At 41.8% G+C, this 72,089-nt stretch overlaps 1 protein-coding gene across 1 annotated transcript; it reads left to right on the plus strand.

Moving 5' to 3' along the window:
* Positions 1 to 13,361: 13,361 nt before the first annotated feature.
* On the plus strand, positions 13,362 to 57,669 carry ZC3H12D (zinc finger CCCH-type containing 12D). The gene is made up of 5 exons (XM_078646927.1): positions 13,362 to 13,678; positions 24,876 to 25,015; positions 30,250 to 30,484; positions 56,095 to 56,201; positions 57,437 to 57,669. The coding sequence occupies exons 1-5, from the start codon at positions 13,362 to 13,364 to the stop codon at positions 57,580 to 57,582; spliced, it is 945 nt and encodes a 314-aa protein (XP_078503053.1). The 3' UTR covers positions 57,583 to 57,669.
* Positions 57,670 to 72,089: the final 14,420 nt, after the last annotated feature.

Here is a 72,089-nt window from a genome sequence, read left to right on the forward strand (position 1 = left end):
CGGCAGAAACTTTTTTGCGAGCCATTTACCGAGAATGCAGTCAAATATCTGCTCTCTGGTGCTATATTTTGACAAAAAAAATCCATTAGAGATGTCTAATGTTGTTTTGTATTTTTTGCGCACTATGTTATTCATTAGTGCAGCACTATGCGAGTTTTGCACTGCAAAGGTTTTGCAACATGAGTTAAGGTGTCTGTAATCCAAAACTAGACGATATGAGTTGTCTGGTTTGGAGACAGGAAACAAAGGATTGTTCATTTGTGAGGTGCAAGTTTCAATCACCCCCTGGTATTTAAGTTGATCTAGGATCTCTTTTACCTGTTTTTTAGCTTCTTGCTTAATTGGGTACTGCCTCTGTGCAGTAGATTGTGATTTTAACTGGATTTTGTGAGGAGGAGAGTCCTCATCCCATCCTACATGATTTTTATATAAAGCAGGAGCTTGAGCTACTGCCCACTTTCTAGCAAGTGTATATTTTTTATGAATTGGAATATGATTTGAGAAGGCAGGCATAATTATTTCTTCGCCATGAGGGCACTCCCTGACAAACTCGGGTGGCCAGTCTCGTTCAGCTAGGAGGATGTCATAGCCCTGGGAGAGATTATCCCAAAAGAGACCCCTTATTTTTCTAGTCTTATCCCCCTCTATACGCAATGTAATTTCATATATTTTATGAGGTTTGCTAACTCTGGTATCTGCAGTTTCCACCTGAATGTATTCATTCGTGTCCACTGTCTCCAGATGATTCATAAGGACTTTGCGAGCTATGCTCACTTCTGCTGCGCTGTCTAGCATTGTCTGAGCCCATTCTCCGTTTTTCAGCTGTGTCCTCAGTATTCTCGGCATCTTTGACTACTTTAATACTGGCTCCCTTCTTTTTTGGAAATTGTAACTTTTTATTTGGATGAGCAGGTTCCTTGTCTTTGGACTTGACGTGCTCTTCCCTGTGTTCTGATCGTCCTCTTCTTTCCGATTTCTGCGAGGAAGTCTGAAAAGATTGAGAGGGACGTGTATCATTATCTTGATATCTATCAGGTTTCTTTATATTATCCCTATTTCTAAGGTTGTATTTTTTCCCAGAGGGCTCACTTTGGGGAGACCTGCGTCCTTGGTTCGGAGATCTTTCTCTCCGCCGAGGAGACCTTCCTCTGGACTGGAATCTTTTTTCTTTAGGATTGGATTGTTTGTTTCCATGCCAGCTCTTTTTTGAGTGTTTAAATTATTTTTAATAAATACCTTTTCAGGACTTTCAATCAGTTGAGGTTTTACCGGTATTCCACCCAGACTATCTCTTCCTAGTTCTTCATAGGATTTCTCTATGATTCTGGCAATTTCAGTTGGTTGGTCTGCTATGTCTGTCTCTTTTAACCTTTGGCGGATCGCCACGTTTGCTGCTTCTCCCTTTATGTTGGCTAATAATATAGCCGAGACCTGCTTGAAGTCTTTCAGTAATTTCATACCAAGAGTTAAAGCGGGTTCTGGACCATATTCATCTTGAATTTGTTTTAGCACATCTGGTATTACTGACATGGATGGTACACCATGTGTTTTCGTGTATATGGAAGCAAAGACTGTACCCCAAGTGTCACAGTCCTCCACGTGTGGTGCGATTCCCATTGGAAGACAGATAGTCAGAATCCTGTGTTTATCTACAGGGGTGGTGTCTGGAAACACCGCCTCTATTTGAGTGATTTTTTGTGCTAGCCAGAAAGGTATTTGTTCCTGTTTTGCGGGTACTTTACCTAGACAGGACTGTATGTTCTGTGGTGTAATTTTATTTGTGTTACCCTGATGAGGGGTCAGCTGTGGAATTTTACTTGCTGGTTGGATTGTTGAAGTCCGCATTACATATTGGACTAATTGTCTATGTATTTTGATTAGTTGTTTTAGCTGTATTAAAAGCTCTGCTGCAGACATTTCTTCAATGTCTGGATGTGGTGTATATCCGGCTAGGACCGGCCACGTTGCTCCTGGTCTACCTAGTGGACCGAGCCTCGTGATGTGATTATTATGTTTTAGGGCGCCATCAAACAAGAGCAGGTGCTCTTGGAATTTGAGTGGTACTTCCACCTCCTCGAAAGGAGTGTAGGTATCCGGTGGTTCCTCTATTTTATAATAGTGGAACTCTTTTGTTGCAGAGTTTGCTGCTGGAAAGTTCATCCATGAATAGAATACCTCTGTCTGCCGATATTCGTGTGCCTCAATTACGAATATGACTGTACCACCTCTCGATGTCAGTCCATTTTCTATAAGTTTTAAAGTTATAGATTTTCTTATGTTGACCGGGATGAGTTTTATATCCGGGTCATTTTGTAGCAGAGTATTATCAGCTGCTAGGAGTTCAGCTGCTAGTCTAACTGTCTCCCTTTCATCATCACTGTCTACCATTTTACCGACAGGAAGGTTGTTCTGTTTGTTTGCAGATCAGGTTTTTATGGAAACAAAGATTAGATGCACAATATTTTGGAACAGTGTATCCTTCAACGTTGACTAAACCAAGAACCATACATAGGAGTCTCCTCCTGCGAGGTTTGGCGGATATGACCTTTCACCCACTCCAGACGTCTTTGGAGTATTATGGGAAAAAAGGGGTTCTGTGTGAAAAAGCACGACTGAGTTACTCTAATGTCTTGCGTTAGTTTTATCGCCTATCCAAACGTTGGGCGCCATGTAGTGTAGTTCCTATTATCCCAATAGGCTCTGCGCATTGGAATAATATCTTCAATAGTATAGACCTAGGGCAGAGGTTAACTAGGTCTTCTACCGACGATATTAGACTTAAAGTTTTTGGTTTTGCCAGCTAGCTCAGAGTTCACTAGAAACTTTCTCGAATAGGCAAGGAGGAGTTTAACTTCCCTGGATAGACAAGAAGGGATTTAGTTTCTGACAACCATAGAACATGACAACTTTGCTCTCCCCTAATCAAGAGTGTCTCTCTAGAGTCGTGTGAAAACAAAAGACAACTTATTTTACTCAGTCAGTACGTGCATTCTTAGTTTCACCAGATTGTAGAGAAAAGGAAGAGACGGGCGTGTTCAATAAAAGATGGTATTTATTGATCAGTCTCTTTTCTCGTACAAGAGAAATGAATCGATATTATTGTGATACTTATGGTTAAGTAAAGTGCATACAATAAAAGCAGAAGTATAAAATAATACTGCAGAAGCATTGATATGGTTTCTAAGCCATATGATATTTAAAATCGATAAAATAGATATATACATATATACATTGACTAATCGTACTCAACTGGTGCTTCTAACCACGCCTACCCCAGTGTACCTGACCTAAGCCTAATACGTGGGCGGGAGTAGATAAGTAGCAGTTTAAGTTAAGTTTGTTTTGCCAAGTGACTGACTCAAGAATTCTCTGTAAGGGGTTGTTCAGTTCTGTACCTGAGATCTAGAATGGTTGAGGGCTGGTATCTCTCGTCTCTGGTCTTGATATTCCAGCTGCCTGCGAGGGCTGCTTGGAAGCGCCGGAGCTGGATTTCTCGGCAGGAGAAAAGCAGCGTCTCGTTCTCAGCGCGTCAGGAAGGCGGGGCAGCGCGTGTGGGCTTCGCTCTCTGCTGGGCTCCTCAGCGCGTCTCGCTGCTCTGATCTCGTCACCACCGCGTGTGTTTGCTTAAGGCAATGTCGGTAATATTTATACCTGTAAGGTGTCGAGATTGACGTAAGGATGGACATAGATACGTCAATAAGAATGTCATACGAACGGGCTTGTTCGCACATTCTTTTGCTGAAGTTGTCGGTGAAATCAAAACAATGGCCGCAGGGATTTTCCCAGGTTGTCATAGGTTTGATTTGTTTTGAGAACTCCGTATGCCTTATCAGGGGCTGGAGGAATAGTGCTTGTCTAATTAGATGGCATGCGTTATGACCTAATCAGATAACACGTTTCTGTGCCGTGGTGTGGCTTAATCAGATAACGGTTTTTGCACCGTGGGTTGGCTGCTAGTTAATTATTAACCAGAACAGGGTCAGGAATAGGGGAATCGATACAGAACCTATAGGAATACAACACACTATTTTTCACACTCTTTCTCTATTTTCTTTCTCCTCTTCTTAACCTTTTTCTTCTTTTTATTTATGGCTCAGATTCATAATCTCAAGATAGTCTCTTTAAATGTAAAGGGGTTATGCCATCCTGTTAAACGTACATTTTTTTAGACTATTTAGGTAATTGCAAAGCATATATTTGTTTTATACAAGAAACTCACATTGATGACAAAATCTTAGCTTATATGAAAAAAATGGGGTGATAATATAGTTTCTTATTCTCTAAATGGCAAACAAATGGTGTAGCTAGCCTCTTTGCAAAAAGGCTGCATTGCCAAATTTTTAGTACATTTTATGATACTGATGGCAGATACGTTATTGCTAAAATTAAAATTCATGATTCAGTTGTCTTTTTAGTAAATGTGTATGGTCCAACTGCTGATGATCCTACTTTTTGGTCCTCTCTAACAACAGAAGTTCTTAAATTAGGTAAAGTACCTCGTATAGTTGAAGAGGATTTCAATATTATATCTGACCCCTTATTGGATAGAATATCTCTTACGAAATGTCGACCTCCTAAAGCTTTTTTTGCTTTTTAGTCATTTCTTCAAACTACAAAGCTAGTTGATATTTGGCGTTTACATTTTCCTACCGAAAAAATATTTACGTTTTTTCTAACCCGCACAATTCTCATTCCAGGCTTGATTATCTTTTTATTTCCAGACAATTAATCAACTCTGTTGTAACCCCTATGATTGGTAATATTGATATATCAGCTCATGCCTTAATCTCCTTTGTTTTGCAATTAAATTCCAATTTTACGTCACAGTCCAGATGGAGAATGAATACTGGTATTGTTCTCAATTAACAAAATAAACCTAAACTCTTAAATGCTATCCATGATTACTTTCTTCTCGAACCAGAAGTTTCTACTTCCATGGTGAATAGTTGGGACGCTTTTAAAGCTTATGTTAGAGGCGTTTGTATTTCTGTTATGGCCCATGAAAATAAGTCATTTAATGCAAATATTAAAAATTTAGAAAAACAGATTACAAAATATGAAAGACTTTTTATTACATCTAATGATCCTCAATATAGATTTAAATTACAAAGACTTAGGTTTGAATTTAATGCAATCCTTAGCAAAAGAGCTGGAATTCAATTATCGAATTCTAAAGACAAATTTGGTTTTAATGCAAACAGATCTGGTAGATTATTAGCTAATTATTTACGCATTAAAAAAGATAAGGCACAAATAAACTCATTTCATAGCCCTGATGGTAAAATTGCTTTATCCCAAAATGATATTGTTATTGAATTTCTAGATTTTTACACCACTTTATATAATAAACCTGTTTTCGATGATGTCTCTTTAATTGATTCTTTTTTAACTCAACGTGGATTACCCAAGATTTCCCAATCTGATATAATTGGTCTTGATTTACCCATTACTAAAGATAAAATTTTATTAGCCATAAAAGCCCTTAAAAAAATAAATCTCCTTGATCAAATGGTATTCTCGCTGAGTTTTATAATGAATATCAACTAAAGCTTATTCCTCATTTATTTAAACTTTTCACTTTTTTTGGTTCTACGGGTACTACTACATGTTCTTTTACTGAGGCTTTAATTATTGTTTTGCCCCAACCTAATAAAGACCCTACTCTGGTGTCAAATTATCGTCCGATTTCTTTAATAAACCAAGATTGTAAGTTGTATGCCAAAATACTTGCTACTAGATTATCCTCTGTGCTAGACTTGTTATACATCTGGATCAATCTGGTTTTATTAAGAATAGATATTCAGCTAATAATACAAGAACTTTGCTATATGTGATTGAACAAATATCTACTTTATCTTTATTATCAGGAATTCTTGCTTGAGATGCTAAGAAAGCTTTTGATAAAATTCACTGCCAATTTTTATTTCGTACTTTATTATCCTATCATTTTGGTGACATACTTACCCGTATGATTTCTGCTTTATATTTCTCTCCTACTGCTTGTTTATTTATTAATGGCCAAATGTCAAACCAATTTTCTCTTTTCAGAGGTACAAGACAAGGTTGTCCCCTTTCCCCGCTTTTGTTTCTTCTAGGAATTGAACCCTTACTTACTTCCATAAGAACATTTGACAACATTACTGGAATCAATATCAAAGATATTATTAAAACTTTAGCTTATGATGATGATGTTCTTTTATTTATTAGTGCTCCTGTGTCCTCTTTTCCCTCCCTAATTGAAATTATTTTGTTTAATTCCATTTTTCTGGATATTAATTAAATACCAATAAAACTGAATTCTTTCCTCTGAATATGTACCGCGCTCCGGATATGTTACCTTTAACCCTTTGCGTGCTGGTGACGGAACCTCTCCGTCACCAGCCACGGATGCGCTGTGCTAATGTCGGAGTGGTTCCGTCACGGCCCGGCCGCCGCGCCTGCGCGGCATCAATTCCGCGCCTGCGCTGAGCGTTCTGTTGAGTGGGTGGGGCCGTGACGGAACCACTCCGTCACAAGCACAGCGCACCCATGGCTCGTGACAGAGTGGTTCCGTCACGAGCATGGCAGCGCCGCGCGGCCCCCCTCCCCCCAGCGCCGTGGCGGAATTACGGCCACGGTCAAGGGGTTAAATGAAATTATTTGGCAAAAAGATAATTTAAAATATCTTGATATTATTTTCTCTTCATCTATGAAAACAATGATATCAATTAATTGTGACTCAATTTGAAATTATATTAAAGATAAAATCTTTAAATGGTCTTCACTTCATCTTTTAGGGTGGGGCAGAATGGACTCAATAAAAATGACTTTTGCACCCAAAATGTTTATACCCTTGCTAGGATTCCTGCTCAATTTCCTTTAACGTTTTATAATACTGTTGATAAACTCCTATCCAAATTAATAGCAAATCGGTTCGTATCAGTTATACGAAATTGAAAATACCCAAATGCAATGGGGGGTTTGGATCACCAGATGTTCTTCTTTATCACAAAGCTTTTATATTAAAACAAAGTTCTTTGTGGTTTAACCACTCTCTTTTGAGTAATCCTCCTAATTGGCTCCTTATCGAAAAAAACCTTGATAGAACCTTTTCCAGTACCCACTTTGCTGACTATGACTAATGAATCTCAATTTTTTCATAAATCTGTTATTATAAAGTCCAGCAAACTTATTTTAAATGATTTGGATTTAATTTTTCAGTCACCCATATACACTACTGATGAAATGTCATTATGGTATAATCCAGTCATAAAACTCTACAGAAATGTTAGATTTTGGTGTTCTTGGATCAAAGCTGGCATTTTTTACCTTAAAAATGTTTATTCCAATAATGCTTTTATATAATTTGAAGCTTTACAAACAAAATGTCTTTAACCTCCTTCTGATTTTCTCAAATATGAATTCTTATGTAACTCTATTTTCGATTTGTTGCCTCATAATATTCCCTCTAATGTTAAATTAGATTTATCAATTTATATTCAAACTGTCTCATCTCTATCTCTTCTAGTTTCTGTAATATATAAAAAGATGTCTACCTCTCAAGGATCCAATATTGATACAATCTCAAAATTTTGGAATAATGAACTTTCAACCGCTTTTTCAATTGACATATGGAAAGTTATTTAGCTTAATAATATTTCTGGTTGGCTACCTGTTTCGCTTTATCAAACTAATTCATACATTTTATATAACTGTTTGTGGACTCCACTACGGTTATTTCAAGCAAAACTCCTTCCGTCCTCAATTTTTTGGCACTGTAATCTACTTACTGGCTCGTTACAACATATGCTTTATGATTGTCCTATAGTTTTTAAATTTTGGACCGATGTTTGGGGTGTTATAAAAAAATACTTCATACTCATGATGATATCTCATTCAAACTGTTAATCTGTAAATCTGTTGTTCTCTCACAAAAAGTAAATGAATTAGAAGGTAATCTTTTCAATTTTTACTATCGGCAGCTTTTAAATCTATTACAGCATGTTGGAAAGATGTAGCATTATTATCTGTTCATGTTTGGTGGTCATTGGTTATCTTTACTAGAAGAGGAGCTCAATTATCTTCAAATGGTATTAATCATAATTCTATTTCTTACCACTCTTTTTGGAAACCTGTTGATATAAATGTATCTTTTTAAATAAGTATTTATTCTAGTTATTCATTGTTATTGCAATAATCTAGTTGATATATTATAGTAGCTTTGTTATATTAGCACTATGATATAGCTTTATTGTTTGCTCCCTTCCCTCCCTTAATGTTTTTTTTAGGAATATTATCTTCATTGTTTTTACCTATTGTAATTTATTGGATGCTCTTTCATTGTCTCTCAATTGTAATTGGGTACTTTATTCGGTACTATTTTTTGTATTTCCTCTTCTTTATTGTTTATTGTATATTATGAAAACTCAATCAATTATTTTGAACACAAAAAAAGATAAATAAAAGGCATTGTCATTTACAGTTCCAGTAGCTTAAAATCTCGCAAATGCAAGACATATTGCATTGCAAATGCTTTTTCCAACTAGTTGTGTAATTATGCACTACAGAGGTGTTTAACATATGTAATCAGACCAGTTACACATGTCCCAGCTCTATATCTGTAGTGTCACGTTGTGCAACAGTAGTGCAACATTGTGTGCGTTAAACAGACAGAGGTTATTATGCTTCTGGGAGGGGGCAGACTCTTCAATTCATTGCAAGACCAAAGACTTGAAATACATGAAGTGATTCAAAATATGACTTGTCTTCATGTTGTGAAGAAGAGAGATATCCCTTAAATTGGGACTTCTGTTTTCTCTAAAAGAAATGCCGATGCTGATGATAACTACAACATATGCTGTGAAGAATTGAGTAGACTGAATTGATTATTTTTATTTATTTATTTAATTATTGTCATTGTTATATCACGTAAACTTTGCACAAAGGTGTCAGAGTGCCTTACAACAGAACCAGTTAAATTACATAAGGTCTTCAGAGTACATGGATTACATAAAAGAGACAAACAGATACAGTCTAAATTCACATATGACTGGTGGTAAGTACATAAGCCTACTACAGATACTGATGGTTAGAGTTACATATGTAAAAGTTACAAATTCACCCAAGGTTCCATTTTAAGAAAATTTGAAGCGATTAGAGTTGAGCAAATATATATTACATATTTACACAGCATGATCTCACCATTGCTGGAGTTCTTGCTTGTCAGTAATCCCACCAATTTACAGTTAAAGTAGTGCTGTTACAGCTGTAAACTGCACGGGACAGCACTTTTTTATGCAAGCTCAGCACAGTTTTAGATATCTCTGCCATCACAATGCATGTACAAACTAAAAGTTGTTTGCTACACTATATGCAAACGCCTGTAAGAGATCCAGAGAGATATCTTTAGGGTTCTGAATCCTGTTTATTATCCATTTAGTAATGTCTTTGCTAACATTTGTTGAATGGATGATGGTGGCAGGCACATAGTCAAAGGCTGCTATTTTTGCATAATTTAGGGCCTTATGTTAAAGTTTCCAATATCAAAAAGTAGTCACAAATTGCACACCAGCAATTTGGAAATGGAAAAGAATTTCACTAACTGACCTTTGTACTAATAGGCCACTCCACAAAATTCTCAATCATAGTGGGGTGCGATCCAACCTAACCATCAATATTTATGCAACTGTCTGATTGAATGCTATGACTGGGATGGCAGCCATGATGGTGTCTGCACACCACCATGTCTCTGATCCATATTTAATAAAGTAAACAATAAAGTAAACATTTTTTTAATGCAGCCTGTTTACCTTAAGGAAAAGGGGTTGCATTTAAAAATAATCTTTTTAATATATTTTTTAGAGTTGGCTGTGGTCCCCTGAGCCTGTGCCTACTCGTCCTCAAACTTTTTTTTCCAGTCACAAATATGAAGGGGTCCAAGGGGACTTTTGCAAATATGTTAACACCTTAGCTCGGTAGTCAGTAAATTTCAATGTTTTACAATCAGATTACAGTTGCAAAATAATCATACATACAATAACAAATCACTATTTGGAAGCGACTCCCTAAAAACACCCCTTCGAAGTAGTGAGTTGTTTTGCTTTGCTAAACCTATTTTATGAGTCAGTAACATGTTACTGAGTAGCAAAAACACATTTTGCAGACCAAAACACTGTGATTTTGCCAAGCGCAAGCTTTGCAACTGCAAATTGCTTTATACATCAGGCCCTTAGTTCTGCTACAAGACCCGCTGGGCAATAAGGTGCACATTTCTGCAGGCACTTTCAGTAGAAGATGGTTAGATCCTTTTATGGAAGAGATGGCACACAGAAGACCCTTGTCTAAGGCAACAGGAGCAGCCCATTGATGGTGGCATTGATATGAAGACCATGACTATGCTATGGGAATTAGGGGCTTATTTGAGCCAGACTGTGTATTATGAGAGTGCAGGGTCAGTGGGGGGGGGGGGGGGGGAGTAGCCAGCCAATGGAACGAACTGGTGGTTGAGTGAGGCCCAACCAGTAAAGGACCTCAGTTGCAGTAGGTAGTGGCTGAGCAATAAAAGAAAATGGCAGACTTCCAAACTTCTCGGGTCATCACAATGGATGTGTCTGTGGGATTTAGCCTGTGATTGAATCTGAGAGCGACCTGTTGTGGAGGAGTTCTATGCATATTCAGTGCAAAGACCCAGAATTCACTACTTGGGGCTACCCTTTTCATGCTGCAGAAAATGAAGTGTTTGTGGTGATAAATGTTGCCGGAATCAGGTAGTGTAAGTGTTGTGTCTGGTAGATGAGGTATGGGATAGGCCAAAGAAGGAGATGGGAGACATAATGTAGAACACTCACGGACTGGACCTACAGATAAGGAAAAGCAAGGCTGATCACAAAGGACAACGGAGCATAGAATGGCTGCGAAGGTTGGTATAAATAGGTGTTTGGCTGTTTTTCTGGCCTGGCAAGTTTTTGAGAGTGCGCAGCTCTGAGGATGTGCCAGTGTTTATTTACAGGGTTTAAACATGAGAATGTGGTGAAACTCTTGGCCAGCCAGGTGCTGGGAATAATGAGAAAATGCCTGAGGCAGTCGGGGTGCAAAGAGTTGGAATTTGGGATGTATCTGTTCTGGATAAATGCGGCAACAGATGGCTATTGCCAGAGGATAAGTGCCAACATGCTGAAAGGCCTGTGGGGATGGGGGAGTTTGGGGATATGTAAGCAGGGGAACAGTAGGTTGTATGGTAAGCCTAGCAGGTGTGCTTTGATCCTGAAGGTGAGGAGTTGGAATCAGGTAGAAGGAAAAAAGAGCAGATGTGACCTTCAATTGTGAACTGGGCCATAGGAGACTCCAAGAAACAAATCTGTGATCAACAGCTGGCTTTGGATGATGGAAAGGTGAAGCCTAGATGGCATGGGTTAGGTGGGATGAGATATGGCTGCTGATGCCCATGCTATGGGAACTCGGAGAGAAATGGCTGTGACCTGATGCAGTGGTGTTACATCTTGAGGAAAACAGCCTGGTTCTATCTCATGAAAAAAGACATGGGAAGCTTTGAGTGTGAGATGGGACTGCACTTTGTTCTATTGGACCCAGTAGGGTGTGGAGAGGGGGGTGGTGGTGGTTAACAGGGCACAGAAGAAGGTCAACAGAGAAAAGTCGAGTTTTTCAAAGGCATGGGGATTTATATTATCATAAGGAGATAGATTATGAATTCCTGTCATTGTTCTGCCATGATGGGGTTCACCTTTACATGCTGGAGATCATGTTAACTTTGGAGACCCTTTATGGTGGAAGTGGAGTAGGGGATCATTAGGATCTGCAGGGTGCAGCTAGGAGAGAAACAAAGGAGAGAAACAACACCACAGGGGAGGGTTTTTCTGGTGGCAGGTGAGAGGACAAAGAGACGGTTAGTGGGAGAAAGGAGGGACTTAGGAAGCAGGAGAAGAGGGAGACAGAAGAAGGAATCAATAAGGAGGGCCTGGTCCAAAGGGGGCGGGCAATGCAAACATATAAATGGATTGTCAAAAAGAATGAAGAGCATATGACCTAAAGATGAGAGTTATCATCATTGTAATGGGAACCAGGAGGGGGAAACATTGGGGAGGGAGTTTTTTTAGGGGTAGGTGGATGGGTTGGTAACAATTTGTTTAGTAAGTTAATTAGGACAAATTAGCCTGTGCGGCTCAGTTGAAGGTGATAGAGGTCATACCTTGCTCTCATTAAAAGGGCCTTTTGCACACATGACACATTAGAACAGAGTAATGATTTCTTGCCAGAGAGGGCCTCGGGAAGAGGTGCATGAATTCCACCCGGGATTTTGAGAGGGGGAAAGGGAGTAGTGGAATGATGTGGGCAGCTGAAAAGTCATCAAACATGCCTCTCTACACCATGAAAGCAGGGAAATCACTGTTCCCTGTGTCACAGCATTAACAGTCCACCACTCGCCCTGGTGCATTGGACAATTGGGAGCATGCAGGGCAGATGGGATGTTTAAGGGAAACTGGTATTGCTTTGGAGCAAGTGGTTGAGGAGTAAAATGGAGAGATAGTTCAGCAGGGGAAAGGGTGGGCAGAGGAAGTAGGGAAAAAGAGTGAAGGAAAGAGGAATCAATGAGATGGGCCTAGTCGAAGGGAGGGTTGGTGATGCAAACAAGTAAATCAAGTGTAAAAAAGAAGAGTGCATGAATATCTTATGACATAACTAAAGGGTTAGCATCATTTCTTAGGAGAAGCAGGTGGGGAATGATTGGGGATGGAATTCTTTAGGGGCTGGGGGATAGGTTAGCAACACATTTTTAGTAAGTTTCTTAGGGCAGATCTGCATGTATGGCTCGGCTGAAGGAGATAGAGTTGCCCAGCTTGCGTCCAATAAAGCGGCCTATTGTACACAAAACAACGGAGTAGCTTAAGGATTTCTTTCCAAGTTAGATCCCTGCATTAGGCTCGAAAATATTTTTTTGTTTGATGCTGTGTGATGCCTTCAACTTTCTCCAGGCCTGGCAGGCATGCAAAGTATGTCTCAGCATGCCTGACAGGGAGGCCTCATTGGCCTAGAGACAAGAGGCACTAAGGAGGCACCAACACTACTCAAGGCTGCAGGGGCCCCTCAGGGTTCCATATCCAGCTCTGGACCTTAGTGTATTTATGAGGGAAACAGTTTAAGAGACACTTTAGGGGGACCTCTACAAAAGGTTACAAGTGAAATTCCTCATTGAATGTTCTATTACTGAAGTGTTGTTTTTAATTCCATTAAGATCTTGCTTTTTCTTTCTCTAAAGCAGACATTCATCTTTCTTCCTGACTGTGACTAAACAAAAAGAAAACAAAAAGAGTGGTAAAGAAATCACCCTAAGCTTCCTCTGTGTGTTGTTCCTGGCTGCAAGTCACATGGAGACCAACCATGGCAAATATGTATTTTTCTGTAAGCTAGGCCATCATGAGCAGGACATTTCAAAAGTACTGCATAGGCTGGGCCCCGGGGCTCTGAAAAACGATGTACTTCAGGAACTAATCCAGATGGGCAGTAAAACTAAACCAGGTGGAAGCCCGGCACTCCTTGGTGGCCCATCCACCTTGAGGCTCATGGTTCGAGGAAGCAACTCTGCAAAAGTACTCAGAACGGCATCTGCACCACCCATAGAAATTGCCAATCCTTCTTTCCATTTAAGACCAGTTGTGATTGATGGAAGCAATGTTGCCATGAGGTATTTTAATTTATGTGTATCTTTTATGACTACTAGAGCCAGAAGTGCTTAATTTGAGCTGTTGGTTGTCGTGGTGGGCCAAAAGCATTCTTTTTTGGGGACTGGAACTTATTTTTCATCATCAGACGTTTCCCAAGTGCAAGAGAGTGAAAACACAGAAAGAAAATAGAAAAGAAAGCTGTAAAAATCAGTGGTATACCAAAAGCCCCCACAGCCCCCTTGAGTGCGGTGGGGGTGGGGGATGAGCGCTATGAGGGCTTCCGCCGGCACAGTGCACTGGCCGTGGCTAAGATCTCCTGACCGGATCCGGAGGGTGGGGGGGCCCATCCAAGTACTTTGCAGGGGGCCCGTCAAGTTTTGTTATGCCACTGGGGAAAAAACCATAAAGTGAGAAAGTTTGTTGGACCTTCAGTGGTGAGAAAAAGAGTGCAGTGCATTAGAGGCCTGAGGTGGATTCAGGACTATGCAGCTTTGTTCTACCGCACAATGGCATTTAATAGCCCAGTTGCAGGCTCCTGAGCAGCATTTTCAGCACTGGCACTCATTATTTTCCACATAAAGCACTGGCCATAGGCCTTAATGCAGGCAAAGAAATGGGGCATTATAGCTTCTGGTTGGGTAGTAAACGACAACTGTATTTGAGGTGCAGTTGAGTCCTAACCTCTCTTGGGCCCAGATGTAGGTAATAGCAATATACCGAATGGTAAATATATATTTTACCGATTCGGTATTTACAATTCGGTAATTGCTATGTAGGTAAATAATTCGGTAAAAATACCGAATCTGTAAGATTCGGTAATTACCGATTCGGTAATTACCGAATCGGTATCTGCCATTGATTCCTATGGGCCTTGAAGCCCATAGGATTCAATGGCAAATACCGATTCGGTAATTACCGAATCGGTAAAATTACCGATTTTAAAAGGGGGACAGGGTGTCACTTTGACACCCTGTTGCACCCCTGTTTTGGGCTTGTGTGCCATGTGACACACATACATGCCCTTAGGGGATGTCTGTGTGCCACATGGCACAGGTGTACATGCACAGATGTGCATGTACACTGGAATTCGTTATTTACCATGGAATAGTATTCCATGGTAAATAACGATTCGGTAATGGCCTGTGGCACTGTTTTCAGTGCCACCTACATCTGTATTTACCAATTCGGTAAATTTACAGATTCTGTATTTTACAGAATCGGTAAGTTTACCGAATCGGTAAATATACCGATTCTGTATGTTTCGAGGCCCCTACATGCCAATGTCCAAATACCGGTCGGAAACGGCCGAAGATCGGTATTTTCGGCCGTTTCCGACCGGTATTTGGCGACCTACATCTGGCCCCTGGTGCCTGGGGCACTGCACCTCCTTAATTTCTGATACCTAGGTTGCTGTGTTGAATATTAGCAGTCACAGCGGTATGTTGAGATAAAGCAAAAGGGTTTACTAGTTACTACAGTGAATACTTGTACAAAATCTATAAGAATGCTGATTCTTTGTTTTTGCTATATAATAGCACTGGCTCTAATATCCTCAATTATCAATAAGTTGTGTTGTCTGTATTAGGAAATACAATCTAGGTCACACTTGACTCTGCCAAATCTTTTTGGCATTCACATATAAAATTGCATACATCAAAATTAGGCCTTGGCGTGAAATTCCGCTCCGCTAGCAGAGTTTGCAGAGTTTTTCCCACTCTGCACTCTGTGAAGAGTTCACAAAAACGCTGCGGAGTGGAGTTTTTTCCTCAGTCACCAACTTTAAGTTAGTGAGAGCAAGTGAGGAAAATCTTACTCTAGACCACCTCCCTGCAAGATTTCTCAACATGAGCAGTAGCAGATGGTCGCTACCGCTCACATTGAGAAACCTTCTGTTCTCATTGAGGAAGCTGCCACTCAAGTAGAATATCTACCCAAGTGGCAGAAAGAAGCCATGCCCTCTTGCACTGCGTGTGGTGCCATTCGTGCTGGTTATCTGGTGCTGCAAAAACATCCAGTGCTAAAAATCAGCATGAACGGAGTGACATAACCTGCTTCACCACTTGCAGAACCTTGCGTAGAGCAGCAGAGTTTTTTGGTCACTCCGCCCAGGCCTAATCAAGATGCATGTGCACACTATGCGGGTGCATGGCTGGCAATCTTACAATGAGTCTTCTAAAATAGCCGCTGATACATAAGCATGCTCTGATGCTTGGGTGCTCATGCGTAACAACGCTCTGTGGTCATTTTTTTTTACAGTTCTGTCATGGAAAATTGACATAACAGAATATTGAATTAAAAGCTATAGAAAATTGGAAAAAAAAGTGAAAACAAAGTGAGCAAGAGACCTGACAGCACTTTTCAGCTTTGAGTCCTCAAAATAATGAATAAATAACAAAAGTAAATTATTTAGGACATGGAGCAGAGTAGTGAGTAGGGCATGGAGCATTGGTGAGAGGGTGCGGGAACAGTGGCCAAAATAATAGCCCCCGCGATGCGGGGGTACCCGAGCTCAAGGTGGCGGCAGGTACCTGGCCTGAAAGCTCGTGACTGGCTCTGGAGCATGGGGGTCCCCCTCCATGTACTTTGCACAGGGCCCCCTCAGGGTTGGTTATGTCACCGAGAGGAAAGTACAAGGACAATAAACAGGGGATCCAAGAGTGGGAAAGTGCAAGAAAACACTTGCACTCCTATGGAGTGCTGCATTCAAGAGGAAAAAAAAGTACCCTCAGGTCAGCTATGGAAGCACTGCAATACCAAATTATTCCTATGAGGGACAAAAACAAGCGCAGTGAACAAAGCCATCAAATTAAAAGCAGACATATGAGAAAGACAACAAAGCCTTCCAGTCATGAGCAAATGCTGAGCAATAGCCCACTCTATGTATAGGTTACATATTGGAAATTATGCTGCACAGACAGAATATCGAGTTCTTGATATAGAAGTGGCATACTATCGACTGCAAGAATATCGTTGACCAGAACATCAACTTGAAGGTAAGAAATATCGTTTGCTGAAATATCAAAGTTAGTAATATCGTTTGTGAAAATAGCATAGTGAATAACATCAATATTTATATCAGTGTCTGTCTTTTTGTATGTATGTTAAAAGTATGTGATCTAATCTTTTTGTATAAGCAGAGCTGTTTTTTTAATGTATGTGTGAAATTATTAGAAGAGATTCATTTTATGATTATGACATTTTGCGTATTTTAGTTCCGCAGCGAGTTGTGGGTTTATAGGGGAATAGGGTGGGAAGTAATTTAATTATAATAAAGTAATTAATAATTTGTATTTGTTAGTATTTTTAGTAAATTATTTCATTTATTAATTATTAATAGTTGAATATTTTTAATTAATTAATTGATAATTATGTTAATTGTGTTATTATTATTAGGAGTGGGTTGTGGGTTTATAGGGGCATAGGGTGGGAAGTAAATTAATTATAATAAAATAATTAATAATTTGTATTTATTAGTATTTATAATTCATTTTTTAATAAGTAAGAAGTATTGCCATACATATCTTCTATCCATAAGTTTTGACAAAGGGGGTAAGCAACACCCAAATCTGTCCCTACGAAGGTAATCTGTGAGGATTCATGTAAGCAAATACCTGACTGCAAACTATAACATGGTGCAACATCTATTCACTCTTAAAGGCCTATTATTTTATCATATGGGTTACATTGTGAATTAATCAGGCCCTTTAACTCTTCATAATAAACAGATCATACCTATGGCATCTGAAACAGCTTTTTCCTAGTGAACCAATTAGGCCCATAGTTCTTATCATTGCTTGTCACCATAAACAAATCAAGTCTCTTTATTGAGATTAAGCTTTCCATCAAGGCAATCATCAGATATAAGGCCATAACTTTGCACAAGTATACAAAATGTTAGGTGGCAAACCATAATAAGACCATTCCTTGGAAGGTCTAACAAGGATTCCCAAATGCAAATCTTTTATGCCAAGTTGTTAAGATAGGGTAACGAGTACCAAACCCTTGCCTACTGCATCATATGAGATTCCATGTAACAAAATACCTATCTGTAGGCTTTAATACCAAGTAATAACAATACAAACTATAACAATAAAAAACATTTTTAGGCAAGAAAAAGAGCATGGGGGCATCTCACCCAAGCATCACACCATGCTCCCACCCCAGAATAGGTGCATCGGTCTTCTCCCCCCACCCCCCCAGATCCTCCCCAGGGGTGGATTGAGGGTATTTACTCAGAATCTGTCCCCAGGGACAGAAAGGCCTCTGGACACCAGGAGAAAATATTTTCAAAAATAAAAAAGGAGAGGGTGGCTAACCCAGGCATAGTACTGTGCTTCCACCCTAGAAAAGGTTTATCAGTCTTTCTGCCCCTTGGGGGTGGATTGAGGGTGTTGATCTGAAATCTGCCCACGTTAAAGGCCACTAGACATAGGAGAACAATGGTCTAACAATTAAGAAAAAAGGGGGTGGTGCGGCTTACCCAGGCATCACAACGTGCTCCCCCGCCCAGAACAGGTACATCAGTCTTTCCCCCCCACCCCTCCCCCCCCCTTGGTGGTGGATTGTAGGTGCTTATTCAAAATCTGCCCCCGTGGGACAGAAACACCACTAGACACCATGAGAAAAATACTCCCTAAAATAAAGAAATGGATGTGGGGCGGCACACCCATATATTGTACGGTGTTCCCACCCCAGAATAGGTGCAGCAGTCTTTCAACTCCTGGCTGTGGATGAAGGGTGTTTACCCCAAATATACCTCCAGGAGACGCTAAGGATTTCAAAATCAAAACAAACAAAAGGCTAAGGGGACCTACCTGGCGTTGAGCTAACACTCTTTCTGCCCCCCCCCCCCCCAGGTTCTTAAGCATCACCATGCCCATGATTCTTTACAATGTTTTTTACATATGGGTAGCAGAGTGGGGCTAAGTCGCAATATCGTCCTACTTCTATGCTGAATGTGTGCACATTTCGTGCTCGGGTCAGCTGACACCTGGGGAAACCTACCACACCCAGGTATTTCTGAAAACCGGGGTAGTGCAAGATGGTGTGCCTCGTGTGGATCCTGTGACATTTTCTTACTCACAATGTTGTGCAAATCTCAAACTGTGACTGACATCGCACATTTCATTATATTACTGTACATAAACTTCCAGAAACCACAGGAACCCACAAACTTCCATCACCCAGTGTTTCCCCACTTGTTTGAATAAAAATATACCCCATGTGTGCATCTAGGCCTAGTGTCCCAAACATACACAAATTAAACCAGGGTCGATGAGAGTCGCCCCACAGGACTCCCAATGATCTTGGTTTGATGCATGCCTATCGCAAGCACAAGACCCAGCCACACAAGTGAGGTCACAATGTTAATGTGATCTTAGGGGAGAGGATGTAGCCTTACAGCTAGAGCAGTCGACCTCGAAGCTGGGGAACTGGGTTCAAGTCTCGGCAACGATGCTCAACATCCTCTGATTCTGGGCAAATCACTAATCTCCCTGTGCCTAACAAAAAAAGTGAATGTATTCATCTGTAACGAACAGGTGCTCGTGTAAAGCGGTCTGATTCCCAATGTCTCGGGTCTAGTTCGTGCTATATAAAACTCTATAAATATAAATATAAAAATGTGAGACTTGGTAAAATGCTAGTTGGTAGGAAATGTTTGCCTCCCAAAAGATTACAGAACTTTCCATCACTGAAATGTGAGGAACATGTGTTTTTTTAGCTTTGCAAGGGCTTCTGGGAAAGAAAACCTGAAGAGATTCATTCAAGTCACCCCACCCTGGATTCCCTCTAGTGTCTAGGTTTAAAAAAGGTGCAGGTTTTCTAGGTTTCCCTAGGTGGCGGCAGAGCTAGAGCCCAAAATACACAGCTACCTGCATTGCAAAAAAGGGTGTGTTTTCAGTGGCAAAATGCGATGTGTCCAACTTGCATTTTAGGGCCTTTACTGTTGCGGGCACTCGGCCTACACATGCAAGTGAGGTACCATTTTACAGAGAGACTTGGGAAAACACAGAATAGCCGAAAATGTGTTATTACCAATTGGAGTTCTCTGCATTTTTGCCTTAAAAATGTGAGCCTGTGTGTAAGAAAGAAGAGATTTAAAAAAATGCCCTCTGAATCACATGCTAGTATGGGTGCCCACAAATTCTGAGATCTACAAATACCCCACTCCTAATCTAGTGTACATTTCAGAAGTACATAGGTTTCCTGCATACTAATCTTTCAATCTTTATTTTTAACATATGACCCTCTAGTTATCCCTGTGACTAGCAGGCATAATAGTTTATAGCCTTTGTAAATCGCCCATCGTTATAAAAAGTTACAGATGAAAACATTGTCAGAAACATATGATTTTCCTACAAGTTTTCAAAACATTTTTATTTTAACGGTTAGTTTCTTTGGCAAACCTTCAGGGATCTAAACAAGTTGATGAATGCTGAATTTTGTCTACTTTTCAGAAATCTTTTAGCTGTGCATGTTCGTGAAAGCTGGGAAGATGCTGAATTTAGCACAGCAAACCTTTGGTTCATGCCATTTTTAGGGGGAAAACTGACACCTTTTTGCAGAGCACCTTTTCATTATTTTTTCCCAAAATTTAAAAAGTAGTTATAGTTTGGATATTTTAATGTTTCCCTCCAGGGGATTCCACAATCGCTGGATAGCTTACAATCCCTAGAATGTTGGAAAAAAAGGATGCTAATGTGGCATAGATATCTTCTATGAAAAAAAAGCTATGGAGGCCTAATCGCGACCTACCCAAATAGATGAAAAATGGCTCAGCATTTTAGGGGGAAAAGGTTAGCATTCAAGGGGTTAATTATGTTGTCTTTGTTTTCTTCCTAACCTCTCTTTGACACAATTTCTTCTTTCTCTCTTGCCACTCGTGGCTGTTCTCATCCAATCCAACCCAATCCCCCTTGTGTAGCAGCACCTTTTCACTTTTCGTTTCCCTGTTTCTTCACACTTCAACAATTTGCGCATCCATCTTCTTTATTTAAAATCGTCGCATCTTTGAGCTTACGGCATTCTGCTCTGCTTTGAACACTCCAGTCCCTTTTGTGTGCTTACAATATTTTGCCTCAATATTTGCTTTCAGCTTCCTAATGTGTCTATTGCTGGTCACATGCAACAATGATTATCTTTTCTTCCAGTCTTTGTTTTACCTCAGTTGCCCAGCCGCCTGAACCTTTCCAAGCCTTCATGTCCTGTTTTGCATTAACTGTTGGTATTAGAAGTGCTTGTAAAGTTTTTCTGGTGTTATGCAATTTGGTGTAGAGCTACATCACTACTCTTTCTTGCAGAGAGTATTGATCCATTGATTGGAGTACACTTTTAAGAATGGCTAAATAAATAAATAAATAAATTCTCAAAGAAAAAGCAGACAGGTAGGCTTGCGACGTGGTCAAAAGGGTACACCCCGTCATTCTGAAATTTTGGGGCAGAACGATAAGACTTAACTTATATGAAAGAGAGAAATAATAAAAGTACAAGAAAAGTTGTTAAAAACCAATGTAGAAAAGGGCAATACAGACACATAATCAAGGGGGAAACGTCATGAAGAGTCTGATGCAAAAGGAATATAAAGATAAACAGTGTAACTGACAGAGAAGCGAGTTAAGGAAATGTGCTCTGAACTTTATTATTAATGAATTTTATATAGCGCCTGGTTACCCTTGGGCATCCCCGCGCTCAACCAGACAGATACGTTACCACAGAAGGGCAGGCACTAGACAGCGAATAAGAAAGTTTTTTAAAGTTTACGGAACCGTAGGAGACTCGCTTCCGCTCGTAGGTGCAAAGGGAGGGAATTCCACAAGGTGGCTACATTTATAGAGAACCTTCTGCCACCGGTTCTTGCCTTCCTCACCCTCCGAACCTGCAACAGATGTAGATGATCAGAACGGAGCGAGCGGGAGGCCTTATAAGGCTGAACCATATCTCCCAGGATAGGTGAGCCTACCCCATGCAGAATTTTGTGGGCGATACAGAGTGACTTAAATTTCACCCTTTCCCTGACAGGGAGCCAGTGCAGCGCCTTCAGCGCAGGGCGAGCGGACTGATGCCTAGGAAGGCCCGTCAGGAGCCTGGCGGCCGCGTTCTGCACTTGCTGCAGTTTGTTCAGGGTGGATTCTGGAGCACCCAGAAACAACGCGTTACTGAAATCCAGCCGCGAGATGATAAGCCCCTGGACGAGTAACCTCCTGGCAGCCACTGGAAGGAGAGGCAGAATCTTCCGAGCTGATCGGAGCAGGCCAAAACACACGCCTGCTGTTTTTTTTGCGTGCGTTTTAAAAGAAAGATCCTGCTCGAGCCACACCCCCAAGCTCTTGATCTCATGCTTGGGGGAAGGTACCGGTCCCAGACAGTCGGGCCAGCTGCTAGGAGAAAAAGATGGAACAGAGTTCCCCAGCAGCATCAGTTCCGTTTTGGAGCCGTTAAGCTTGAGAGCTGAGCTGCACATCCAGGTGTAGATCTTATCCAGACACAAGTGCAGCCGGTCAGGTTGGTAATCCGACTGGGAAAGGCCTACCACCAGCTGGGTATCATCAGCATAGCTGATGATCTTAATACCCAGAGGCAGTACCACACTCTCCAGAGGGGCCATATAAATGTTGAACAAAGTAGGGCTCAACGAAGAGCCCTGTGGCACACCGCACTGGAGAGGAATAGAGGGTGATTTCTCCTGGCCTTCCCACACCTCAAATGTGCGGCCTTCCAAAAAGGAAGCGAACCACTTGAGGGCCAACCCAGAGACTCCCACCCCCGACAGCCGTTGGAGAAGCACCTGATGGTCTACGGTGTCAAAAGCAGCACTGAGGTCCAGGAGGATCACTGCCACCGATCCCCCTGAATCCAGAATGCTCCTCGCATTCTCCACGACTGCCAGCAGGGCAGTGTCAGTCCCCTGACCGGGCCGAAAACCCGTTTGGGAGTCGCCCAGGAGGGAGTTGGCCTCCAGAAAGCCCGAAAGGCGACTATTTACCAACTTCTCCGCCACCTTGCTGAAGCCAGGCAGCAGGGAAATAGGCCTAAAGTTGGCAAGGTCGTCAGGGTCCAGGTTTGGCTTCTTGATAAGAGCCTTGACGACCGCCCCTTTCCAACTGGGGGGTACCACTCCTTGGGTGAAAGACAAGTTTATGAGGTCCGTCACAAGGCCGCCGATGGTAGGGGCTACCTGCTTTAGATATTTCATGGGTGCAGGGTCTTTCGGAGAACCACTTTTCATGGTCGTCAAGACTGAAAGAACTTCCTCCTCCGTGACAGGACCAAAAGAAACCAACTCTGCTGTTCGCACCCTTGGCTGAGTACTTAAAATGCCACCGGAGACGACCTCCTCCGATTGCCGGGGAAGGGATGCAAGGATATTATCAATTTTCGTTTTAAAGAAAAAGGCCAGTTCTGAGCATTTCTCACGTGGGTCCTCGTGAGTGACCTGAGGTTCGGGGGGTTTCAATAGATCTTTAATGACCCTAAATGACTCTTTCGAGGAGTTGGCCGCAGAGCCTATTCTCTCCTCAAAGAATCCGGATTTTGCTACCCGAATGGCAGATTTATAAGTGCTCAGAGCCGCCCGATATTCTTTCCGGCTCATTTCACTCCAATCTTTCCTCCAGGTCCGCTCTAACCTCTTGCAGCCCTTCCTCAATGTTCTCAGCTCAGAAGTGTACCAAGGCGCCGATCCCACTCTCTTCCCCCTGGTAAGTTGTTTTTTTTGGGGGAGGAGGGCATCCAACGAGTTAGTGATCCAGGTGTTTAAATTCACATCTGCAGCTAGCAGAGTAGACCCAAGGGGAGGCCGGGTCGCCTCCAGATGAACCGCCCAACTATCCACAGGTAGCCTCGACCAAGCTCTTTCCATAGTGTGAACCCTAGGGACCAGCGCAGCCGGGATGTCAAGCTGCCACGATGCAGGTACCAAAAAGTGGTCTGTCCAGGGCAGAGCCAGCGCTGGAAATGATTTAAGATGGTCCGAGTTAGAAAATATAGGGTCCAACAGGTGGCCTTTCTCATGGGTGGCACCCGAGTTGGCCAAGTTGATCCCAAAAGCTTTAAGGTCGCTGAGCAAATCTGCTCCCAGGGAGTTAGCAGGGTCATCAAGATGGACGTTAAAATCCCCTAGCGCAACGAAGTTGGCCGTTGAGGAAGCGAGAAGTGCAATTGTTTCTAAAAAAGAGTTAGAAAAATTTCCCAGGGTTCCAGGCGGGCGATAGATCAGCAGTCCTGCCATGGACGCAGTCGATGTTAAGCGGAGAGAGAACTGGCAGCTCTCACAGTCACTTACCCCTCCACTCTGAACCTTACAAACTAGCGTATCTCTATAGAGGATCGCAATTCCTCCTCCCCTCCCCGCAGGCCTGTCCAGATGAGAAATAAGAAAACCTGGAGGGAGTGCTCTGACCATGTCAGGGCCTGAGCTGGGGGTAAGCCAGGTCTCAGTGAGAAATAACACATCCAGCTCGTGGTCCAGAATGAGTGAGTTGATTTCAATAGCGTGACTAGGTAAGGACCGACAGTTCAATAACGCCATGGAGAGCACAGATTTAACGGAAGCAGAAACCTGACCCGCAGTACAAGCTCTGCACGGTAGGAACGGGGGAGTCCCCTCCCGTGCGAATTTGCATAAGGTAGGATGGACCGGACGCCAAGACATGAGTTCCTCCCTCCCATACCGAACACAGGTAGTAGAATGCTCTAATGAAACGGGCATGGGGACCGGCCCAGGGCCCGTCTGGGCCCGGACGGGCACAGACGGGCTGAACTCTGGCGTAACTCTGGCGTCATTACGGCGTCTCCGCTGCGCGTTACCGCTGCGCGTCAACATGGCTACCTATATACTCGCAAGGCGAGTAGAAAGAGGACTAGCGCGCTGGAACACACTCACCCAGTATGGCCGACCCGTGCAAGGGGGCAGAGGGACCCGCCAAGTGCGGTGAAATTCACAATTTAAATGCGGGTGAGTTGACAGCCGTGAGGGTATGCGGGCCAAGCTGAATTAAAAGCAGGGGGTAAGTGCAAAAATCTAAATTAAATAAGTAGACCAAAAAACGGGAGGTTAAAAGTAATGCTGCCAAATACAAGCGCTACAGGTAAGCGCTACCGCTGGTAATAGTGAACTCACATTGGTTAGGCCTTCTACTTCGTTTGTCTTTAGTTTCAAAATGCTGGTGAGCATGGGAATTAATTAACAAATAAGTTTTCTGATTTTCTTTACTTCAGCCACAGGAAGAAAGAACTGTTCTCCTGTTGGGGCATTCAGCTGGCTGTGGATTGCTTCAAGGAGAGAGGGCACAGATACATTAAGGTATTTGTACCATCCTGGAGGAAGGAGCCATCAGGATGTGACTCTCCTATTACAGGTATTGTTATGCACATGCCAAATAAAAGACACAGCAGTGGCTGATTATTATAGTTTGAAATAGTGTGTTTACCCAACTAAAAATAGATGTATAGACAAGTTCAGTATGAAAAATTAGAATTAAAATGTCTCTCCTTGTTAGATTAGCCCCTGACTGAAAAGAATTACTTTCTCTCTGTCTGTCTCTCTCTCTCTCTCTCTCTCTCTCTCTCGCTCTCTCTCTCTCTCTCTCTCTCTCTCTCTGTACGTATGTCCGTCTCTCTCTCTATCTCTCTCTCTCCATATATATATATATATTCACACATATAGGTGTGATATGTGTGTGTATGCACATACACACACATACATATATGTTTATATATTTATTAGCTGGAAAAAAACAAATATTAATGTGACATTATATTAAAGTGAAAAATACAATTTTAAACAAAAAAAACATTATGTCACTTGAGATATCATCAGTGATGTCAGAAACAAAAGTACAATTTTAAAATGAAAAAAACAACATAGAAATTCACCAGTTAACTTGCACCCCGGCTATGCAGTGCTTATCACCTCACATACTACATCACTCCACGTGACATGTTCAATGACATCACTGATGATATCTCAAGTGACAATGTTTTTTTTTGTTTAAAATTGTATTTTTAGCTGACATTTTCATTTTACTATAACAACATTTTAACCTTTGTTTTTTTTCACCAACTTTTTTGTATAATGTAAAATAATATCTTCTTACCGTATAACATCACTTAAACCTTTGGTGTTTCTCAGTGAATTTCCTTTTTTTTGTAACAGAAAGTATATTCTTACTACTGATACCTAATTAAAATGTCACTGGCCTGTGATGGACAAGCCCTGCACCCAACGGCACCGGGTCATCCAACCCTCCCTCCCCTGTAAACAGCCAACCAATGAGAGCACGCTTCACAATATAAAGGGGTGCCTTGACTTTCTCAAGAGTTCACCACATCAATATATAAAAGGCAGACAGGCAGGCAGGCTTTTTGGCTTTCTCAAGAAGTGATCACATCAAAATACAAGGTATGTTAAACTATTTCTTATCAACTTCCCAGACCTCTAATGCAGCAATAACACAAACCACACAGAGGGCCCTGCAATCCTTGTAGAAAGAGCAAAAACTCAATCTCCGAAAACCTGTAGAAATACCATCAACTTTTCTAAGTGGGGGGATCATGTTGCATATATATATATTCTTTTTTTAAATGTATTTCCAAAGTTTTATATAGCGTGTGCATGACCCTTGCGGGTATCAGAGAGCTTTACAATAGTTCAAAGACAAATAGAATCAATAGTATCAAAAGTTGAAAATAAGAAAGGATAAGGCATCACCCCCGATAAGGGAGGGTACAAAACAATGTCAGGACCAATAGATCAAGCACCATAACATTAAAAGAGAGCAATAATCATAAGTGTAATTTACATGTCGTGAACGTTTTGAAGAGAGGAGATCCTATGATCTAGGACAGAAATTTGTTCATAAGTAGTACCGTCTTAATAGCTGTTGTTGAAGGATTCAATCTGATTTCAGGGGGCAAGGCGTTCCAAATACTCTGGGCGATAGCTGAGGAAGCTCGGTTGTAGGTACCCCTGGAAACATAGGGTTACTTTTAATAAATGATTTCTGAGGGCTCATACTCATACTTCAACCCTCCACAACACTTCTGCAACATGTTGATGGTGTCCCTGCCCAGATTGGGGCAACATAAAGCATGAAAAAATGCAAATTAGGACACAATGTGAATTATGGGGTGCTCCTGGCAGGGAGCCATGCATAATAATTAAGCCCCCTCAGCCAATCAAAAGTATTGCATTTTTGATTTGCAGCACAATGGCCCAGATATCTTTATATTTTAAATCTTACTTTCTCTAAAACTACTGAAGAGAATAAAACCAAATCATAAAACACAAGCTTGATGGTTAAGGATCAAGCTTTCTGCCAAATTTGGTGTAATCCTGTTCAGCTGTTTGGGCTGTAGCACAGTTTAAAATTCCTTATGAACAATACATGGGGAAATGTTGGGACCTCTCCATTTCTCTGAGCTCCTACTTGATGGATAATTCTGAAACCTTCCAGCAAGGAGCTAAGGCGAATGAGCTTTTTTTTGGTTGGGGGGGGAGTGTCTATATGGGTGTATGAGTGGATATAACAATGACTGTATTGATGAATGACTGCCTGTATGAGTGACTCTATGGGTTAGTGGGTGAATGTGTGTGTAGATGTATCAATCACTGAGCAGGTATTTACTAACTGCTATTGGTGGGTCTATGGTTTCGATATTGGTAGTCTGTATTTTAGAGTGAGTGTATAAATTTTATTAGGGTTTGAGGATGTGCATCAGATGATCACGTGGATTATGTCATCAGTGATGTAATTTGAGATGTCATCAGTGATGTCACTGAGCATGTCATGAGTGATGTAATATGTGATGTCATCAGCAGTGCGTTGGGGAGTGCGTACTATAGTTAGCTCTACTAACTATAACAGCCGAATTTCTCTGGTTTTGTACAAGTGAAATGTCCAACTAACTATAACGTCCCTGAAACCTATGGTTTTTTCAGTGAATTTCAAAGGTTTTTTAAATGCTAATTTCTAATTATAACGTCCCTAAATCCTATGGTTTTTTAGTGAATTTAAAAGTTTTTTTAAAAGCTAATTTCTAACTATAACATAGCAGTCGCATTTCCAGAGTGGTGGAGAAAGGTGAGCGTGGCCTCCGAACACCTCTTAGAGGTTTCCATATTTATTACTCAGCAGTTAAAGGGTGAGACCTGGAGCTATCTTTTAAACTACTGCTAGAACCACCGAGGGAACACCGAGGGAACAAATGAGAAAGCATCCTACCAGCTTTGCTGACAATTATTCAAATTGGAGGACAGAAGTAATACATATGGAAACCTGTAGGATGATGTAACATTAGAAACCCTTGCAGGCGAGGGACGGAAATATTACACCATGGCACTGGCAATTGGAGGCAAAATGGCAGGTTTGAAATCGAGGGACTGGATATGCCACGCAGCGTGTGAGTGACATCGTACTTTTCTCTTCAAAATCGTCTATGTGAAACAGAGAAGTTTCAACTACAAAAACGATATGTTTTTAAACCAACTTGCAAGTAATTAAATACACGCTGACATGGCAGCCAGGGAAAGAGGTATTACAATCTTGAACTGTGATTGTCCTTCGTCACTGGCTGCGATTACCTGCCTCTCCAATGAGATCGTTAAAAAACTATTTAAACATGCACAATGTCAAATGCCAAGTTGATATGCACTGAAGAAGGCTAGACGCCAAAATGCATTTGTTTTAATAAATCAACTGAAATATGACCCGTGAGTGCTCCGCTTTTGTAGCTTGAATATTTTCCTGTGACTTCACCCTCACGTTAACGCGGAGAAAATCACCCGCCACGACTTCAGCAGTTAAAGGGTGAGACCTGGAGCTCTCATTTAAACTGCTGCTAGCACCACCGAGGGAACAAATGAGAAAGAATCCTACCAGCTTTGCTGACAATTATTCAACATTATAAATTGGAGGACAGAAGTAATACATACGGAAACCTGTAGGATGATGTAACATTAGAGACCCTGGCAGGCAAGGGACGGAAATATTACACCATGGCACTGGCAATTGGAGGCATAATGGTCGGTTTGATATCGAGGGACTGGATATGCCACGCAGCGTGTGAGTGACATTGTACTTTTCTCTTGAAAATCATCGTCTATGTGAGATATTCGCCTTAATGTATGCACTCTCAGCAAAGAAATAAACGTGCCTTGAGGCCAGGTGCCCCATCTCCACTCCTGCTCTCCTGCCTCTGATTCAGGAACAGGAAGCAGGCAGCCAGATTCCCTCCCCTAAGCCATTTCATGAAGGTAAACTTTACTTACCCATACAAATTTACCTTCATGAAATTTTTGTGGTCAATATTTCTGCAACTATGTTTCTATCACATAATATTTTTCCTTCAAAATTCTGATGAAAGACCATGAAGGGGCAGTACGGAAATCAAAGGAAGGATCAGAAGAAATCAGATTGTTGGAATTAAGTTCAATTGTAGCAGGAAAACTGAGTGAGCAAAAGCAGCAGCAGCTGCCCCTAGGGGGAGCCAGGACATTGACCCACTGCTTCCCTCTGCAATACTGCTTGGCAAATTACAACTTTTATATGAAAGAATACAATCTCACAGATCATTTGTTTGCATGTAAAAGCTCTAATATTACCTTGCCAGCAGAAGGGGGTTCCACTATCTGTATTGCGCATGTGTCAGGCGGCTGTTCCAGCCTGGCCTTACACATATCAGTGGTGGCACCCTTGTACCAAGGGTTGTGGGTCACAAAAACAAAAAAATCACCTACTTTGCAGCGCAGCGTCCTTCTCCCTCAGGTGTCTTCCAGGAAGCTCCTGATGCAGGAAACTGCATTACACAATCCTGGCACTGCTTTCACAGCATGAAAGCAGCACCATAATTGGCTAGAGCAGGCTTCAGCTGCTTTTGGCGCTCATGTTTTGTCTGCTTTACATGATTTGTTATTTGTACTGTTTTTCATTTGTCATTAAAATTACCTGTCGGTTTTTGCTGTACCTTCTGGTCTTTGTTCTTTAATCACCATGCACTTAGGTTTGAGCTCATCGATAAGGAATGGGACGGGAAGACTGATGAGGCGGTAATGCCCGGATACACAGCGGTAATCTTCATTACTCCAAGTCCTGGTCTTCCTGTTCCAATCCTGAGCCCATCCCTCCCTCCCTGTTTCTGATGATTGGTTTTTGTTTTCATTTTCTCGAGTTTCCTTGGTATTCTCAGGCTATTGTGGTGACACACTTTCCCCTTTATGCATGTCTGGGAGGCAGCGCCATATTGGGGGAAGTGTTTGACCTGTGCTAGATAATAGGTTTCTGTAGGTGCAGACAAGCTGTTCACTGATAAAGAATGGAAAGAGAAGACCAGGACTCGTGTAATGAAGATTACGGTTAAGTAACTGGGCATTTTCAGTGATTAGGTATTGTCTTACCCCATACTCAGGTGTGACATACTCATGAATTTTCCTGGAGCAAGTCCTATTTATTAATTGTTTATGTGAGTAGATTATAATGAGTGACTACTCAATGAAAATTCATGATAATTTATGACCAGGGAGACCGTGAATATGCGAAGAGTATATATTTGACTTTTCATGGTTCAGTAACTTTTCTTTACTCCTGCCTTTCAGATCAACATGTGCTTGAAGAGCTAGAAAAACAAAATATTCTTGTGTACACTCCATCACGCGAGGTGAATGGCAAGAGGGTTGTCTGCTATGATGACCGCTACATCGTCAAGGTTGCCTTTGGGGTAGATGGCATCATTGTCTCCAATGACAAATACTGTGACCTGCAGACTGAGAATGCCGAATGGAAGAGGTTCATTGACCAAAGACTCCTGATGTACTCCTTTGTCAATGACAGGTGAGTCTCTTTATGGGCCTACCATTGCTGCCTTCCATTCAGTCAATATTGCCAATTTCCATTTTGTTTCAGGTAAAATTCATTGGGTTCAATTGGTATATCACCTTTAGAGAATGCATGTTTAGTTCTCAGTAAAAGCTGCTGAGAATAGGTGTCCAGCACAACCTCATTGTCACCACAACACAGACTGCACACAAACACATTTCACACAATTCACACAATATAACATGCTATACACAGAAGGGGGCTTGTAGTCATCCTTCTTCAGCCATTGGCTTGTTTAAGTAAACTCTCTTCAGATGTTTTCTTCATGGGCTCTCTCTCCATCAGGGTTTGGGTCAGTCCACGGCATGTTGATGCTAGTTATATTAACATTTGTCATATGACTGCTGTGGTAGACAAGTAAACAAAAAAAAATTGTTTCAGTTGAAAGCCCCTTATGGAATTCCAGATCTGGTAATGCCATTGAGGCAAATAACTCCCCCTGCCGTGTGGGCATTGAATGGAGTTCAAAACCAGGCGGGGATCACATCCACAGAGTGATGATTAGAAGCTGTTTCCATTCAGATACACTGTATGATTATCTGCAGCACTATTTATTTACCGTTTTTATTAGCAAGTTTTTTGTTGTGACTCTAAATTTGATCCTTCCAAACAAATTGTTGAAGAAACCTCATAACATAACATAACATAAAATAACATAACATCACATCACATCACATAACATAACATAACATAACATAACATTATATAAAATAACATAACATTTGTATTTCTAAAACACACATTCACCCGTAGGCATCTTCGCCTCTATAACAGATGTGAATTGTTACCCAACTCAATGGTACTCTTCCCTTTGAGACATATGTATTTGGAGATCAAGACTCTGGGCCACATGTACTAACCTCTTGGTCATAAAAGGTTGTTGCAAACTACACATTGTCATGTTGCGACCAGTATTTTATTTTGCAAGCTGGCATATGTACAAGTTGATTGGTTCCCCAAATAATGAATCGCACCTGGCATAGAAAAAACATGTCTAATTAAGCCTCCTGGTCCACTGTGAGGTTTTTCCAATCATCACCCTGCCCCATAGTAAACCTACACAAGATGATTTTTATTTAGAGTTTTGCTTTGGCTTTGACAACATTTTTCCTTCAAATATTTAAGTTTGTAATTGAAATTTTAGATCAATTTATACTCTGCATTAGCAGTTTCTGTAAAGAGCTCTGACAACAGTCTAATATTCACTGAAACAAACATGCTTAGATTCTGATCTTTGTTCCTTGGTACTGTCATCATGTACTAGGGACTGTTTAATGTCAGTGGGTGCTTCCATAATTTGACAGAAGATTCCAGCATGTGCCAGGAGGCTGCCCAATGTACCTAAATGCTTCCAATGATACCAAGGTCCTGCCATCACAAGTGAGTTCTATTGGTGTGAGCAATATCGGGCTGTTGATTTCACAAGCAAGAAGGCTACTCGGTGTGCCTTGTTTTGCTTTGAGCATTCACAGTTTCTAGTTAGTCTCCATTTGTATTTGTTATTTGTAAAGCGCACAGCTCATCCCCAGAGGGATATCCCAGAGCTAGACTGAGTCAATTACTGGCTCTGAATAAGACCCAGAGTAGATACAGCAATGTCTTTAATTTTTTTCCTAAATTTCAACAAGTCTGTCACAGTGCGCAGAGCCTGAGGGAGCCTATTCCACTGAGTGGAGGCTAAGACGATGAAAGAGCATCCACTCATCTGGGATTTCTTGATTTTTTTTACAAGATATCAAGGCCTTACTGGCTGATCTGGGATTCTGTTTAGGTTTGTAAAAGTTGACTTTGTTTAGCAATAGCACAGGGCCATTTCCGTAAAGAGCTTCGTGCGTGTGGCACAGAAAATTAAATATGGCTCATTTGCGGACTGGTAACCAATGAAGCTGGTCAAGGCAGGTAGATGCTGAGCTCCATTTACAAATAAGCTTGGCAGCTGTATTTTGAACAGTTGGGAGCCTTGAGAACAAATAATCAACCATGCCAACATTCAATGAAATTTCATAGTCAATCCTACTCAGAATTAAAGCTTAGATTATGTTCCTTCTCCAAGCTAATGGGATCTATCAGAAACATTTCTGGAGGATGCGTAGCAGCCCGAATTAAGCTCCTTAAACCCCGGTTACTTGTTCTTCTAGGGACAGAGAATTATGAATGGGAAAGCCCGATTTTTTAACTACCAGTTTGGGTGTAGGTTTGGGGCCTAACATAGTTGGCCACATGAATCATTTCAAAATTTGTCAGCACCTCCAAACAGCAACATTTCTGATTTATCTACATTTAGTTTCAAACAGTGGATATGCAAGCACTCTGCTACCTCTGAAAGGCACTCAACTACATTATCCCATATTTCATCACACTTATCATCAATAGAAATAATTAGTTGAGTGTCATTGGCATACATGATGTTCTCAAATCCTCTTAGTTCATAATGTTATCCAATGGTGCCAGATAGAAATTGGACAATGTGGGGCTTAACAAAGAACCCTGAGGGACTCAACAGTGCAGATCTTTGAGGCTTGATTTAAAAGGTGACAACTGCACCCATTGCGATATATTACTTAAAAGGGAATAGAACCAATGCAAGGTGGCTACATGTAGACCAATTTCATGCAACCTTTGAAGTAAGTGATGGTGAGACACAGTTTCGAAAGGCTGCTGATAGGTCTAATAATAGTAATACTGCTGATTTACCTTGATCTACTAATGACCTAATACTGTCAGTCACTTTAGGTAACGTGGTTTTGGTGCTATTCTTTGCCAGAATTCTATTTCAGCTGGATCCAGGATATTGTTGTTGTCTAAATATTGAGTTAATTGAGCATTAACTAATCGCTCCAGTGCATTGCATTAGCCACAAAAGGTGTCAATGAAATGGTCTGATAGTTGAAGAAAGTAGGAACATCATACATCTAACTCAAATATACAGAAGGACTGTGGGGACTAATGAGCCAAAAGTAGTGGTTAAAAAAGAAGCCCAGTATTTTAACCCCCCCTCTTCTGTGCTCTAACCTCTAGAAAACGTACAGTCTCATACCTCAGCTACTGAAGGGACTATGACATTTGAGGCGTTTGTGTTTACCTTCTTTTTTACTGTCCGATTATTCTCTGGTGATAATTAAAGTATTGTTCTCTTTAAAGAAAGAACACTGTCTGGACATTGAACCTTATGCACAAAGCCAATTTTGGTTGGAAAACCTGGGTTCGCAAAATCACAGGGATTTCTCATTTGGTGATGCAAATGCAAGACGAAGGTCTGCTCTACCGTGCAACATTCCAACCTTCGATTCACAGTCACTCACTTATTAATATTCATCGAGCAGCTCGATTTGCAACACCCTATGAATGGGCAAACTAGGATCCAGTTCAACCTATTAGTCCATAGGTCGCATAGCAACTTGTGCACCTTTTGCAAACCAGATTAAATCCTATTTGCACATCCTGTTTTATGAATGGGTCTTTGTACATTATGCACATTGATTGTTATCATGAATGGTTACTGTAGCACCTAAACTAAAACCTATACCACCTGCAAGTGTAAGCACTGACTACTCCCTACCTATTCTTGGAGAATTAATTTTACAAAGTAGTCATGGCTATCTATTTGCAGACACCTGTACCTGAGGCTCTGTTAAATGTTATTTTACTCCAGGTCTATGTGCGAGTTACAACTGAATATCTAGGTTGACTCATAGAGCATTTTCAGTGAGCAGATATTGTCTTACCCCAGGCTCAGGAGTGACATACTCATGAATTTCCTGGAGTAAGACCTATTTATTCATTGTTTCCATGAGTAGCTTACTGTCAGAGGCTAGTCAATGGAAATTCATGATAATTTAGGACCAGGCAGACAGTGCATGTACAAAGCGTGATATACTTGACTTTCTGTGGTGTGTTCAGGGAGCTGGCTTGGGTCGTGGAGTCTTGGGGCTCCCCGGAGGCCCCCAATGAGAGTATGGTAGGGTCTCTGGGTTGGCACCAGTGCACCCATCTTCAAGTATCAGGGACCTGGATGATGGGATCCCTTGGGCCGAAATCGACCTAAATAGGGCGGCTGTATTCCCCTCTTCCCATGAAGAAAACACGGGCCCCGGGGGATGGGATCTCAGGGGACAAAATCGTCCGGGGGAGGGGGATTCCATGCCCTTCTCTCCCTAAAAGTACACCGGGCCATAAGGGAAGGGGTGGCTTGACCCTAATTGACCCAGGGAGGGAACCCACATGCCCCTGCTTCTTGAAAATCATGGAGGGCCCTTTGGGGATGGGGTCCCTAAACCTAATTCAGGCTGGTGAGAAGGGCCATGTGCCCCCCACCTCTTAAAATCATGCTGGGACCCCAGGGGATGGAGTCCCCGGGCCCAAAATCAGCCTGTTGAGGTGGGCCACACCCCCTCCCCTTTATTTAAAGGAATGTGGTTCCAAGGACATACAAATATCTTCATATTAGTCTGAGCTGTTTTGGACGTTCTAATACTATACCTGTTCATTCTATTCACCAGTTTTATAAAGCCATGGCCACCCGAAAATCAGGCTTCCCAGGGCTTGCAGAAGGGGTTGAAATGAAGGCATAAAGAATAAAAATTAAGGGAAAAGATATGTTTTAAGTTTTTTTCCTAAGAAATCATCAAATTATCCTCCATTCTGAGACTGAAAGGCAGAGCATTCCAAATCTTGGGTGCCAAGTAGATAAAGGCCGACCTCCGCTCATGGCTCTCTTGATTCTTGGGACAAGGAGCAACTCACAATTGTTTGCCCTCAAATCCCTTTTGATCAGATAAATACTAGCCAGTTGCAAAAGGACAGGAGTCCCTGTATTATGTTTTGCATGATGAATAATGCATAAAGCCTTAAATTGTATGCTGTAACTTATAGGCAGCAGTGAAGAGTTTTATGGGCTGCATTTGCAGACCGTAATTTCGGATACCCAAGAGCATCCGATCAGCAACATTCTGAATGACCTGAAGTTTTTTAATCACTGATTTTGGACTACACAAGTACAGAGAATTGCTATAGTCAAGACGCAACAAAATCAGACCCTGAACTATAGTTCTGAGTGCCTCTATTGGAAGTAATTTCTGCACTTTTCTCAAAGCTTTCCGAGGGCCAAAACACCTCACAGCCAAATTGTTTGCTTTAGAGGCCATGGTTAACTGATTTTCAAGAATCATCCATAGGCTTTTTTACTTCTGACTTGGGGGCTGGGCATTCTCCTAGAGAGGATGACCAAATAATATGATCCCAGAGCATCTGTTTGTTTCCTAGTATTAGGACCTCCATTTTTTCACCATTCATCTTTAAGCAGCTGGCTGTCATTCATTTAGACACCTTTTCTAAACCGCTGTTAAGCCCAATGGCAATGGTGTCCATGTCTTGTACCAGAATGACAATCAGTTGGGTAACATCTGTGTAGGATACAATTTTCAGGTCAAAGAACAATTAATGTCTGCTGATGGACAGACATAAATATAAAAAAGCGTAGGGCTCAGAGATGAGCCCACAAAACAGCTGATGGCTGGATAAAAAAAATGGACCCTCGCTAGCCTGAAAACTGCAGTTGTCCTGAAATGAGGCGAGGGCTGTTCCTGTGATGCCAGCTCCATCCCTTCGATGGAGAAGAATAGAATATGAAACTGTGTCAAAATCGGCAATCAGGTCCAGAAGGGTCCGTGCAACACTGCTGACCTAACTATAACTACCTAGTGACAGCTGCCACTAGGCAATAAATATATATACATTGCAATTGGGCAGTTATATTTAGGACTACATTTCCGTAGGAAATTGATTTTTTGGTATTATAACTTTGCCACTCTTAAACGAATCTTCATGATACTTCCTATCCCCTAAAACAGGGTCATCCACCTTTGCTTTTGTCCTGGTAAGTGTTGGGGTGATTCAAAATGCAATTATCCCAACCATTCTTTTTGCATAGGAAAATTTGTCACAGCTACAGGTAAAATGACTGAATGTATTTACACAAGTTTAGCAAAAAGCTAAATCTTGATCCAGAAAGTGTTCCTTTTTTTACTTTGGTGTAAATCTACTCACTCGTTTTTGAGAGATAAAGGCTCATAATCCGCATATATTTCACGCTACTGAGGATCCATTAACTAAACAGCGTTTTATGATTGTCTGGCCATAATCCTGGAAAAAAATTGTGGCTGCTATCTTAGGACTTATGGACTCTGTCCCTGAGTTCTAAAAACTAAAACTAAATCTGATATAGGGGCCCCAAACGGAACCCCCACCGGGTCAAATGAAAGAAAGTTTTTTGGGGGTTCCATGGATGTGCAGATCTACTGCGGCACTCAGTGTCACTCCCTTGGGGAAACGCAGATCCACAGAACCCCAAAAAAATAAAAAAAGGGGAGTGTGGGAAGCCCACACCATGCACTGCGAGCGGCTAGGCAGCAGTGAGCCATTTCTTTGATTCCACCACACATGGCTGAACACGGTATGCGGCCTGGGGTTTTTGGCACCCATTGGTGGTTGGCTGTAGGCCAGGCCATGGGCCCAAGCTCACACCAGCTTTGCCTTTGGCGGTGCATGGTGAGGAGGTCGGCACCCACAGAGGGTTGGCTGCAGGCCCTGTGGCTAAGCCAATACTGTGCATGGTGATGGACATCTTACTTTACATTAAAAAAGCCATAAGAATGTGATGGAAATTTCAAAGTGACATTATAGTTGCAAATTGCAATATTAGCTTACTTTACAGTAAAAACTTAAAAATTCACTGAAAAAAACAAAGGTTACGTGTACGCTATAGTTAGGTGAAAATTCCAGTTAAAACTTAAAGTTTTCGCAGGTGTCCAGTGCAGTCTGTGTAGTATCCAGTATTTTGTTTGTGCTAATTGTGGTGTGATCTTGTTTTTGGACGCTGATGTCCATAGTCTGGCCCTCTCCTCTTCATTTAGCGGTCTCTGTATGGTCTCTTCCCAGAAGGCTATTGTTTTGTTGTTAAGAGTAGTGGTGCGTGGTGTGATTATTTTGTAGATCTGCGCTGTTTGGTGGCCTGTCTTGTTTAGGTTCTGTGCATACTGTATGATGGTTGGTTTGTGTTTGGAGAGGTTTGCTTTGGTGATGGCTGCTTTGATTCTTAGGAACTCGTAGAATTCCTTGTCTGGTAGACTGGTTGTCTTTTGGAGTGTCTTGTAGGTGAGTGGATTGTTCCCTACCTCTATCTGAGTCGGCATTGTGATACCTCAGCAGCGTCTCCTGGAACTGCCATAAGGCAAGGGGGGACCTAGCCCACATGATATACGAATGCCCCAAAGTCAAAGCGTTCTGGAATAAAGTATACAACCTAATAGACACAATCACGGGATGCCAGATACAACGAGGGCTAGCAGGGATAGTCACCGGATTCCTAGAGACACAGCTCCAATCCAAAGAAATACGGGACCTAGTCGAAGTGCTCCTGGCGGCTGCAGTAAAAACCATTCTGGGGAACTGGAAGACTACCAGCAAAGCCACCTTCAAACGCTGGTTTAACTGGGTAACCTTCCTCCGAGGGGCAGACAACATTACCGCCAAACATAAGGCGGCAAACCACACAGCCAAAGAGGACATGTGGGAGGCCCTGGACGCGTATCTGAAGCAATAAGACCCCCCCCTCTCTTCTCCTTTTTCCTCTCTCTTTTCTCTCTCTCTTCGGCACCACTAGGCCAAGTATACATTGTAAGAGCAGCCCAAAGAAGACAACTGTATACATTGTATATGTGAAAATTGATTCAATAAAAACATTTGAAATAAAAAAAAACTTAAAGTTTTAAACTAAAAAAAACATTGAAAATCACCAGCTATAGTTATTTCAAGTAATTATAACTCGTACCCTAAAGTAACTATAACTTGTGCCCTCGCCAAGGACTGCTTCTACACCCACATATTACATTACTCATGATATATTCAGTGCCTGCGTTGATATTATCCCTAATGACATCTAAAATTACATCATTGTTAACAACAGTGTGCACTGTAAGGGCACAAGTTATAGAGTTAATGTTACTTTAGGTCATGAGTTATAGTTACTTGAAATAACTGATGAATTTAATTTGTTTTGTGAGTTTAAAGCTGACATTTTCACCTAACTATATCGCCGCTTTGACCTTTGTTTTTTCAGTCAATATATATATATATATATATATATATATATATATATATATATATATATCATTAAAATGAGATTAGGTGCTAAAACCTTACTGCATGTAAAAAACACAGAAATTCACTGACAAACAATGGTTAAAGTGATGTTGTAGTTAGGTATTGCAATGAGACACATAATAATGTGAAAACCCCCAAAACCACTGAAATACAGCTATTATTATTTAGTATACTAACTATAAATGGTGCCCCATCATGCACAGCTTAAGGGTTTACATGTCACATCACTCATGACACGTTAAATTACATCATTGATGATGTCACATCGCTCATGACATTTCAGTCATAGGTCCAAGCCAGATCTTCCATCTAATCTGCCTCTGGACTAGGACTCGGTGTCTAGGTTCCAGCAAGGCCCTGCACCAAGCCATCCACAAGCATCAAACTGCCAGTGCACATGATCTTCAACCATACATAGGACAATTTTGATACAGGGCTTAGACTGGAGCCAGGGGCTGACTACACCCCTCCAGAGGCAGCCAACCATCATGATGCACAAACTGGAAGGCCTGGTATCACACCTAACCCTGCATGCAGCATCCAATATGCATTGGACAATTGGCTACACTATGGCAAAAAACCTGTAAGCCAATGAGTCTATGGTTGCTGTAAATCGGGACTGGCGATTTCAGGCTGACAAAGATGGAGCTTAGGTTGGATACACCAACCCACAACCAGGTTTGTCCTGGTCAAAGACCTTATCTTCTGACTCAGTCTTTTAATTCCCAACTTTGTAGGGTTTCTGGAGCAGCTCCTCTGGGTCACTCATTAGGCTCCCAGTATCTCAGATGCAGGATTTAGGGGTCTAAGCTCACTCCAGCAGAGGCCACCAGCAGGATCCCGTCCAGGTTGAGTCTAACACCTTCCATGCTCATGATGAGCTGAGTTCGTCATGAGGCACGGAGCTCGAGTGCTCATGACGAGCTCAGCTCGTCATGAGCCGTGGAACGCTCACACGCGGGGATAATTCCCCTGCTGTGCTCAGCGTTCCTCGGGAACGGGTGCAGCTGTGACGAGCTGAGCTCATCATGAGCACCGGAGCGCCGTGCCTCATGACGAGCTCAGCTTGTCATGAGCACGGGGGCGCTGTATGCGCCCCCCAGCACAGCGGGGGAATTACCCCCCACAGCGAAGGGGTCATACTGGTCAGCTTGGCACTCCAGGGAAAAGGTCTCTTGCAGCTTTTTTGTGTCTCTACAGCCACACCGAAGATCATCCTACTGATCTTTGGGGTCTACTTTGTTGTCCTGTGTTTGAGGGGGAGCAGGTCCAGTCCTTTAGGGCTTTTCTAAGGTTACAGACTGCAGGTTCTATATTTCGTTCTTCAACAGTTCCCGAAGGTTTTCTGGCCAGGTGCCTTGGGGTGCCAAATGTATGCCTGGCCCCAGGTAGTAGTGTGGAAATATACCCCCATGAGGGCACACTGGTGCAGGGTCACCCTCTAATGTACGGGTCCGAAGACTAACAAAAGAGAGATCGGCACTGGAGTGAAGTGAAACAAACCAAGTTTATTAAACACTCATGAGCGGGCCCGCCTCTGAACAACACCATAAAGTGTTGTGGGATGAAGTAGATTGACTACAAAAACCATCACCCTCATATACTGTTTGTTGCAGTGTAATCACATGGGAAGGAAAACTGGAAGAAACAAGTTTAAGCACGGAAATAGCTATAGGCAAACAAGAGCAGATGGGTGACCAGGTGGTCAGGAGTTGAGGAGGGGGAGTAAGGATTTTTTATGGTGGCAGTAAGCAATCATTTGACAACATCTGAGACCAGGTCAGAGAGGTCAGCTAAAGTTAAGGACACAGGCTAGATGAAAAGGCGAGCAGCAAAGTATAAAATAAATACGACAGAAACTAAATGTACGCGACAGTAGAAATGGCTGCAGCTTATGCTAACATAGAATCTACACTTTTCTACAGACAACCCTTTTTGCATAAGCTAAGACGTTTTTGTCCCTTCTAAGGGGCACAGCATATATCATCAACATCTATTGCCATGAGTCCATATATTTCGCGTTCCACTGCTAAACAGGCATTTACGTTTTTTACATACTTTTTAGACAAGAGGCAGGCAGTACAGGCAAAAGTACAGAGAGAACAGAGCATTGGTCCACAATATATACACAAACAACAAGAGAAGATAATAGCTATTAATATGAATTGGACTGATAATACTTTCAAACCCCAAACTGAAAGTAAGTTCCAAAACCACCCAGTCCAAGTCCATGTTCCTGGGTCTTAATGTATTTTGGTGGCTATCTTGTGTAGTTTGGAGATGGCCGCATAGACCGATGGTGAATTGTCCGGTATGAAAACACAGCTGCTGGATCCGATGACACGGCATGCTCCACCTCGGTCAGCTAGAACAACATCTAAAACAAGTCTATTCTGTAACGTGACTATGGGGATTGATGCCTGTTCTTCCGTCAACTTTCCTACGGCCTCAGTTGTCTGATTAATCTCTGCCTTCATTGTACAGGTGAGGCGGCGGACCAGCTTGCTGTTTTGTACGGGCCAACGAAGAAGAAAAATCCTATATTAAAGTCTGTATATTGCTCCCATATGGTCTCTGTCTGATCGACTACAGTGACATCGATGGCACGTTTTTCCCTACTACCAACGTGGTGACTGAACAATTGCAAATCCTGGTGGTATGTTGGGGGATCTAGAAACACAGGTGGTAGATGAAAATCTATGTAACAGGTACCAGACCAGCCTGAAGGTAGGAAGTAGTATACCTTAGCTCCACAAACAACATATGTATGACGTGATGCGAGGAAGCTGCTTCGGTCCTTCGTGGATGTATGCAACACTGTAGTACAGTTACTGTGACCCATTAGCACATTGCGTGTACTCTGTACACAGAGGGGGCCAGTAGTCAGAACAGCAGAGATAACAGGTGGCCCATTTCCTTTAGCCAATCTAGAGTTTGGATACACATATTTTGTTGCATTTCCTCTACTATATTCTTCCATCTCCATGACGGTCCCCTTTGTTTGTGGGTCCCCATCTTTGTTGGGATCGCATACTTTATTCAGTTTGACGTTGAGGTCGCCAACATCCCATGTTTCTTAGAGGCTAAATTTATAGGAAGCGTATAGTAGCTCAAACCAAGCTTGGCATGAGCCATTGTGAGAAAATGGCAATGGTGGCAACAGGATTCCTTTTATGTTCTGATGAGGAGGAATCTTGCCACAAACCCAACAGTTAGTAGTATTGCTTAGTTGGTGTATCTGATGCAACATTTTAAGAAATTAACTGTTTCTCAGATTTTGCCGATACCCATGTTCATGTTGCAGCAAATCAAAATGATGGTGTTCCTTTGTAGTAGGCGATGCAGCAGTAATGTTGAGCAAGGAAGCCCCAGGCATTCCTTCCTCCACTACCCACATTACTGTAGCAATAAGAGCAGCAATTAAAGTCAAACAAAGGATGCAAAGTGTACAGCCATTACACATTGTTGCAGCAATCCCCTTCTTCTCCCTAGGGGTATCATCTTTCGGCAAACGGCAGGAAAGGTAGGGCCCTAAGAGTCCTGAGTGGACATTGGTTTATTCACTGACGTTGAGAAGAGTAGCCACTAATAGGCAGACCCCCTTTGTAGTCAGACTTAACCATTCAGGCCAATGGCTTCACTTGTCTTGTTTTGCACTGGAGCTCCTTTCTTCCGGGTCGGAGTAGGTACCTGGATGTACCAGGGATAGTGTGATCTGGAAAAACTTCCTCACTTTTTTCAGGTGATGCAGCTCGTCCAGTGTTTGTGACCAAGATGTCGCGGTGATCCTTCAACGCAGTAGTATCAACTATGGCGAGTGAAACCTTCTTGCAGTGGGTGGCATGCGTTCAATTTTTCCTGTTGGACACTCGGACTGCAGTTCGGGTGGCGAGAAGGACCTGCTCGGGCCCCTCCAGCAAGGTTCCAGACAATTTGTTGGTTGGAAGACTTTTATCATTACGAAGTCTCCCGGACGCAATTCATGTCCATCACCTTGCGACCTGTCCGGAGAGCTTCTCGAACCTGCTGATGAATGTAAAATAAACTGTCAGTCAACTGAGACAGATAATCACTCATTAATGTATGAGGCACATCAGGTATGGAGAGAGGATAGGAACTCCACAAATATTCATGGGCCTGCCAAACACAATCTCATATGGGGTAAGCCCAGAGCGTGTATGTGGTATTGATCTGATGGAAAGCAGTGCTAAGGGCAATGCATCAGGCCACTTTAAAGAAGTGGAAGCCTGTATTTTTGCCAATTTCAGTTTCAATGTAGAGCTATAACTTTCCACCAAGCCTGCTGACTGTGGGTGAAAAGCAGCATGGAACTTCTGCTTGACCCCTAGCCCTTTCATAAAATACTCTACAACCTGTCCAATGACATGAGGCTCATTATAACTTCATAAAGCTTGACAAGCACCGAATTGAGGGAAGAATTCCTTCAGGAGTATATTTTGCAGTTGTGAGGGCTGTGTTTTGTTTTTTGTAGCATAGGCCTCCACCCATTTGCTGAGGGCGCAAACTATTACTAAGACATATTTAAGCTTATTGCAGCTCTCAAACTGAATATAATCCATCTGAAGGACCTTAAAGGGTGCAGATGGTGTCGCAAACCCCCCTGCTTGAATTTGCGTTCCTTTCCTAGGATTGTACTGAAGGCAGACCAGGCAAGACTGGACTATCTTTTTAGCGGTAACAGCAATGTCAGAATGGTCCCAGACTTGCATAAGCTGCTTTACTACTGAAGATGCACCAACATGGGCTGGACCATGTGCCATATGAATCAGAGTGTATAGGTATGCAGTGGGCAACTTCTATTTAGTCATATCTTTGTTCCTCTAACAGCCCTCATCATCCAATGCTCCCTCCTTAGACCATTGGTCTAATTCATCAAAGGAGGAAGATTGTTGCATATCCAACACTTCCTGTCTAGCATCATGCTAACACTCAGCTTGCGACTTAACCACATCCATAGACATGGTGCTTCCCTGCGTTGCAGTCCCATGGGCTGTACAATCTGCAAAGGCATTACCTGCTCCTATTTTGTCTGTCGCCTTCTTGTGTGCACTACACTTAACAGTAGCTATTTTCTTAGGATAAGTTAAGGCAGTAAGAAGACTGTGCACTAGTTTTCCATGCACTATCTGTGTTCCATGTGAAGCGAGAAAAATGCGTTCTTTCCACAGGCGTCCAAAATTGTGCGCTACCCCGAATGCATACTGACTATCAGGTCTGTACTAAACTCATATGCTTTGGTTAGAGCGATTATTTCAGCTGCTTGAGCTGATTTCTGTGGGATACGAGCTGTCTCAACTATTGTCTGGAGTGTTGTAATAGCATAGGCAGCAGATGTAGTGCCATCGGGCAATTTCAAACATTACCCGTCAACCCATAACTCCCTGTCTGTAATGGAGAAGGGAGTGTCTTGCAGGTCAACTCAACCTTTTATTTGTTCTTCAGTGAGAAATATGCAATCATGTAACTCTTGTGACTGAGGCTGAGTGGATGGAAATGGCAGCAATGTGGCGAGATTTAGTGTCAAACATCTTTTTAGAGTGATATGGGGGGCCAAAAGTGTCAATTCATAACCTGTCAAGCTAGCACTAGTCAAATGCTGCGTCTTTGTTTGGTTTAGCAACACATCAACTGAATGGGGCACTAACACAAGCAATTTGTGTGATAGAACTATTCCTTCACTCTGGCATATGGATACAGCCGTTGCTGCCACTGCTCAGAAACATCCAGGCAGCGCACGAGTGACTGGGTCAAGAAAAGCTGAAAAATATGCACACGGGCGTTGTTTATCACCATGCATCTTTGCTAAGACCGAGAGGGCACAACCTCCCCTTTCATGTACATAGAGTGTGAAAGATTTAGTGTAATCTTGGGTACCTAATACTGGTGCAGAGAAAAGGGCTTGATGTAACTGCACCACGTGACGTGCAGCAGTCCATGGAAGGGGCATCGGGGTGTCTTTGGTCAAAAGGACTACTAATGGTTTGATAATATGCCAAAAACAGAGGATGCACTGCCTACAAAAGGAAGTAAGGCCAATCAATGCATGGACATCTTTTTGAGTATGGGAGTGTCTAGTCCGAATGCGATCTGGGGTGAGCGAACGTCCCTCCTTAGACAGGAGGTGACCTAAATAGGTAACCTGCTGTCTACAGTATTGCAATTTCTTTCTAGAGACTTTGTGATTATGCGATATAAGAAATGATAATAGTAACAATGTACCTTCTTCACATAGTTCCGGAGAATCTGCAGCAAGTAAATTTCATCCACATAAAGAATTAGAACAACCCGTTTTGGTACAGGAAAGGAATCAAGTTGTCTCTTTAATGACTGACAATAAATACTAGGACTTTCTGTATAGCCCTGTGGAACTCAACAGAACCTGAATGATCTGTTTTTCAGTGTGAATTCAAATAGATAACGGCTATCCGAGTGAATAGGTATTGAGAAGAACGCATTTTTCAAATCAATCACAGAGAATGTAGTGGCAGTGGGAGGGGCATTAGTGAGGAGGGTTGTTATTTCAGAAACTACCGGATATTGGGGCACCACTATTCATTGACCTCATGCAACTCAATAATGAACCTGTAAATCTTAGTATCAGTGTCCTTTTTCAAAATAAGAAGGATAGGTCTATTGCAAGAATTATAGGGAACCTCTTCCACTACACCTACTTAAATCAAATCCTGAACAATACCTGCTAATGCTTCCTCGCCCTCTTGACATATCTTATATTGGGGCAAATGAGGCAACGAGGCACCCTCCCTCACTTTAATTGGAACAGGTGGAATAACCATTTGACCCACATCAGTGTATGATCTAGCCCACAAAGTGCAAGGTAAGGGTGCCAGAGCGACGTCCTCATTGATAAGGCAAGATCTATCAACTATTGGATGGTTGCCATTCAGGATAACACGTATACCTTCTGGGGAACAGCGTATCGTAGCACGAAAATATTTTAGCATATTGATACCTACAATGTTATCTGGAGTGTTAGGGTAGAGCAAGAATGGACATGTTGCAGTGAATCTATTCAGTCCGAATTCAAGTGGCTGTGATAGTGGGCTAGGTGTAGGTGTTCCATCAAACCCTATTGATGTTATCAATGTGCCAGACAGGGGAGTCCTAGGAACCAGTCTTTTAAACAGGGCACTATGGGTAGCCCCTGTATCAAACTAAAATCAATCAGTAGATCTTAAGACATTTGCGTCAACATAAAGACCCATTTGATCTACTGGCACCTCAACTGGTCCCATACCCCATCCTGGGCATCCCTATGCATAATCGGAATCTGTAGGCGTATCAGCAGAATAATCAGTCATTTGGTAATGGTGTTGTTTGTCAAAGGTATTAGGGTAGTTTGGTCCCTGTTCGACTGCCTCAAACCAGGGGCGAGCACTTGCACCTCCCCTACTTCCTACATTCCCTGGATGCCATCTCATACTTCCCCTTCCTCGCTGGCATTGTAGGCCTTGCAAAAGGGGGCACTCAGAACGCCAGTGCGCAGTCTCTTTACAATAGGCACACTGATCAGGAGACAAATTCGCGTGAAGGAAAGGAAGTGCTCCAAGTGTATGCATTGCACGTCCGCCTCCTCCACCTCTCCTTAATGGTGGGCCATACACCTGACCCATCATAACCTTTGTTTTTAAATCCTTAACCTTTTTATCTTCCCTTCCCTTCAGTTCATGTTCCTGTCACTCATAATATTGTGCCATTGTCAGAAGGGAAACTGGGGGGGACGTGGTCCAAGAACTTTCAATGGCCTTGTGGCAACTAGATATTTCAGGTCACATATTAGCAACAAATTTGTTAACAAACAGGTGTTTGCCTGTCTCGTCAGCCAACGACTGCCCACTAAAGTCATGAAATGTCTCCTCAGACCTTGAAAAGAAGTCAGAAACTGCCTCATCGTTTTTCTGTCTACAGGATGCTAACATAGTCCAATTGATTTTCTTAGGGGGTATGAGAGTCTTCAATTTAGTCACAAAAGCTTTAGGAAGATCTAATATCTCCTGTTGGGGCTTCTGGGCAGGTTCCCTGTCCGCATCTATGTTTTCAAATTTTTCCACGGTGTCAACAAATGCCACAGTGTCATTAATTTTACGTATTGTTCTCCACATAGCAGGGGGCAAAATAAGCCCAAAGAGCATATCTATATCCGCTAAGGTCATAGTGCAAGAGCTGATAGCTCCCTCCACCTCCTAATAGAAAACAGCAGGGTTTTTTCGGGGGTCAGGCAAGACAGTTTTAAGGGCCATAACATCTGCTCTACTCCAAGGAGTGTAGAACCAATTATATATGAAATTTTCCTTTGCATCATCGGAAGTCTTATCATCTTTAGTTCCCGCACCCTTAGGGGGAACATATAGGGGTGCGGCTTCACGCATTGGTCTCATATCAACTTTACTACTACTAAGATTGTCCGCTTCCCTCTTTGCCCTCAACCCCGGACGCTCACCACAATGCTGCACAGCTACCCCAGGACACACCCATGGACCATTCGCCTGCCACTCCTGCAAATTCACCTGTATCAGGACCCACACCAAATCCACTTCCCCCAAACACAGCTCCCACTCTAACCACCTGAAGTGCATCCTGGTGAACACCCGCTCGGTCCACAGACACGCCACTGAACTCTGGGATCTACTCGACACTACATCGCCGGACGTCGCCTTCCTTACTGAAACATGGATGAACGCCTCATCAGCACCCGACATCGCCATAGCCATCCCGGACAATTACAAGATCATCCGAAAAGACCGCACCATCCAAACAGGAGGAGGCATCACCATCGTCCATAAGAACACCGTCCGAATCACGACCAGCTCCGACGACAACCTCGCGGCCGCCGAACACCTTCACTTCCAGATCCACACCGACCCCAGGACCACACTTAGAGGCACCCTCATCTACAGACCACCAGGAACCCGCACACAATTCAACGAAGACATCACTGACTTCATCAGCCCACATGCCCTCACATCCGATAACTACATCCTTCTGGGAGACCTCAACTTCCACCTGGAAAAGAAGAACGACAGCAACACCACCACCCTTCTGGACAACCTGGCCAATCTCGGACTCAAACAACTTGTTGACACCCCCACCCACTTAGCCGGACACACGCTCGACCCTATCTTCACCTCCAGCAAACATATTTCCTTCGATCACACCTCAACTCTTCACTGGACGGACCACAGCTATGTCCACTTCAGCTACAATAAGACCACGACTCACAACCCCCCACAACCCATTCCTCGAAGAAACTGGAACAAAATCACCACAGACCAACTCACCACATCGCTTAACCAAAACCCTCCTGCCATTTCATCGGACCCAAACCAAGCCGCCACCAAACTCACACAATGGATCACCCACAGCGCTGACGAATTAGCACCTTTGAAAAACCACCAGATCAAACAAGGCAGCAAAAAGGCCCCCTGGTTCAACGATGACCTCAAGAAATCCAAGAAGGTATGTCGCACCCTCGAGAAAACCTGGAGAAAAAACCCAACCACTGACAACCTGACCACCTTCAAGGACGCCACCCGCAAATACCACCAATTGATCCGATTCACCAAGAAATCAGCATTCAAGGATCGACTCGACAACAACGCCCACAACAGCAAGGAACTATTCAACATCGTCAAAGAATTTACCAACCCCACCGCCGGCACCAACGACATCACTCCCTCCCAAGACCTCTGCGACTCTTTATCCTCTTTCTTCCACAACAAAATCGCCGACATACATAACAGCTTTGAAAACCAGTCCGAAGAACAGTCCACTCCACCCACTTCCGAACCAAAACAGCACTCTCACAACCTTTGCGCCTGGAACCCAATCACTACTGAAGACACCATCCGCCTGATGAACTCCATCCACTCAGGTTCTCCAACCGACCCATGTCCCCACCACATCTTCAACAAAGCAGACTCCATCATCGCACCCCATCTCCGCGATGTCATCAACTGTTCCTTCAACTCCGCTACCTTCCCGGAAAGCTGGAAACATGCCGAACTCAGCGCCCTTCTGAAGAAACCCACAGCAGACCCCTCTGAACTTAAGAACTACCGCCCCATCTCACTCCTCCCATTCCCTGCCAAAGTCATTGAGAAAGCCGTCAATAATCAGCTCGCTGCCTTCCTCGAATCCAACAATTCCCTCGACCCCTCACAGTCCGGCTTCCGAGCCAAACACAGCACCGAAACCGCCCTCATCGCAGCCACAGACGACATCCGAACGCTACTGGACAACGGAGAAACAGTTGCCCTCATCCTACTCGACCTCTCCGCCGCCTTCGACACAGTCTGTCATAGCACCCTCATACAACGCCTCAGCAACGTCGGAATATAAGGAAAAGCTTTGGACTGGATCATCTCGTTCCTTGCCGGAAGAACCCAGAGAGTCCGCCTCCCCCCATTCAAATCAGAGGCCACCGAAGTCATCTGCGGCGTACCACAAGGTTCATCTCTCAGTTCCACCCTCTTCAACGTTTACATGAGTCCCCTCGCATCCATCGCGCGACAACACAACCTCAACATCATCTCCTACGCAGACGACACCCAGCTGATCCTCTCCCTCACCAAAGACCCAAACACCGCCAAAACCAATCTACACGAAGGAATGAAAGACGTAGCCGAATGGATGAAGAACAGCCGTTTAAAAGTTAACTCTGACAAAACGGAAGTCCTCATCTTAGGATCATTCCCCTCTGCCTGGGACGACTCATGGTGGCCACCGGCCCTGGGTACAACACCCATACCTACTGATCATGCACGTAACATGGGCTTCATCCTAGACTCCTCCCTCTCGATGACCAGACAAGTCAATGCCGTCTCATCCTCATGCTTCAACATCCTACGCATGCTCAAAAAAATCTTCCGCTGGGTCCCCACCGAAACTAGAAAGACAGTCACCCACGCACTGGTCACCAGCCGACTGGATTATGGAAATACCCTTTACGCCGGAACCACAGCCAAACTACAGAAAAAACTCCAACGCATCCAAAACGCCTCAGCCAGACTCATACTGGACATCCCCCGTCAAGCTCACATTTCCGGTCACCTGAAGGAACTCCACTGGCTCCCCGTCAACAAGAGAATAACGTTCCGTCTCCTCACCCACGCACACAAGGCCCTCTACGACCTAGGACCCGAATGCCTCAACACACGACTGTCCTTCTACACACCCACCCGCCAACTACGATCATCCAATCAAGCCCTCGCCGCAATTCCCCGCATCCACAGACCCACCATGGGAGGAAGATCCTTCTCCTACTTAGCGGACAAAACCTGGAATTCTCTCCCCACTCAACTCCGCCTTACACAGAACCACCTCTCCTTCAGAAAGCAGCTAAAAACCTGGCTATTCGATAAATAATGCACCCACCATCCATCAAGCGCCTTGAGACCCTCTGGGTGAGTTGTGCGCTATACAAATTCCTGAACTTGAACTTGAACATCCACCGGAACATCTGTTTTCTCTGTCTGGGATTTTTCTGTTGCTACGACTTTACTCTTCCAAGCTAATTATTTTTCCCTTTCTAGTTTTAATGTGTCATCCCGTAGTTTAACCACTCGTCTAATTGTATCAGGTGTATTTTTGAAAGGGTAAGTCCCATCTCCTAACTGCTTATAATCGCATTCAAGTCTTTTCGGCCTGGTTCGTCAGAGATATGTTGCCAATTATATAATACATCCCAAGAGAACTTTTCTAAAAAATATAACTGTTTAGTGTCTTCCCAAGCCTAAACTATAGTTATGAGGATCTTCGCTGTAGTAGCCCAACGAGATTCCTCTCTAGTACTGCTTTTCAATTTATCTTTATCTTCGCTAGACAGAGTAGAGCGAGTCTGTCACATGGATCCCTGATCTTTGTCCATATCTTATGAGGGGAAGATCTCATCATCAGAAGCACAACCTCAGGGGCACTCGGATCGGGAGATTTATAAAGGGACGGGGGTTGCTCTAATATGATATAATCATCCTGAAGCATCTCAAGTAATGGATAGACAGGACGTTTAATAGGGTACTGGTCATTTACCTGCAATCGACGTTCTCAATCTTTCTTTTCTAGTCCTTCCTGAATTTCCTTGACTCTTAATTCAACACATTGCTGATATATCGTCTTCCACTGTTGTTTCTTGACTATAGCTTCCACTTTCTTTGCTCTCTCTTGCACTTCGTTATCCCACATATGCAAACAATCAAACATATTCTCTCTACTCTTCCTTCTTTAACAAGCACTGTTCCACGTACTGGCCCTTCTTAAAATCAAAGGACCCATATACTGGCCACTGTAGGTCGGGTTCTTTCTATGTGTATTTGTTCCACAATGAGCCATACATTATGGGACAAATACCATATTTTATATACATATCTCTATTCGGCATCCCTTCTGGAGGAGCCGCTGACTTTGTTCCAAAACATTTCCTGCACTGCAACAGCAGCACCACTTACGAAGTTTACTAAGGGCAGGCATGTTTTAACAAATATATGTAAAATATTACTACCCAAACAAGCTTCAGAAGGAGAAAATTCTCCACAATGCCTGCCTTCAGTCTTTGCAAAGAATGAATACCAAAACCAAACCAAACAATCAAGACGCCGCATCAGCGACCTTACCAAACAGAAGTCTTCAACTCCCATCTGCCGATCTCTGGCCCACCTAATGGTCACTGCATATTCGCCAAAGAAGCCCGAGTTGAGACCGGCCACTATCCCGAGGATCAAATCAGGAAGACCAGAAAGTACACGTTGGTTGCAAATACAATGGTCTTCTCATGCAGTGAGCGTACTTAGTGATAATTTCGATCTTCTGTCAAGACCACTCATTCAGACGGCTGCATCTCCGATGGGGCCCCACGTGCTGGCACGCCAATTGTGGAAATTTACCCCCGTGAGGGCACACTGGTGTAGGGTCACGCTCTCGTCCATGGGTCCGAAGACTAACAAAAAAGAGAGCAGCACTGGAGTGAAGTGAAACAAACCAAGTTTATTAAACACTCATGAGTGGGACGGCGTCCGAACAAAACCCTAAAGTGTTGTGGGAGGAAGTACATTGAATACAAAAACCATCACCCTTATATACTGTTTGTTGCAGTGTAATCGCATGGGAAGGAAAACTGGAAGAAACAAGTTTAAGCACGGAAATAGCTATAGGCAAACAAGAGCAGATGGGTGACAAGTTGGTCAGGAGTTGAGGAGGCGGAGTAAGGAAAGTTTATAGTGGAAGTAAGCATTAATTTGATAACATCTGAGACCAGGTGCACTGGCAGCTGCAGCCCCCCAGCACGTACATCAGATTGACCATGTCAGAGAGGTCAGCTAAAGTTAAGGACACAGGCTGGGTGAAAAGGCGAGCAGCAGAGAATAAAATGATTACGACAGAAACTAAATGGATGCGACAGTAGAAATGGCTGCAGCTTATGCTAACATAGAATTTACACTTTTCCACAGCTGGTGTGGGTGACTCCTGAGCACTTCCAAATCCATGGGTTCAAAGTTCCTGGGGGCATCCTGCGCTCTTTTTCAGTAGTTCTTATTTCCCTTACTGCAAACAGGCCCAAAGTGCCAATGGAATTTCCAAGATGGTGAAACTTGTTGGCCACACTAAACCTGGGCTCTGAGGCCTGTGGGTGTTTGGAGGAGTGCACTATGGCAGGCACTGCAGCAAACAAACCCAGAGACAGAGAAGTGGGATAACAAAATAAGGATCCTTCAACAACGAGACAGGTGATACACAAGCATTGTCCTGGCATCCTGTTCTCTCCTTTTTAAGTGTGAGAAAGTGCTACATGTGGCTCAACTGACCTTTCAGGCAAGATTTGAAGCTGTGGTGTCAACAGAATGCCCTCAGCCCGAGACACAGTATATTCTATTGAGCTCAGAGGAGTCCTCTGTTTCCATTCAGGTCAACCTTTTGTGTACTTCTGAGAGGTATTATATATTTCTTTCATAGCTCTTCTTGGGCTGAGCACAGACTGGGAGTTGCTGGAGTGGTAATGCAATTAGCCTCCAGGAACATCAGGCAGGGAAACTGTAACATTTTAAAAGTAAATTTTACTTAATATTTATTAAAATTCTTGATACAGTATAAGTATTTTAACTAAGCCCGGGCGGGTAACTACACTTTGCCAGTGCAGTTTATGTAGTTTTGCCTACTCCGCGTTCTGTTGCAAATGCGGAGCTTAGGAAAAATTACTACTCCATGGCGGAGCATAGTTAGCCGTCTTCTCCACCCTCCCAAAGTAATAAGGCACTTACCTGCCATTGTGGAAATGTGCTTTTCAATGTGCACACCGGTGCAGGGGTCACCCTTCTCTGTCCATGGGTTCTTAGACCAATAAAATAAAGTGCTGCCTGAGGTAGTACATTGAAGACACGGAACACAGGCCTTATATAGAGCCTTTTCTGCACTGGTAAGTATGTAGTTACAAACAGAATGTACAAGCATACAAAGGAATACCTACCGACAAACATGGGCATATGGAGATCACTTAGTCAGCAAAGTGGGGGGGAAACATAACTGCTTACAGTAGCAAAGAATGATCGACAGTTACATCTTTAGCCAGGTGCATTCTAGCAGCTACAGGCCTTTTCTCATACATTGCTTTGGCTCAGTAGAGAAGGAGTTAACTAAAGATGATGACACAAGCAGAACAGACAGGCAAGCAACAGTGAAGATGGTAGAATTACATAGTTGACAAATGGATGCCACAAATAAGATGGCTTCAGCTCATGCTAACACCAAGTATTTTCGATTTCCACACTGTGGCTGCCTCCTTCTTGCCATAGCCGCTCTCCTTCCTCCTCCTCCTCAAAGTCCTTCTTCTCTAGTAACCCCTGTGTTGTACATCTTGCGAGTGTGCATGCGCAAGACATACAACATAGGGGTAATCTAAGAAGAAGGACGGTGAGGGCAAGGAAGGGGAGCTGCCATAGCGAGGAGGAGGAGGCAGCCATGGCAGGTAAGTACCTTTTCTATTACTTTATAATTACTTTGGTTGGGGGAATGTGCACAGCAGAGTAGAGTTCCACAGAGTTGTTTTTAACCTATCGTCCTATTTTCTACACAGGATAGCTGGGCCTGCCACAGTGAGTAGCTTTTACGGGCCTTTTCACTGTACAGCCATGGTAATATTATTATTCTACCTGTCCCCCTTTTAAATACCATGCACTTTTCCTTGTGGACAACAAGGCCTACATATGGGTGTCTTACTAATATTTAAAGGGAGTTCTTAACATAACCTGCCGAAAAGGAACATTTTGACAGGTTGCACTACAAGTTTTCCACAGCAGCAGTGAGGCTAAGCAAGGTTGGTGTGTAAAGCAGTTGGCCGCTGCAGGTAAGAGCGGTGTGGCTGGCTGGGGGGATTTCGAATGACAACCACAAGGGGAAATTAAATAAAAAATTAATTTTCCCTCGTGGTTGTCTCCCAAAATCCCCCCCAGCCGGCCCCACCGCCCCACTGCTCTTACCTGCAGAGGCTGCGGCTGGATGTGTAGGCATGTTTGCACTGCCACTGTAGTAGCTGGTACAATAGGTGCTGCAGTCTACAAGTGGTATTCAACTTCCAGGTCCGGGGTACACTTTCTATGACCAATACCAGGGAATGACAGGAAAGGTAAATTTGCCAATCAGGAATTAACCAATGTAGCCATGCTGAAAGGGGGAGCACAGACACTTTACACCTGTTTAGCAGGGGTAGAGGTCATTGAGTGCTAAAACCAGTAACAATAGAGTCCACTAAAAGACTAAAATTCCTTAGTGACCTCACAGAAAAGGTAGATTTTCTACACCCTTAGTACCAATTTACATCCATAGCTAAACCCTGAAAGCACTCACTGCAGCAATACACTACTCAAGTCAGCGGATCTCATCAGTGGATCTGCTAAGGGTTATCAACTGCAGCACCTAAGTTGCTGGTTATGAAGTTTGTGGTGTGCTTCCTGTCAACTGTGATTTAAACAATTGGACTACCAAGCTTCTATGAGATAGTATGGTTTTTCTATTGGGTACATACCAATCAAGGGATTAGTTTTGCTTCGTATTGCATGGAAGGAGGCTATCCTATTGTTTATAGCATATCTCACAACTTTGGCTGTTCTCAGATTCTTTGCTGACAGCATTTTTCAAAGCTGTCATTTACAGTCAATTAATTTAATGATGCAAAGGCTTATGTGTGGCCACCATCAATGATATATAAAATGTCACTCTTGGTTCAGGCCAGCACTTCAAGTGCTGGCCTGAACCTTTGCTGAAATGTGTCAATCAACTTGTCCTTACACTTATGGTTTCTTCATTTCTTTTTGGGGAGAAGCTAACTACAGGAAGAGAACATTTGTAAGAGTCGCATGAATATATTTAGAATTAAAGTTTGACAATATAACAAAAATGGAGGCCTTTTAAGCTTTAGCAGATTCTAATGGCTCACAGCATAGCCTAGAGAATCCCTTAAGTAAAATCATGCTTACACCACTTCAGGGGAAAGAGGGAGCATGCTTTCTTTAACCTCACAGATTTGCAAAGAAGGAATATGCAGTGACCTACTGCAAGTCGTAGGGTTCACTAAATAATCCTGAGGTATCGAGCACCATCACAATCTCACCCAGTTCAGTCTTACGTTCTTGAATAACTAGTCAGAAGTACATGCAGCCTTCTGTGTCACCCTTCCTTTGGTATGTTGTAGCATGGATAGAGATTCTCCTTTAACATTGACTGTCTTTACATTGGACATTTGCTGATGCACAGGTCACTAATTTGAATGAAAAATCTGTTTCTTGAGTGACAGTTTCCAGCCCAAGTGGCTCTTTCTTTTCATATTGCAAGTAGAACTAGATTTAAGATACATCTGAAGATCCACCACATAATGAGTATTAGGGGTGGGATTCATGATGCTCAAGAATTCGTAAGTGTTTGGCCTCTGTTTCTACATTTGTAGCCTTTCTCTACATGAGCAAAAAAATTTCTCTAGTACAACTCATCATGCTGTAAAATACTTTGCAATGGAGCATTCAATACACATAGTTTGTGCAGGATTGTCCATAACTGACAGATGTTTAGGCCAAACTAATGACTAGCAAAAGACAATTCAAGTACGGTATGCTCTGATAGTTGTCAATCTTCAAGTAAGAGATCTTCAAAGAGAAAGGTGACCCCTGTCACAACCAATTTTAAGAGACAATTCTACCCATATAAGGGAAGATACTGAAATTTCAGTTAATAAGGACATTATATTTTGCTGAGAGCTATTTCCAAACCGGGTTAGATACAATGGTCAAAAATGTATTTGGTATTTCAGTGGTTGTGGGCTTGAAGAGTTTTGCTGTGAAGTGTAGCCAAGAGTAAAGGATTTTATATTTCATTTTTCTTCTCCTTAGGTTTATGCTTCCTGATGATCCATTAGGCCAATATGGACCTCCTCTTACAAATTTCCTCATGAAAAAGAGAATCTCTATTGAGCGCAAATGGACACATTGCCCTTATGGTAGGATTTGATATTGATTCGCTATTCCGCAGTGGCATTTTAACAAGGGGCTTGCCCCAAATATGGAAATAAATCTCTACACTGAGTTACATACATAAAGAAATGTTTCCTCAGAAAAAAATTCACAAGTGTCTTTTTGAATCAGAATAGCTTTCCCACAAATATAAGTATTAATTTGTTATTCTTTTGACCAACTAATTGCACCCATTTTACTCTCGCCTCACTCCATCTTTCAGCTATGTCACATGCTTTCCTTCTTAGACTCTACTGTCAATAGTGTCTAGATCTCACTTTCCTATTTTACCTCTATATTTCAACCTCCTTCCTTGAAGTCCAACATTACTGTCCCACATCTTGCATTGATATTTCCAAATACAATACTGATTCACATATTAATCATAATCTATTTTATTAACATATTGAATTGCTTTTTATATTTTTTAGGATAGACTTATATACATGTCCTTTCCCTCTCTCTTCTTCCAGTCACCTGTTCTGTTCTTCACTATTCCTGTCCAAACTGTTACTTTCCAACGACTGCGTTGTTAGTACGTAATACCTTTACATCGAAAGTCATTACAACGACTTGCTGTAGGGGGTGCAAAGGTATTGGCTATAAAATCCAACACCTTCCCTGCTTTTGCACAAACTGGAGTAGGAATAGTAAATAATACTATTCCTAAGTCCTGCACGCCCCTCCAACAAGTCGTTGTGATGACTTGCGATATAAAGGTATTGTGTAGTAGCAACACGGTCGTTGTAACAACCCCTTTGTAATAGCATGCGGTGTATTCACATGCGTTGTAACATGCTATAGTTCCCTGTCAAGTGCAGGTTTTCCCTCTCCCGATATTCTGCCATTGTAAGGTTAGAGCTCACAGGGAATTTTGATAACGTCAACATAAATCGACGTTGTATGTTAAAAAATGTGGATGTACACATTTTTTGAGAATCATTGCCTATGTGGTTTACTTCTCACTTAAGAAAATGTGCGAGTCAGCTGGATTTCAAGGGATTTTACCTTTATAGAGAAGAGAGGCTTGATTTGAGATATGAAGTTTAGGGAAAAAGAGCCCTCTGTGAGGCAGATGTGTAAGTTAGGGTACAAGAAAGGTGGAAAAAATAAGAGCAACAGACCGGCTGACTTGAAAAAAGGTAATTCTTTGAAGAAATTAATTTGAGACTTTGGACATTCTTATTACAATTAACCTAAACATGTTTATTTCTTTTTTTAGGTAAAAATTGCACATATGGTATCACATGCAAATATTACCATCCTGAACGTCTCAATGACAAAGGGCTTTCTGTCGCCGATGAACTACGAGTCAAAACCAAGTCCCCTCGATGGAACGTGGAGAAAGATACTGGCCAGACTAATTGATGCCACAGATTTTGTCGAGAAAATCAACAGAAGATTAGCAGTCATGTTCAAAACTCTCTTATAGCTGTGGTTCGATCTGTAGAGCACCATGACAGTTTTGGTAGATTCTTGATGAATAGTTGCACAGACTGTAATTGTCTTCAAATAATGTATTCTCAGGACAGCTTGCCACAACTAACTCCTGACAATGGTCTGGAGGTATTAAATAAAGAATTTATTAATGAATCCCACGCACATGATCACAATCACACTATAAAAGTAAAAAATAGGCTTCTTGACGATCCAGAGTAGTGCTGCGAGGCTGGCTACAGAAAAAGTCACCACCTTGCAAGCGCCCACCACCACAGTGTTAAATGCACATGCTCTACAGAAAATCAGTTTAATGAAGTAGTCTCATATTCCCCTTCTCTCTGCAGACACACATTTTTCAGAACACATCAGATATGTGTCATATTAAAAAACCCACAAGCACTACAGACCGAACACTTTCCTCAGGCTCTTTCTATAAATCGTTCAGTAGCGAGCTTGGAAATACAGAATAATAGGTTACACTTTTCCAGTTTCTACTTCAATGGCCCATGTTCACTTATGGAACACAAGGAGTGCAGGTATAGTGATTCATAACATCTGTCACAGAATCATAATATTTTCGTGGAACATAATTTTTGGAGTGTCCATCTTACAAGGTCAGACTTCTAATCCCACTTCTCAAACGAGGAGGATAAGCAAAGATTCCTTGCTGATTGCTCAAGACAAGATTGTAAATGCGTACAAACTGAAACATATGTAATCTTCCCACATAATATAACTGATTGTGGTATGACAATTTATCCCAATAGGTGTAGGAACAATAGAGGTAATAACATTGATCTAGAAATTGAAGAAACTCGATGATCCTTTTACCTGTTTTGCGATAACTTCCTTTCTGTTAACTTGCTTAAGAAGAAGAAAAAATATTACCATTGTGCTTGTGAAAAGTGTATAGAAGCTTGTTTTAGGGCCACAGACTGTATTGCTGACAGTTTTGAATCATGTATGTATTTGATTAATAATTGACGCTGCTATTTTTATTACTTTCATCATATATTTCACATCTCACAAGTTTGCTAAATGCCATCTGTTTATTTATGGGGTTTAAAGAGCTTTAAGGATTAGGGTAGCTGATTCTCCTTTTTACACTGTTTTGTTCTTAAATCGTATCTGAGTGAAATTGTGCTTTTTACAATATGGATTTTATATACGTATTTCATATTCCTGTGCTTTTATGATCTGTAATTGTTTTTAACGGATCGAATAAATAAGTAATTGATTGATCTAGATATTGAAATATGTCAGCGCATGAGTTTAATGAATTCTACTGGAAACAACTTCAAAAGAATACGGCCTTAAATTTTCTCGGAATATGGACAATGTGGATGGAATTGAAACATTAACAACATAATTCAAATTAGAACAAAGGGAATGCCTATATGTTCTCTAAGAGTTTCTGATCTTAATTTCACATATACAGACTATTCACATATATTTATGGAGAAAGCCATACATATATGTGTGTCTCTGTACATTCATTATCGGCGTCCTCAAGTGTATAGTTAGAAAGTTATATTTACAAATACATTATCCCTCTTTGAAACCCAAGACATCTGACCAGCTACAAGTTGGGCCTCAAAGCAGTGCAAAAAAAGGACAAGCATTTGCAATGCAGTAGGTCTCACATTTTTTTTTAGCCTTAACGCTATTGGCATTGTAATGAAAATGTTTTTAACTTATGTTTTTTGGAGTGGAGTGGAGGTCTGTGATGGCAATTGTGTGTTTTTCAGTGCATCTAAAAGGAAGCACATTTAAACGGAAACTGTGTATTTTATCAGTAAAGGAGCGCTCTTCATGTGGAAATGCAATCGGTCCAGCTTTAGCGGAGCTTGCGTCACTACTCCAAAGTCAAGAGCCTTACAGTCTTTTAACTGTCCCAATTAGTAAGAACCGACAGCAGGCAACAATGGATAGGAGCAGCTGTCGAAGTGGGGCAAAAAAAGTAGGGGAACTGTGGGTGGAGAATCAGAGGGCGGGATAACACAAGGATTGTGTCAGCGGGCAGAGTCAGAGGTGTGGCTAGAATGCAGAAAATATCCCAATATTTAGTATTTGTTTGGAATTTCAATGAACAGTTACAGCTTATTATGTTATTTAATTCAACCAATGGATACACATGATTATTTATGGTTTAATATTAGTTATTGACATTAAAATACATTCACAAAATGGGGTATGTTTTCAATCACCGAATGTCCCAAATGCGCTTAAAAGTGGGAGGACAAGCCATTTGTCTATAAGCCATGGAGTTTCTGTCATCAGCACTTCTCCTTTTTTCCCACAAACATAAATAGCAAAATATCCTAGCTTGCAAATGTTTTCCATGTAATTATGGCTCTGACATATTTGACACATAACACACATCTGCTACATTATCTGCTACATCATCTGCTACACATAAACATCTGCTACATTATCTGACAGTTTTAACGTATTGATTTGTTTGTTACAAAACATTTGACTTGTGTTGCTGCGAAGTGGACAGCCCTTCACAAAGGCTGACTAATCACCTTTCTTACTGCTGTATTTCTGTGTGTTTGTATGTTACAGTGGTTCTAATAAGGTAAAATCTTTCCAGAGACTTTTAGCATGTGAAAAATGTCAAAATAATAAAGTATCAGAAATTATACTGCATTACGCTGCAGCCTTTTTTTTTGCTATATAATTTAGTCAACACTGCTGCATCATTTTTTCCTCCTTTGCTGCATGATTCCAGTGGCCCCAAAGCAGGCAGCACATGTTAAAAGTGCTTGTGCATGAAGTAGAGTCTGTGAAATGTCCAAACTTCATTTGGTGTGCTTGCAAATCCTGCATAGCCGATCCCTGGTGAGATGCAGCTACTACTGCTGAAATAAGGCCAATGGAGGTAACAATGGGTGAGGCAGACTGGCCTCTAGGGCAGGGCCAGCTTTATCGCTGATGGTGTCCTGTGCAACAATGTTTGTTGGTGCCCCCCACTGACCACCTTCATCACAGATTCCCTCACTACTCAAGTCTCAATAACAACACGCTCTCTCAGATGCATTAAATTTGATTTACAGCGCCTCAGAGCACTTTACATCACACACATTACAGAGACAATCAATTATAAGTGTGTAAATCACTGTATAGGGAAGGTTGCATAAGACAAAGGACTACAAGGTTTAGGAGTCACATGACAACCATACTAGTAGGCAAAAGAGTTTAATAGTGATTGGTCTGCAGAAACACAAACTGAGAATTTAAAATGGAATTCCTTGGTTGGGGGTTCTATTTAATAATCAGAATTGATTTCCATATGAATTAACACCTTTTGCAACATTAGGATAATGAAAAACTGGAACAAAAAACCCTACCTATTTTCATTATGTGCACTTTGTGATCTGCATTGCACTTGTTCTTTGCAGTAGGCACATTAACCCTCTGCGCTACCTTTCCATGAGTCAAAACTTCCACTAGACAAAACTCCGATCTCTCGCTAGAGAGAAAATTAAACACTGGAGTTATCATAACAATGTTGTTGTTGCTGAAACTTGCTGGTAGCTAGGAAGGAGGCAGCAAGCTAGGAAGGAGGCAGTAAACCATAATACAGCACGACTCCCCCACCCAATGTCAGCGCCCGGTGCGGTCGCACCGCCCTAGAGCCAGCCCTTCTCAAGGGTCCTGTTACTTCTGTGACAGAGTCACTATTATTCTAGGGTGTGCTGCTTCATAGGCTGGATTGTGGTATACAGGCCTTAAAGGTGCTAAGACACCAGGGCGTCTAAGGTCTAGCGGGAGCTTCGAAGGTCTAGCGGGTCCTTCTAAGGTTTAGCATGGTAATGTGCTCCCTCATGAGAATTGTCTGGTGGAATGGTCATGAAGGCTGAACGTGGTTCCCCAATTCCAAATTTTGTAGCTCTGGCCATTGTGCCACACCCTCTCCCCACCTGAGCACCATACTTGCCCCACTGAGAGAAATTCGTGCTGCCTTCATCTACAACCCAATTGTGGACCGCTAAAATGACATGGATGCAATAGGATTTAAATTACGCACTAGACAACAGTAATTTGCTGCCAAAAGAAAACAACATCCTGAAACACTCATAGGGAATGCAAGATTAAGTGAAGCATGTGAAATGAAAGCAGAAACAGTATGGTTACCTTAACGCTTTTACACTCACTATTCAGAAATTAGTGAGTGCTTTTGCCTGAAAAGTTAAGGACAAGACTACCGGGCCAGAAAGGAACCCATTTTAATGTCCATTGCTTATATCCTTACAAAATGTAATCAGTATGGTTTAAAATTACCACATAAGTGAACACAGAGCCCCAATACACATATTTATTTCCAATCCACCCATCAATCGGGCATTGCAGGACCTCCATAATTGGCGCAGATCCCCACCCGGTAAAAACAATGCTGTTTAAAGAAAGACAAGAAAACAAAAGTAGCACTTTGCTGGCAAACTCTGTAAAGTGACGCTAATGTGTCTGAATGGGAATAAAATCAATCTGGCCACTTTGCAAGCACTCTATCTCGCTTTATTTTGTTTTTTTCTTTACTTTTCATATTTTGAACCTTTTATTCCTGAGGCTGCACTGTGGGGAAAAATATTTTAGAAATGATGACGAAAGTGTTATTCTTTTTTTAGATCCATTTCACAGGGGAACAAATAAAAATAAGAAGGAAAGAGAGGGTGAGAACCGTTTCCTGAAGTCACAGATTTCAGTAACTGAGGAGGAGCTAGACAGAAAGAGAGGGAATAAGAGGAATAAAGAGGGGAGGGGGCAGCTGACAGTGTCAGAGCAGAAGTGGACACTGTCATTGTTTCCTCTGGGCAGGAAGGAAAAGGCAGAGTCCTTTTCCTTCTCTGCCTGCCCTGCCTGTCCCCTAATGGCCACGAACGCGAGCCTTATCTGTAGGCCTTGGCTATATTCTGCTGTCCTGGGACTTGTGCTTAAAATAAAGAAAGTAGAAGAACGCAATGTAATAAATTAAAGAAGTAGGGGTACGCCGTGCCCTGCCAATCCCACCCTCTTTAACCACTGAATAGGAGTAAATATTTTTTTTATCTACAGCTATTCCTAAGGTTCCTCTCGCCAGACCCAGGAATTGACATGGCTGCAAGAAGTGAAGGATTGAGCCGGTCAGCCTATCACTCCTGCCCCCCTGCATAGCAGCCCAGAAGCCGTGCATCCAATTCTCTGCCCCAACACTGCAACTCGATAAATCTCACGTGCTGGCAACACGGAAAAGCAGGCCTTAAAGAGGCTATGCAGTATGCTTCTAGCTTCATAAATGGGCCAAAATATGCCCCTATTGCTGTGCGACTGATTTTAAACCGCCTGGGGCACAATGCTTGTTCCAACTGCACGTGTCTTGCAGGCGTGAGAAAATAAATAGAAACTTCAAACAAGAGGCAAAAAATGTAAAGGAGTTAAACAAGAGACACACATTGAAATGTTTGTCAGGTGAAATCACTTAATTACACAATTACATCAGCAATGGTTTAAGTACTTGCTTGCTCTGCTCCCATGCATGCTGGACTCAGCTCCCATGCTGGGTTTCTGCCCTGGAATCAGATGCCATGCTGTGTCTCTCCGCCACATTGTTCAGATGCCCCCAAAGCAGAGCCGCCAGATATAGAAAACATGTCTACCCCTCCAGTTGAAAGAAACCCCACCTTTATTAGAAGCAGTGAAAAGCAAACACGCGCTTTCCAAAAGATGCCTGAGACAAGAATAGGGGCGATGTTCATAAATAAATAAAGGCACACAGCCAGCCAGTGCTGCTTGATGCTGTGGTAGGTGGGAGTGGTCAACTTTAGAGGCAATGCAAGAAAAAAGAGACATAAGGGCTCCGTAAATAAGTAAATAAATAGGCACCCAGCAAGCTTGTTCAATGCAGTTTCGGATGTGGGAGGAGTCTTCTTTACAGGCAAGGGAAGGAAAACAAGCAGCGTGTGCACCGCTGCTCGTTCCTGAGGCAATACTCCATGGGAGTTAACATAAGAAAAAGGTGGGGCATGCACCAACTATTAGCCATTTCAGGCTACGATTTTGGAATAACACCGACCTAAGCCAATCCAAACCGGCTGAATGGGTCAGACCCCATAAAGTACATACACAGATCACCTGACAGCTACCCTGTCTAGGCTAGACCTAAAAAAAAATGATAATAACACAATGTTATTATCATTTTCTTTATCCTTAGTGGTTCAGTTTTAGGTGCTGGGGTGGGCTGGCAGTAATGAGCATGGAGAGGAGTGGAGAGGTGGTGGGCACTCTATAAGTGCGCATGAAAGCTTGGCTGGCCGTCTTGGTCTGGCCAAACAGTCACACACCCTTAGCATATTCTCCACCAAGCTGTATTGCACATCCTAGGTGTAGAACATGCATAGACTCCCACTCCCTGTCTGAGCGCCGAACCACAGAGCTCAGACCAATCACGACGCTGCAGACAGCAGCACCGTGTTTGGCTCAGAGGAAGCCTGTGTGCTTTTTGCTTCTGATGACTGATTAGTAAGAGAAGTGGAGGAGAGATGACAGATAATTGACGGCGGCTGCAAAGAGGTAAGCTACTTGCCCCGCCACCCCTGATCCGTGCCACCCGTCACTGTACCCAAATTCACCTGTTCAGTCTTTACATTCTGATTAATAAGTTGCTGGTTGACTTATAGGTATGTAAAAGGTGCATTAGAACATATAATAACAGATACCTTTTGTGACAAGGATTTTTTCAATATAATGTATTGTTTTTGTGGTCACATTGTCTTTACTGCCTTCTGACAGCTCAACCTCTGAAGGTGTTTTATTAAGTTTGAGGATGTTTGACACACCAAACATTAACAAGTATAAGTTTACCATTACATCAAGTTTGGCATAAAAATATTCCCATCAAGGAGAGACAGTTGATGCTACAATAGATATTGTGACATAAAAATACTGACAGCAAAACTATTGACTTTACTTACCTTAAATGTAAATGTAAATGACTACTATTACAATATAGACTAGAAAAATATAGTTTAAAATAAATAACATTAGACAACCAATAAATCAAATATACAGCATACTATGAATCTAATATAAAGTGTACAATATTATTGAAATAATATTTTAAAGACACATTTTGCTATGACAGAATTAGGTGCACAGTCTAAATATCGATTCCTAAATTTCGACTTACAGTAATATCGAGTTGGAAATATCGAAGGTGGAGAATATCGAGGTCAAGAATATCGTTGGACAGAATATCGACCCTAAGGTAAGTAATATCTAATTTTTTTTAATCGATGTAAGTATTATCGAAGTTAGTAATATTTATATCAAATATATCGATGTTACTAATTTCGATGTTACTAATATCGATATTTGTTTATCGTTATATATTTTATTATGTATTTTATATGTATGTGTTATATGTTTTTTGTTAAGTATTTTATTAGTTTTAAATTATATGTGTACTATTTTTTATATATTAATAATGTTAATTTGAAGTTAATTTTATGTTTTAGTACTGGAGCGGGTTGCTGGGTTTATAGGGGAATAGGGTGGGAAGTAATTTAATTATAGTAAATTAATTATTAATTTTTAGTAATTGTAAATTAATTTTATTAAATTTTTGTGTTGAAGTTCTGTAGCGGATTGTGGGTTTATAGGGGAATTGTAATTAAGTAATGATTTTTTTTAATTGGAATAGATTTTTTTATTTTTAATTAATGATTAATTGATAATTAATTATTTTAATTGGTAATTATTTTTTTTAATTGGCAATTAATGTTTGTAATTGGTAATTACATTTTTTAATTGTCAATTCATTATCATTATTTTAATTGGTAATTAATTATTTTAATTGGTAATTCAGATTTTTAATTGTTAATTACTTGTTATTTATTGGAAATACATTTTTATTAATTGGTAAATATTGTTTCATTTAAAATATTTTTTGATTTAAAAATAAATGTATTGCTTACTATATTTTAATTGTTAATTAATTTGAAATTATTAATACGTTTTTTCTTTTTGAAAAGTATTTTGTGTTCAATATTTATTATTTGTTAACTAATATTTAATAATTAATATTTATTGGTATTTATTGTTAATTTACTGTTAATTAATTATTCAATTGTAATTATGTTTTTAGTTTTGAAACATATTTTAGTGTTCAATATTTATTATTTGGTAACTAATATTTATTAATTAATATTTATTGGTATATATTGTTAATTTATTGCTAATTAATTATTCAATTCTAATTATGTTTTAATAATTATTAATGGGTATTTGCAAATGATGTAGAGTTTAAAAAAAAAATTATAAAATATTTTATTTACAACAAATATTTATAAGACTGTTATATTTAACTTCTAGGCTATCCAACAATTTCCCTACTGTTGCACTCTCTGGACTTGGAATAGTAATTTTTGCCCCTATGCTATCCAACGCTTTCCCTACTGTTGCACTCTCTGGAGTTAGAATAATCATTTTTACCCCTACGCTATCCAACGCTTTCCCTACTGTTGCACTCTCTGGAGTGGGAATAGTAATTTTTACCCCTACCAGGCACGGCTGGTAGTAGGTGTAACTGCAGGGCGGTGACTTAGGGAGGGGGAGGGGCAGGGTGGGGGGTTGTAATATATGGATTACTGACTATAACAGGTAAGTAAACTTATAAATAAATAAAACGAATTTTGTTGTGTGCACTGCATCACCAAATGCGATGCAGTGCACACAACGAAATTCGTTTTATTTATTTATATGTTTACTTACCTGTTATTGTCCGTAATCCATACATTACAACCCCCCACCCTGCCCCTCCCCCTCCCTACATCACCGCCCTGCAGTTACACCTACTACCGGCCGCAGCTGACCCCTACGCTATCCAACTCTTTCCCTACTGTTGCACTCTCTGGAGTGGGAATAGTAATTTTTACCCATACTCTATCCAACGCTTTCCCTACTGTTGCACTTTTTGGAGTTGGAATAGTAATTTTTACCCCTACGCTATCCAATGCTTTCTGTACTGTTGCACTCTCTGGAGTTGGAATAGTAAATTTTCCCCCTACGGTATCCAACGCTTTCCCTACTGTTGCACTATCTGGAGTTGGAATAGTAATTTTAACTCTACGCTATCCAATGGTGTCTCCACTTTTGCGCTCTCGGGAGTGGGAATGGTAATTTTAAGTTCTATGCTATACAACGTTTTTGTTACTGTATTTTTTTTAGTTATGGGTTTTGAATAGTATTTTTATTTATTTAGCTATTTGATATTTTTTGTATAATTTTAAAACATTTCTCAAAAAAGTACTAAAAAATGACAATTGTAATATAAGTTGTATTATAACTTACAATATAATATCAATAAAGTACTTTTTGATTGCACATGAATATTACAGTTGAAGTAAAACTCTTTCTATGTGAAAATGTATTTAATTAAAAATCAAAACAATAACAGTATAGGCATGCAACGATTTGAAGTGAAAATGTCTATCCAAAAATATATGCTGCATTTATTCAAACATTGCAAATAATTAAATAGCTATGTATTCAATTTATCAAACATGTTAAAACTCTTAAAAAATTACATGAAGTTTGTGATAATAATAAGAATAATTGTAAAATCCAAATCAGCACAAGGAAATCAGAAAACAAGTAAAATTACCGCCTGGCAGTTTACTATTTTGTTTACAATCCCCCACAAATTGGAGAAAATGCAAACTTGGGGAGGGGGTAACATATATTATTCTAAATGCAGTCCCAAAAACAATGGAGAAAGTAGATAACTAAAGGTTGGCAAATGTACTATTCTAACTCCATTCCTACAAGCATTTGGGAAAATGAGTAATTCAAGGGGGTGAGATTTACTATTCTAATTCAGTCAGTAAAAACTTCATTTCAGCACATAGCCAGCCAGAAATGAATAAGCAAAAGCATAATACATTACAATAAATAAAACAAGACAACGTATACAACATGCCAGTTCATGAATTCATCTATCCAATACTAACCAAGCACTGTACATCCATAATCAAATGTGCATAAAGTATAAAATACAGACTAAACGCAATAAAATCCCCAAACCCCTAGAAACATCAGGCTCATTGAAGCTAATAAAAGGAATCTGACTAGCTGGACAGATGTTTATGCATGTGTTTCCACCTATGAATCAACAATTGGGAGGCAGGAAATACAATGCAATGACTGGTGCTACTATGACAGGCCTCACAGGAAAAGAGCTTCCTTTTGGCTGAAAAGGCGCAAAGGGGAAGAGTCCCTAGGCAACATTTTACATATAGGGTGTTTACCAGAGGAGGTTCGATCTCATCCAAATATGATTCCATGGAGTAATACATTTTGAAGCCTTAAAAAATATTCAGTGATCGATCCTACCTTTAAAGAACATACCGCTTGCTTGTCAATATATTGCCAAAAAGCACTTTTTAACTCGGATTTGGAGACTAGTTCAGCATCACTAGGGGATGACCACAAATTGGAATACCCAATCCATTACAACATAGGCTTTATAGACCGAAACCAGAGAATTTTACAATCCCCAGGTTGCTTCATAACATCTTCAACAGCCATGCAAAAAGAGGGGAGTTCAGCGGTGACCCATAGTCATACAAGAGTGGCCTCAAACCCACTATGTCATAAATCCGTTTGAGAGCATAGTCAAGACATAGGGGAACAAATGGAGTGCTCGCTGGCAGGCCACAGAGAGTGCTCGCAAATCAATTTTCAATTGGTTCTACTGAGCAGGAATCCTTTTTCAACTACAATTCTATACAAACGTGCAACAGTGCATTCATTCTGTGGGGATCTGATTTACTATTCTAACTCAAGTCCCAAAAACATGGAGGAAAGTGCGTAATTTAAAGGGGTGAATATTTACTACTCTAATCGCAGCCCATCAGAATTTGGGAAAAGTGCATACATGAAGGCGGTCAGGTTTAGTATTCTAACTCCAGTACCACTAAATTTGGCACAGTGAATACATGAAAAAGATGAGATTTACCATTCTAACCTCAGTCTCACAAAGAAGAGGGATCACATGAATGGAGGGAAGTGAGATTTACTATCCTAACTTCAGTCCACCAAAACTTTGGGGAAATGCATACATGAAGAGGGTGAGCATGGCTATTCTAACCCCCGCCCCATCAACACTGGGGAAATTGCATACATTGGGGGAAGGGTAGATTTGCTTTGCTAAATACAAAGAAACTAAAATTAAGGAAAGAGCATAAATGAAAGGGGTGAGATTTAATATTATAGCTCCAGTCACAGAAAAGTGGGGCACATGCATACATTGTGGGAGTGATAGTCTATTCTAACACAAGACTAAAATATATTGAGTAAAGTGCATAAATTCAGGAAAATTAGAGATGAGATTTACTACTCTAACTCCAGTCAAACAACAAATTGTGAAAGTGCATATCTTTTCGGTGAGAAATACTATTCCAACTCCAATCACCAAACATTGGTTAAAGTGCATGACTAGGGGAGGGGAATTGTGTGGTATTCTAACTACAGTCTTGTAAAGATTGTTTGAAAAGTAGACATTGAGGAGGAGAAGGGGTTGAAATATGCCACTCTTTCAAAAAGCATTAAAATGTTATTTTCATTTAAAAGAATAAAGGTTTTGTAGTTCAGAACTACAATTTTATTACAGACCAAAGCCCTAAATATGTTATATAGCATTATAAATAAACACCAAACACAAATGTAAAATAAGTCAATACGAAAGTGTCAAAATGTAACCACACTCCAAAGAATATACCCCATTTATAATAAATAAAGAAAATAACAAACAAACACAATAAAGGACCCACCCAAAATCTACCTAACATGAAACCAATACCCACCCAAGCCACCAATAAAGCCCTTCACCCATAATATAAACATCAAATGTAAATTATACATCCTAAAATACATAAACATCAATATTTGAAGAAATTACACTGTCAATTATATTTTGTTGACACAAATACAACATTTCGAATTTTACAAATCTTAAAAAAATCAAATCATTTACAAAGTAAACACTCCAAAAACACACCGCAGAAACAAAGAGACATTAAAACAACAAATACCATAATTATGAGAAGCATGTGAAGGCACAGAAGACATAACCACAGTTTCAATAACAAATAGCGAGCTCACAAGATGTGCTACGACATTTCACAAACTTGCATTGCAAAGAGTTAATGTAGTAACAACTGTGATTAGGCATGTGTTGGCAGAGCACACTCTCTAGAGACTGAATCAAGCAGATTGCTTAGGATGTGAGAATATTGGTTAGAAGACAGAGTAAGAGGCCTGTACCTAGCACTTTAAGCTTCTATTTGTGCACTGTCTTTGAATTATTAAAGTCATGATAATGACTCATCTTGAACCCTCCACCCCACAGGTCCACAACTTCCAGCAGCCTACGCTACTGGGAGTAGAATTGCTGATGTTTTTCACCTGTTTTGCTACCACCAGGCCTTATTAAAGGGCTCTTTAGCCCACATCTGGGACTCATCTTGAACCCTCCACCTTACAGGACCATTACTCCCAGCAGCCTCCGCTACTGGGAGAAGGATTGATGACATTTTCCCGCCGGTTTCCTGCCACCAGCTCCTATAAGAGGGTGCCTCCTCCTGCATGGTGGATGTGCGCAGTCGGGCCACCCCTCTTACACCTCACCCCATCTTCAGATACTGTTCCTGCCCTATTCCTGCCTGCAGTCCCTATCCCTGCGCTGCCTGCTGTCCCTTCCCCTGCACTGCCTGCAGTCCCTATCCCTGCGCTGCCTGCTGTCCCTTCCCCTGCACTGCCTGCTGTCTCTATCACTGAACTGCCTGCTGTCCCTGTCCCTGCACTGCTTGCTATCCCTGCCCGTGCGCTGCCTGCTGTCTCTGTGAAGCACGCTGTCCCTCTCCCTGCGCTCCCTGCTGTTCCTGTCCCTGTGCGGCTGTTGGAATGGAAATGTTTTAGCCGAATTCTTTATGCATTTATGCATTGCATGTCTTAAGTTAGCATTCGCAGTACCATTTTGTATTCAGCGGCCATTTTGAGCCATGATCGAAACTAACTTCTGTCTCACTCTGTTCGCCTCAGCAGAAAGCAGCTACGATATTTTCTTTGTATTTCTCCAAGGTTGAGCTTCGCTGTACTAATGAATAGACTGTTTTGTCATCACATACCGTTCTCACTAGATAAGCCTGCTCCCACCCTTAGAGCGTCGGGTACAGGCAGAGTAACCTTGACGCTGAGATAGCATGTACCCGGTCCCAGGATTGCAGCCCATCCTTTTGTATCTCCTTTGCTCAGAAGCTTCCAACTGGAAATTTCCAGTCTGGGCATGTCTTTAGTGGTTCGGGAGATGTTTATTGTGTGTTACCACTTTGGCGTGGGGCAGTCCCTCTGCAGCAATCTAAGGAGGCTGGTCAGACCGGACTCCACTCGAGTGTACTCCTAATAAATACCTTTGGTTTGTATTCTCTACAGTCTAACCGACTCTTTATTTGTTAGGAAGGCTGAGAGGTGGTTGCGAGTGACTTGGGTGGCCCTTATCGGGTCACTTCCCTCATTTGGCACCCGAAAGGGGGACTTTATCGGGTGACCCATCCTTGCCTGCAGATGGGCGCGGAGGTCTGGCCACATCAGGTCGGACGGGAGGAAAGGGGAATCCTGCACAAGAGATTCTTGAACTCGCAATTGCCCCATCTGTCTGACCGGGCGGAGCCTCATCCAGCGATTATCCCGACTGGGGTCCTGAATGGCGAAAAGCTTGGATCTGACCATTTGGTCCAAAGACTCAGCAGTGGAGAGTAAATTCATTTAACCTGTGTGCACCTGGTGAGTTTGCTTTGGTTCTTTGTGGATATGGCGCCATTTTGGTTTGTATTTGACACAGTCTGAGGACGATCTTTGTACAAGTGCTTGAATTTGTTTGAGTTCCTTATGAACATGGTACAATTTTTTGATTTGTATTTGATGAGATTTGTGAATGGACTTTGGTGAGGATATTTGCAAATATCTGCTAGATATACATAGTAAATCTGTTTTCTTTTGAAAATGCTGTGTCTTAGTAAAATGTTTTGCTTGGGCTGTTGATGTTGTTCTGCTGAGGCTCAATAGGAAGAAATTCAGCCAGCAACTCCAGAAGGCACTCCAAATTTTGACACATACGTAAAACATGGCCTTGGCCCTATTATGTTTAGTAGGTTATGGCAAAAATATACAAGGGACAATGCAGAGTTGCAGTGGCCGTTGACGGGCACTTTTGATGAACAGAATATTAATTTTCTGGAGGAAAAATTGCTTGTGAAAAGGAGTAAGCAGTTGATGCTTGATTCCCTCAGAACATGGCAAAAGGAAGGTAAGCAGAGATGAATGAAAGCAGAAAAAGAGGCCCGGAAGGGGAGAATGCAGACAGTGACTCAGAAAGCTGTAGCGCATGATGGAGAGAA

Source organism: Lissotriton helveticus, chromosome 6, assembly GCF_964261635.1.
Source record: "Lissotriton helveticus chromosome 6, aLisHel1.1, whole genome shotgun sequence".
Lineage (NCBI taxonomy): Eukaryota > Metazoa > Chordata > Amphibia > Caudata > Salamandridae > Lissotriton > Lissotriton helveticus.

Excerpts from the sequence above, each read along its gene's own strand:
- ZC3H12D (XM_078646927.1), top strand. The coding sequence starts at position 13,362 with ATGGAGACCAACCATGGCAAATATGTATTTTTCTGTAAGCTAGGCCAT. Across the intron at positions 25,016-30,249 it reads ATGTGACTCTCCTATTACAG|ATCAACATGTGCTTGAAGAG; the intron begins GTATTGTTATGC and ends CCTGCCTTTCAG. Across the intron at positions 56,202-57,436 it reads ATGGACACATTGCCCTTATG|GTAAAAATTGCACATATGGT; the intron begins GTAGGATTTGAT and ends TTCTTTTTTTAG.